The sequence below is a fragment of the Oncorhynchus mykiss genome, chromosome 17 (genome assembly GCF_057628025.1).
Source record: "Oncorhynchus mykiss isolate SJ-2025 chromosome 17, ASM5762802v1, whole genome shotgun sequence".
Lineage (NCBI taxonomy): Eukaryota > Metazoa > Chordata > Actinopteri > Salmoniformes > Salmonidae > Oncorhynchus > Oncorhynchus mykiss.
In genome coordinates, this window is record NC_143038.1 from 18,649,883 (window position 1) to 18,721,156 (window position 71,274).

Sequence of the window (71,274 nt, forward strand, 5' to 3'; positions counted from 1 at the left end):
TGTCTATAAATGAATATATCTGAGAGTGCTTACACAACAGTTATTAGTATAATTTATAGCCAAGACACACCCATCTCAACTCACATGACGAATAACAGATCTTAGGAACATTACACAAATAACCTTTTACTTGAAAGAGGAGTATCCCATAGCTAGATAGCATTAGCTATAAATTATTGTTCAGTTTGGTCTCCTAAACGAAGTTCTTTATCTCATTCTTGGTACCACTTAGGACCAAAACATTACCTTATCCAAAGGCATATATTAATTGTAATGTAATGCTTTATTATAAAAGTGTCTTTTTATGGTGAAAATTATCTTATCGAAACTCGCCTATGTACAGTATGCCAGTTAGGCTCTACACTGGTTGTAAAGAGGATTAATGTGCTTAATTTTAAGAAGTTATCATGCCACTTTAGTTGTGATACATGGGCTAGGCTACAAGAGGTGGGTGACTATGATTAGAAAAAGTCGACAAAAAAAGATATGTGCTGTTTCTTGCCTTACTACACATGCTGGGCATCATTCACACGTGATAATATTGTCACCCATTAGTCTATTCTTCATTTAGTCTTGTCTTTACATATGCTAAACAATATATGTGTGAAATTGGTTTGGATTTAGATTGGACCATTATCATGCACCTGTCTTGGAACAGAGGCCAAGGGAAAAAATACATGTCATCTATGCACATAAATAGTGAATGGAAGACACTTTCCCCGTGTTTCATTTCCATGCCGGCCAGATAGGCTATACTCCTGTTGTAAAGCAAAACAATGTGCTTGATATTAGCAAAGTTGAGAAATAAATATAGAAAGCTGATGGGGCCTCCTCTTTTTAATTGAGGCCATCAAAACCCTGTTTTGTCACACAATTTCATAGCCTATAGAGATGTTGCGCAATGAGCTCATAGACTCTCAGGAGTGTTCGATTAGATTTCAATGGCATTTGCATTGATGTCAGAGTGATTATAGGAATAATAGAGTGCTGGTTGCCATGCAGTTAGCAAGTTTGGTAGGCTACTAATGACTACCAGCAGCATCAGAGCTTGGAGAAGCCTAGTTAACGTGACTAATGTGGTCATCACTTGTGACCGCTGGTGTGGCGTTAACAGCCCTAGTCACACCAGATACTGACTGGTTTTCTGATCAACCTTTTCTTCCTTTTTTTAAGGTATCTGTGACCAACAGCTAAATATCTGTATTCCCAGTCATGTGAAATCCATAGATTAGGTCTTCATTAATTAATTTCAATTGACTCATTTCCTTATCTGAACTGTAACAAAGTAAAATCTTTGAAAATATTGCATGTTGCATTTATATTTTTGTGCAGTGTACATTTGTGATTTTATTTTCGAATTATCTGTTGCTCGGTGAACATGCGAGAATAAATAATAATAATAATAGCAATATGGATTGTGCAAAGAGATAGATGGGAGGGGTTGAATGGAGCTGAAGGGTGGGACTATATAGCTTCAGAACTTTTGTGAAAGAGCACAGTTAGAAATATATTGCAAATAGACATCAGAACATCAGAAATAGAGGATAGATTAGGCCCGTAAAATGTATATAGAATGAATAAGCTGTGGAAACCTAAGTGTTGTTGTTCATTAGTTTACCCCAATAAGGGGAGGAGTGGCAGGGTTTACAGGAAATAATACAGGAAAATATATTTTTAAAAGATATTGTGTGTATATATATATATATATATATATATATATATATGTATGTATGTGTATGTATATTAGTGTGTGTGTGTGTGTGTGTGTGTGTGTGTGTGCGTGCGTGTGTGTATATATATATATATATATATTCTATAAATATACTACCGTTCAAATGTTTGGGGTCACTTAGAAATGTCATTTTTTTGAAAGAAAAGCTAATTTCTTGTCCATTAAAATAACATCAAATTGATCAGAAATACAGTGTAGACATTGTTAATGTTGTAAATGACTATTGTAGCTGGAAACGGCAATTTCAGATTTTTTTTATGGAATATTGACATAGGCGTACAGAGGCCCATTATCAGCAACCATACTCCTGTGTTCCAATGGCACATTGTATTAGCTAATCCAAGTTTATCATTTTGAAAGGCTAATTGTTCATTAGAAAACCCTTTTGCAATTATGTTAGCACAGCACAACTGTTGTCCTGATTTAAGAAGCAGTAAAACTGTCCTTCTTTAGACAAGTATCTGGAGCATCAGCATTTGTGGGTTCGATTACAGGCTCAAAATGGCCGAAACAAATAATTTCATCTGAAACTCGTCAGCCTATTCTTGTTCTGAGAAATTTAGGTTATTCCATGCGAGAAATTGCCAAGAAACTGAAGATCTCATACAACGCTGTGTAAGACTCCCTTCACGGAACATTGCAAACTGTCTCTAAACAGAATAGAAAAGAGGAGTGGGAGGCCCCGCTGCACAACTGTGCAAGAGGACAAGTACATTAGAGTGTCTAGTTTGATAAACAGACTTCTCATAAGTCCTCAACTGGCAGCTTCAGTGAAGAGGCGACTCAGGGAAGCTGGCCTTCTAGGCAGAGTTCCTTTGTCCAGTGTCTGTGTTCTTTTGCCATCTTAATCTTTTTTTTATTGTTTATTGTTTATTGTTTATTGTTTTATTGTTTATTTATTTATTGATATTGCTTTTTTTATGCAACTCTGCCTAGAAGGCCAGCATCCCAGAGTCGCCTCTTCACTGTTGATATTGAGACTGGTGTTTTGCGGGTACAATTTAAAATGATAAACTTGGATTAGCTAACTTGCTAGCCACTTCCAGACACAAATGAGAGAACAGCTCACTCTGACCTAGCAGAGCTTGTTAAACTGTTTTCATGTTATCCAGAGCATTGGTGACTAACTGTGCTGCTGGCAACAATTGAATTACCTTTTTTGCCAACGTTTACTGACACCGGCCATACTCAACGGGTGTTGAGCGTTTTTAAATTTGTCAGTTATTCTGTGAATTTACCAGCTACGTCTATCAACAGCCGTTGCAGTGACATCATGAACATTGTATTGAAATGGTAACTTGCATAGTGGAGTCTTTTGTTTAGACATGTAGCTAGATAGCTAAACAATCAACCATAATCCCAACTCATAACGTTACTAACCTGCATGAATCTGCATGTAACTAACAAACCAGGTTCAATGTTTGCTAGCTAACATTAGGCAATAACTAGCAATGAAAATCGCTCTGATATATGAAAAATATTACTACACAGATCATACACGTAATGTTAGCTAGTGAGACAGCCAGCTAAAGTGAGCTAGCTAGCTAAAAGTATGCTTTAAATTGAAATGATAATGATTTTCTGACAAAATTAGAAACATGTAATATCTAAAAATGTAGCTAGCTAGACTATCTTATACTTGGATGGACACTTCTTCCCTGTCACAGATGCCATGGTTGCCCTTAGTTTGAAGATGTAATCTGGAGACGTGTTTTATTCAACAGCCTTCTGTGTTTTCTAGTTTCGACTCCCTCTACATATTTGAAGTCAAATGCAATCATTTTCTCCATCTCCTTAGCTATCCTACTCTAATTCCACTGGACATTCCACTGATTTCAAAACTCGGTTCTCCAGAAAGTGGAGAGAAACACGTTTGCAGTTCTACTATTGTGATATATTTAAAAAAATCTGTGTTAGAAAGGATTACCTACACATACTGACCAGCTAATGTTATAGACAGAAGCGTGCTACGTGGCAGACCAATCCAAACTCATCTCTGGACATGTCCAGCCCACCCATTATCTCAGTCAATCATGGCTAGCGGAAAGGTTCCTGACTTTTTCCATGGCTAAACTAACTAGGCTCGTAACTTAACAATTGTATTCATATTTATTGATGCCATACAAGTTTGTAATTAAGGCACATGAAAGTTCACATGTTCCAGAAGGCATTTCTGCAAAAAACGCATTTTTACATTCAAATGGCTCTCCTGTGAAGTAGTGACGCGCGACATATGCATAGTTTCTTGAAACGAGTCACAAATATACTATGTAGTATTTAAAAAAATAAATCAGTTGTCCACATAAGCTTATGTCTAATGAGTCAATATCCGGCCATACCATGTATGATATCTGGAGGGAATCCACAAATGATTTGTACATGTAAGAAAAATATGGATTTCACATTGTCAAATTATTGAGCATGTGCTGGAAACTCAGAAATGCACCAGAAAATGTGCTTTCAAAATGTGCTTTCAAGATCCGGATATGGACCTCAGCCAAGATAAGTTTCATATCTTGAATGTGGTGAGAGGACTGTGGGTTAGAGGGATATGATTCTGAGAAACCGTTGTCGCCACACAATTGACTGTGACTTCATTGTGCCATTGCTAGATATGTTTATTTATTACCTAGTTTTAACTGTTAGTTTGTTTTGCCAATATCTCATGTGTTGTCAGGTTAAGGTTTCTGTTATTTTCAAATATCAGTTCTGAGTCCATATCAAGAAATGTCTATGTGTGATATTCTGAGTAATATTATAAATATCTAAAAGACGCATCTGGATTCAGAATTTGTCATCATATGGTTCATGTCCACAAAACTCAAAATATGCATTGGAAATGGTCTGTATTCTCTAGAACAGTGGTTCCCAAACTGTGGAGCGAGAGTGGTCGGCAGGGGGGCGCAGTGGCCCCCCCCCCCCTAAACTGCATCATCAGTTTTCCTCTCGTCATGTCAGTCATTGCATACCTTTAGAGAGCTATTCATGGAAATGTCCAGACCAACTAGCCCATGTCAGCTAACATTCTTTTGCTAGGTTTTTTAGCCCACATATTTTGTAGTAATTTTCGAGTCACTCAAATATAAAATTCAAAAGGCACTCGCACATCTGAGCAATCTCTTTGCAGGTGCATGGCAACAGTTGAACAAGATGAAGGAAAAAGGAAACCGCACACTGCTCTTGGTAGTATCACTAATATTTAATAAGTTTACGTATCGGCCTCACGGCCTTCGTCAGAGCTTTTGTGAATTTTTTACATTTAGCATCCTTATGTAGACCTAGCCCCACCCACATCCGTTCCACGCATGGAAAGGGGTTGGAGGCAAAGGAAATACAAATAAGTGCTACCAAAAGAAATAAGCTTTTTGCCCTGAATACAAATCATTTTGTTTGGGGAAAATCCAACGATACACATCCCTGAGTACCACTCTTCATATTTTCAATCATGGTGGTAACTGCATAGTGTTATGGGTATGCTTGTCATCAGCAATAATAATTAGCCTAACATGACAGTAGCCTAAATTATTCTTCAAAATAACCCCACCTTCTTCAGCTGGAGCTCAGGCTTAGTGGTTCTCATTTGAACCCTCAATCATATTTTGTAAAGAAGAGTGACCGTGTGTTTTTGCACAATATCTTAATTCAATTGGCTCTAAATATTGTATGACATATCTGCTGACATATCTGGTAGCCTAAGTTTAAACTGATACAATTACCTAGATGACAAAGAACAGGACTATACACACAAATATACATTTACATTTTGGTAATTTATTCTGACTTGTTGTTTATTGACTACAGCTCAGCGTTCAACACCATAGTGCTGACCCTGGGACTAAACACCTCCATCTGCAACTGGATCCTGGACTTCCTGACGGGCCGCACCCAGGTGACAAGGGTAGGTAAACAACAAAACTACCACGCCGATGCTGAAAACACCTAGGCCCCTCAGGGGTGCATGCTTAGTCCCCTCCTGTACTCCCTGTTTCCACATGACTGCGTAGCCAAGCACGACTCCAACACCATCGTTAAGTTTTCTGACGATACAACAGTGATAACGATGAAACAGTCTATAGCGAGGAGGTCAAAGACCAAAACTGGCCAATGCTAAGAACACAATAACACCTATGTTGTTAAAGATTAGGCTACTTAAATTATGTGAAAAATGAGGCCCTTTATTAAATATTAGGCCTACTTTTATGTATTAGTCTTTGCAAGATCAACCACAATTGCTCATCACTTAAGATTCTCTAAGAGTTAGCCTAGCCATGATTAGGCTACTATTCATCTCAGTTTGGATTAAAAAAGATTAGGAGAGCCTCCCTCATGATTTGAGGTTTTCTTTCAAAAAATCTCTACTTACTTTCACAAAAGAGTGTACTGCATGTACACTGCATGTATTAAATAGGGCAAATGTTGTTTTGCTTGGGTTTGGCATTCGTCAATCGTTGAGCTAACACATTTTGATATTTCACAAGGACTGCCACGTCTTTGGAAATAAACCCCTCATACCTATTTATTTCTGAAATCACATGGGATCTTATCCAGAGTTAATGTCACGTTCTGACCTTCGTTATTTTGTTATGTCGTTGTTTTAGTATGGTCAGGGCGTGAGTTAGGTGGGTAGTCTATGTTTTATGTGTTGTGGTTTTGTGTTTGGCCTGGTATGGTTCTCAATCAGAGGCAGGTGTCGTTCATTGCCTCTGATTGAGAATCATACTTAGGTTGCCTTTTCCCGCCTGTGTTTTGTGGGTGATTGTTTTCTGTTATGTGTCTGTCACCTTACAGAACCGTTTTGTTCTCTTTTGTTATTTTGTTTAGTGTTCTCTGTTTAATAAATATAATGATGAACACTTACCACACTGCGCTTTGGTCCTCACCTCATTCCAACGATGAGCGTTACAGTTAAATTCTTTTATCAAATCAAATGTATTTATATAGCCCTTCTTACATCACCTGATATATCAATGTGATGTACAGAAACCCAGCCTAAAACCGCAAAACAGCAAGCAATGCAGGTGTAGAAGCACGGTGGCTCAGAAAAAATCCCTAGAAAGGCCAAAACCTAGGAAGAAATCTAGAGAGGAACCAGGCTATGAGGGGTAGCCAGTCATCTTCTGGCTGTGCCGGGTGGAGATTATAACTGAACATGGCCAAGATGTTCAAATGTTCATGAATGACCAGCATGGTCAAATAATAGTAATCACAGTGGTTTTTGAGGGTACAACAGGTCAGCATCTCAGGAGTAAATGTCAGCAGGCTTTTCATAGCCGATCATTCAGAGTATCTCTACCGCTCCTGCTGTCTCTAGAGAGTTGAAAACAGCAGGTCTGGGACAGGTAGCACGTCCGGTGAACAGGTCAGGGTTCCATAGAACAGAACGGAATAGAATAGAATAGGCAGAACAGTTGAAACTGGAGCAGCAGCACGACCAGGTGGACTGGGGACAGCAAGGAGTCATCAGGCCGGGTAGTCTGGAAGAATGGTCCTAGGGCTCAGGTCCTCAGAGAGAGAGAAGGGAAGAGAGAGCGAATTACAGAGAGCATATTTAAATTCACACAGGACATCGGATAAGACAGGAGAAATAGTCCAGATATAACAGACTGACTCTAGCCCCCGACACATACATTACTGCAGCATAAATGCTGGAGGCTGAGACAGGAGGGGTCAGGAGACACTGTAGGCCTGACTCCTAAGTCCTGCTTAACCTCACACAGCTTTCACTCAACTCAATCCTGCCAGCAACATCATTCCATGCTGTTGCGTCAGACATGACTACTCCTACTGACTTGAGATAGTTGTATATGTTTGATTTGGAGCTAAGGTCTGTGTAAATACAACTGCGCCAGGAAAATGTATGTAGAATTATGCAACAATGATGCCTTGCACGTCATGGTACAGTGTACTGTGTGCTGTAGACCAACAATGCATTTGGATTTTAGTGCACAGTTCATGTGTTGTTAAGAGAGAGCTTTCCTGATTTTGCACAGTGTAGACAGGGCTGTACTTAGGCTATTGGTTGACCAAATGGTAGTGGGCTCTATAATAATTTGCTTACCGTGTAATGTTTAGAGGCTTGGAGGGTAGGGTTATTGCATTTATACCCCTAAACTATTTGTTTAGATTTTTACATCTGCACCCTGTCTGACTGATCATTATAGCCTAGCCTACTACATGCACAGTACTTTTGCGCAACACATAAGTGTCTTGATACATGTGTAGCGTGGCATATGTGAGTGCTCTACTGCTGATGCTCAAGCCCCTTAAGTGCAGGGAGTAGAGCACTTGCTGAGTTGCATTTGCTAACCAGAGGAGCACAAGACCTAGGCTAAATTTGAGAAAAGGAGACGGTTTTTAAAGAAAAAAGGTCTGTGAATGTGCATGCCTGGGTGAGGGATGGACAGAGGGAGGGGGCAGAGAGAGAGAGAGGGAGGGATAGAGAGAGAGTGATAGAGAGAGACAGGGAGGTGTGCATCTCAATGATTTCACCCCAGAGACACGGGGCAATGAAAAAGTAAAGGAAGGAAGTTATTGATCAGGTTGAATTGCACATTGTTAGAATGATCAACCTAATCAGACCATCCATTTTGCCCAGTATTGTCCTAAGACTGAACACAGTAGGCTACCTTGTGAGATGTCATAGCCTACAGATCCCAATTGAAAATGTAATAATTATTAAGCAGATAGAGAAAAATAATGTAGCTTATTCATTTTAAGTTGTTATTCTTTTGATACATCACAGCTCTCTTCCCCGTAGTGTGGGGAATATGGAAAAGCGTGTCGGGAGGCTGTGGGGCAGAGTAGACATTAAGATAGCGCCAGTTAGTCACTATAAGCTTCTGAAACGCACACATAGTTGCACTGGGAGGAGTGAGGGCTTCCCTGATTTTGGGAGGAGTCAACATCTGAGTTCTTAGAATGTCCATTAGCCTACCTCTCAACTTTAAAAAAATAAGAAGATCTTGACAACTGTCTGGAAATGGGTAGTTGATGATACTGAGTCTGTTGCTGTAAGTTTTTGATCTCTCATTATCACATTGCATGATGCTCTCTCTGTCTAATGCCTCGATGTTTGGTAATATTAAGAATATCAATCTTACACTGTACAGGAGCAAAAAAAACTGTAGCCTAGGCTATCAGTCAGTATGCTACTGAATAGCATGCAAAGAGTCAGCAGATCTTCATTTCAGTCATTCAGTTGAAGTTTCAGCACAGTGGAAATGTAGTCTAACCCTAGTTTTCAGACCTCATAGCCCCATATTCATTCAAATATGATTTTTTATTCCACTAACCCAGTTTAAGTTCCTAAAACCCTCTTTGCATTTTTTTCTCTAATGTAGTTGATAAAATAAAATGCAATAATATGAGTTTGTTTTCTTGTATTCCTCGACATGACTAAAGGGAAAAAACATGAAATGTTTTTCAATCCAACCCATTTCTTTCAGGTTTGGTGCTGAAGTGTGGAAAAGGGTGATAGTAATCACTGAAGATAAATAATGACCGTCCACGAGCCAAAAGACAAGTGAGTAGCAGCCTCCTTTATGTGTTCAGTGTGTATGGTGACATCTTCACATTTTGACAATGCGCCCTCAGATACAGTATCAAGTTTCTGTGACACACTTGGTTACTTCTTTGCACCAAATGGTAATGTAACTGCTATGTTAGCCTTTGGATTGGAAGTGTGTTATGAGTTCCCCTAAGGGAGTTAACTCTTCAGGGACTGTGGTTAGCGGGCTCACCTTGAGGTCAGTCAGACGTCCAGGGTTCCCCCAGAGGTTGCACATAGTCCTGCAGAAATGACTAGAATTTGCTTAATTGAATCCCCCACATTTTGTATCATAACAGTCAAGTAATTACCATTCTACATTTATCATTTCTGTGGGCCTACATAATATGGTATTTTTTGTCAAATTACAAATAACGTCTGTAACCCTAGTTTCCTCTACTCTGTCATCCAACAGAAACAATGGCGTGTGGCTGATCTTTTTCATGCTGGGCTTAGGAACGCTCCTGCCATGGAACTTCTTTATGACAGCCACCATGGTAGAGCACACAATATTTTTTGTATCATCTACCTTAAGATTGTGAATAATTAAAGAATATATTTCAACGATACAATGCCAGAGCTTTTAGTGAAATGTCTGTATCAATGTCTAAATATGTCTCAAGTCTTACTTTTCAGATCTTCTTGATAGCCAGTTATTATTAACAGAAGTACTGATAACCCCTAATCTACTCATTATAATAATTAATGATGGTTTTAAATTAAATAGCATTTTATAGCATGCTCAATGTGCTTCACATAATTGTTTATTTTATATATTATTGTATTTCTTCCACTAAAGATGTATAGCACCCACAAGGGTGCATGGCAGACATGTTGTGCCAGAACTATCACCACACATCAGCAATTAACAAAAATTAAGTGGCTGTCCTCTGTCTGTACAGTATTTTAGCAGCCGTCTCAGAGACCGCTCCCAAATGGGCACCAACCTGTCAGGCAATGGGACCGGGGCAGAAGGGAACAACCGTAGCCTTTTGGAGGCCAAGTTCAATAACGTAATGACACTTTGTGCCATGGTGCCTTTACTGGCCTTCACCTGTCTCAACTCAGTCCTGCATCAAAGGTTTGTCCACCACCCCAACCACATCTTTCCTAATGCATTAAAGCACTACTCCAAAAGTTTCATCTTGAAGATGCACTACAGCTATCTTTGAACCTTTTCTGTTGAAAAACAATATACCAAGTATAAATGCAGTCATGTACACACACAAGGGCGAGATGGGTCCCGTTATGTCTGGCGAAAACCAAACACTGCATTCCACAGTAAGAACCTCATACCAACAGTCAAGCATGGTGGTGGGAGTGTGATGGTGTGGGTATGCTTTGCTGCCTTAGTACCTGGACGACTTGCCTTAATAGAAGGAACCATGAATTCTGCTCTGTATCAGAGAATTCTTCAGGAGAATGTCAGGCCATCCGTCTGTCAGCTGAAGCTGAAGCGAATTTTCAGGCATGCAGCAAGACAATTATCCAAAACACACAATCAAGTCTACGTGAAAATGAATAAAAAGCAACAATGTGAGGTTTTGGCACACTCATTGGCTAGAATGGTCCCACCTGATCTCTCCTCCTCCCACCTGCCTTCCAGGACATGTATTTCCATTGTTAGAGCAGTCACTAGAAGTATCTTGCAAATATAATAGACAATCTTTGACTGGAGTAGGACTTTAATCTTTTGCTGGACATCTAATATGATAATGTGTGCATGTATTGAGCAGGCATGTTTAGATTTCCTTTGGGGTTCAACTTAGACAATTGTACCCTTTTTACACTATCTTGCCGACCCAAGCTGCACTGTACTAGAGCAGATATATTATTTTCACATTGTCCTTTCTAGGACGGTTCCAGCAACTACAGTGGATGCGTAGCCAGGCCATTGCATTTCAGCTTGGCCCTGATGTGTACACTGTGAAAAGTGTACTAGGCAGGAGAAACACTCGTAATAAGCATAAGATTGACCTCAGATATTTCACTTCAACTCTCTAACTCACAGGATTCCTCAGAAGTTTCGGATCATGGGCAGCCTGGCAGTGATTTTGGTGGTGTTTCTTCTGACAGCCATTTTGGTTAAAATAGAGATGGCACCCCTCCCCTTTTTCACGCTGACCATGATCAAGATTGTCATCATAAACTGTGAGTTTTTGCGACCTTTCTACTGTCCCTTTTTTGCCTCCTTCCTCCCTCTTTTAACGTGTCAAATCTTTTCCCCTTCAATCATCTGAATTGTCCTGAAAGTAGAACTAGTCCTCAGCACCCTCAATGTAGTATGTCTTTATTTAAGATTTTACATTTTGTTCATTAGCAGATGCTCTTATCAAGGGTGACTTACAGTCAGTGCATTCAACTAAGGTAGATAGAACAATCACATATCACAGTCATTGCAAAGAATAACATTCCTCGCTAAAGCATCTATCAGTAAAATCAGTGCTTGTAAGATAAGTCAAGTGTTAGTGCAAGAATGACAAGTAAGGTATTTGTTTTAGGGGGGAATTCACAACGCAGAAGGCTGGTGGCACCTTAATTGGGGAAAATGGGCTCGTGGTAATGGCTGGAGTGGCATAGGTGGGATTTGTCTTGGAATATTCTAATCAAGTGAGAGAGACTTTGTCACTTCTTCAAACAATCATCTTTATTCAATATCGATTAATTATTGCAATAGTGAGCCTGGTCGACCCCACACCCTTGAGTGTTGTACCGAGTAACCTAACCTTTACACCAATACAGAATACTATTTTTAGCTGACACTAAAAATGCTTAATCATGATTGGATCCACACATCCCATGCAGATTGGGGCATCATAAGCCACTCTGGGTTCATCCTGTCGTTATCTGCACGTGGGTTGTTGTCTTAACCCCACCCTGATTTAGTTTCCCAGATGCAAGGATGATTTTAAGACAATGAGGGATTGTTCTATTCCTTAGCTATCTCTAGTAAAACACAGTATTGTCTATGTAATGCAGTCTTTAACTAATTTGTCAAATCAAGCCATCTCTGGTGACCATACGGCCAGATTAGAGGAGTGATGACCATAAAAACACAGACACTAGTAGAACAGAAAAGTCTTACTATTATAAATCAGGTAAATACATAATTCTTCCCTCACAGATGTCATCAAACACATGTGTTTGATGCCATTCCATTTACTCCGTTCCAGCCATTATTATAAGCCATCCTCCCCTCAGCAGCCTCCACTGATTCACAACTAGTAGGATAACTATAACTGAGTTTAGCTTTATTTCAGTATACAGTATATGGCAGCTAAAAGCTGAATTGCATGTACAGGGAATTCAAGAAAAATAAATCAGGCTAATCATGAAAATAGAGGTCTGAAGAGATCATGGACCAGAGAGTTGTTTGGATGTATGAGCGAAGGAAGCATCGATGGTCTGAGTGGAGGGAGCATCTCGATCACAGCTGGTCGAAGTCAGAGACAGACAGGTCAGTAGCTTCAGCTGCGCACCTTGTCATGCTTCTTTGTAGACATTTAGCAGGCTATTTTCTGTCGATTAAAGTTTGGCCATGTCACTTGATTACTACCTTTTGTATCTACCTTTCTAATTACTTTTTGAGTTTGGGATTTACAAATGTGTGCTTTTTATGGCAAATCTGCTCTGTGAGAATATCTAAGGGGCTTTTATACAAGCATAATGCAGGGTTAATAATAATAATAATAATCATTGGATAACAGATCGGCTCTCAGAACTCATTAAGAGCCGGCTTCTGTCTTCATTATGCATTTAAATGCTTTATTATCCAAATGTTTAAAATGCGTGTTGGCGATGGAGAGAAACAAAATGGAACAGTTTGAGGTCATGAGGCGGACAGTCAAAAAATGTTTTATTAAAGACTATCAGAAAGAATGTTGGTACTAATTTATTTTGATCCAAAGCCATGAATGAGTGAGTAACTCATCTGTATGTACAGTAGGTGAAGAGGCTATAGTATATGACTGCCCCAATATTTAGCAGACATCACTTGCTGCTTATATTCAGTCAACACATATATCTTAAGAATCTTCTTAGGGATAGGAGTCCCGCTAGCTAGCAATTCAAATAAATAATCATAAATATTATGGATTTTAAAAATTGATGTGTCTTATATCAACTGAAAGCTTAAATTAATGTTAATCTAACTGCACTGTCCGATTTACAGTAGCAATTACAGCGAAAACATGCCATGTGATTGTTTGAGGATGGCGGCCCACATCAAAATATTTTTCCATCGGCACAGGTGTGATACAATCACAAATAACGATTAAATATCGACTTACTATTTGAAAATCTTCCTCTGATTTATCATCCAAAGGGTCCCAGCTATAACATGTAGTGTTGTTTTTGTTAGATAAAATCCTTCTTTATATCCCAAAAAGTCTGTTTAGTTGGCGCCATCGATTTGAGTAATCCACTCGTTCAACTTGCAGAGAAAGGAATCCGAAAATCTACCCCTAATCTTTGTTTCAACAAGTCAAAATATGTTTCTATTTACTCCTCAGATACCTTAAAATGTAATCAAACTATAATATTTATTTTGGAAAGAAGTATGTTCAATAGGAAAACGATTTTAGCAGGTGCGTAATGTCTTCACGCACAACCTGCAGAAGCCATAGGAATTGCATCCAGGGAGCTAATTTGCAATATGACCTTTCTCTTGCAATTCGAAGAGGATGGTCTCTCTTAAAAAAATAATTCCGGTTGGTTCTCCTTTGGATTTTCTCCTACCATATCTATTGTGTTATATTCTCCTACATTATTTTAAAATTTCTACAAACTTCAAAGTGTTTTCGTTCCAATGCTACCACTTATATGCATATCCTGGCTTCAGGGCCTGAGCTGCAGTTTACTTTGGGCATGTCATTCAGATAGGAAGTGGAGAAAATATCAAGAATATATTAGGGAATCCAATATGGTGTAGCAGTGGGATGATTTGATTGTCTTGTCCCATCCCTTGTATATATCGTTTCTTTCTTCGTATATATTTTTTATCTAATTTTTCCATCTACGGACTGAACATACTCTCCTGCAAACCACCTCGCCCAATGCGGTATGAATCTGCTATTTTTTATACTTTAGAACCGTAACCCCCTTCAAGTTAGCCAGCTACTAGCTAGTTGTCAGTTAGCCAACATCGTTAACTGAGACATCTGCCAGCTTCCGCCCGGTCAACTCCCAGCCTGCACAGCCAGCCTGCACAGCGCAATATCAACCCAGAGCATATCGGACTGCATTTCTCGACCATATTTCTGGATTCCTACCACAAGCTCTGAACCTTTACTCCGGATCGTCACAGTTAGCTAGCTGCTAACCAAGTGGCTACTCCTGGCTAATGTCTCTGTCTCGAATCTAGGCCCATCTCCCGGCTAGCCGAATAGATCTATCAAGCAATTCCTGGGCTTCAATTGCTTTGCCCATCCATCACGACTGGTCTGCCGACGTAACCGTTTGAGGTGGTTTCAACAGGCTCCCCCGTTGCGACGTCCCCCTGAGGCCCATCTGCTAGCCTGCTGCTAACCCCGGCCTGCTAGCTGTCTGAATCTCCGTGCCTCCAGCTTGCCTAGCTACTCACTGGACCCTATGATTACTCGGTTACACATGCCTCTCCCTAATGTAAATATGGCTTGTCTATTGCTGTTTTGGTTAGTAATTTTGTCTTATTTCACTGTAGAGCCTCCAGCCCTGATCAGTATGCCTTAGCTAGCCATGTACTTCCACCCCCCACACATGCAGTGATCGCACCTGGCTTAAATGGTGCTTCTAGAGACAAAACCTCTCTCATCGTCACTCAATGCCTAGGCTTACCTCCACTGTACTCACATCTTACCATACACTTGCCTGTACTTTATGCCTTGAATCTATCCTTCCGTGCCCAGAAACCTGCCCCCTTTACTCTCTGTTCCGAACGCATTAGAAGACCAGTTCTTTTAGCCTTTAGCCGTACTCTTAATCTACTCCTCCTCTGTTCCTCTGGTGATGTAGAGGTTAACCCAGGCCCTGCAGCCCCCAGCATCAGAGCTATTCCCCAAGCGCTCTCATTTGTTGACTTCTGTAACAGTAAAAGCATTGGTTTCATGCATGTTAACATCAGAAGCCTCCTACCTAAGATTGTTTTATTCACTGCTTAAGCACACTCCACCAATCCAGATGTCCTAGCCATGTCTGAATCCTGGCTTAGAAAGGCCACCAAAAATCCTAACATTAACATTTTCCAACAAGATTGAACTGCCAAAGGGGGCAGAGTTGCAATCTACTGCAGAGATAGCCTGCAGAGCTCTGTTTTACTATCCAGGTCTGTGCCCAAACAATTCGAGCTTCTTCTGTTAAAAATCCACCTTTCCAGAAACAAGTCTCTCACCGTTGCCGCTTGTTATAGACCCCATTCAGCCCCCAGCTGTGCCCTGGACACCGTATGTGAATTGATTGCCTCCCATATATCTTCAGAGTTCGTACTGTTAGGTGACCTAAACTGGGATATGCTTAACACCCCAGCCATTTTACAATCTAAGCTAGAATCCCTCAATCTCACACAAATTATCATGGAACCTACCAGGTAAAACCCAGAATCCGTAACCATGGGCACCCTCTTAGATACACTTGAATTCAGAAGTTTACATACACTAGGTTGAAGTCATTAAAACACATTTTTCAACCACTCCACAAATGTATTTTTAACAAACTATACTTTTGGCAAGTCAGTTAGGACATCTACTTTGTACATGACACAAGTAATATTTCCAACAATTGTTTACATACAGATTATTTCACTTATAGTTCACTGTATCACAATTCCAGTGGTTCAGAAGATTACATACACTAACTTGACTGCATTTAAACAGCTTGGAAAATTCCAGAAAATGATGTCATGACTTTATAAGCTTTTAATTGACATAATGTGAGTCAATTGGAGGTGTAGCTGTGGATGTATTCCGAGACCTACCTGCAAACTCAGTGCCTCTTTGCTTGATATCATTGGAATATCAAAAGAAATCTGCCAAGACCTCAGAAAAAAATTGTAGACCTCCACAATTCTGGTTCATCCTTGGGAGCAATTTCCAAATGCCTGAAGGTACCACGTTTATCTGAACAAACAGTAGTACGCAAGTATAAACACCATGGGACCACGCAGACGTCATACCGCTCAGAAAGGAGACACGTTCTGTCTCCTAGAGATGACTTTGCTGTGAAAAGTGCAAATCAATCCCAGAACAACAGCAAAGGACCTTGTGAAGATGCTGGAGGAAACAGGTACAAAAGTAGCTATATCCACAGTAAAATGAGTCCTATATCGACATAACCGGAAAGGGCGGTCAGCAAGGAAGAAACCACTGCTCCAAAACCACCATAAAAAAGCCTGTCTAAAAAAAAAAATAAGCAACTGCACATGGGGACAAAGATCATACTTTTTGAAGAAATGTCCTGTGGTCTGATGAAACAAAAGCAGAACTGTTTGGCCATAAAGACCATCATTATGTATGGAGGAAAAAAGGGGAGACTTGCAAGCTGAAGAATACCATCCCAACCGTGAAGCACGGGGGTGGCAGCATCATGTTGTGGGGGTGCTTTGCTGCAGGAGGACTGGTGGACAAATAGATAGCATCACGAGAGAGGAAAAGTGTGTGGATATATTGAAGCAACATCTCAAGACATCAGTTATACCAAGTTATAGCTTGGTCGCAAATGGGTCTGCCAAATGGACAATGACCCCAAACATACTTCCAAAGTTGTGGCAAAATGGCTAAAGGACAACAAAGGCAAGGTATTGGAGTGGCCATCACAAAGCCTTGACCTCAATCCCATAGAAAATGTGTGGGCAGAACTGAAAAAGCGTGTGAGAGCAAGGAGGCCTACAAACCTGACTCAGTTACACCAGCTCTGTTAGGAGGAATGGGCCAAAATTCACCCAATTTATTCTGGGAAGCTTGTGGAAGGCTACCAGAAACACGTGACCCACATTAAACAATTTAAAGGTAATGCTACCAAATAGTAATTGAGTGTATGTAAACTTCTGACCCACTGGGAATGTGATGAGAGAAATTAAATCTGAAAGAAATAATTATCTCTAGTATTATTCTGACATTTCACATTCTTAAAATAAAGTGGTGAGCCTAACTGACCTAAGATAGGGAATTTTTACTAGGATTAAATGTCAGGAATTGTGAAATACTGAGATTTAATGTATTTGACTAAGGTGTATGTAAACTTCCGACTTCAACTGTATACACTACCGTTCAAAAGTTTTAGAACACCTACTCATTCAAAGGTGTTTCTTTATTTTAACTATTTTCTACATTGTAGAACAATAATGAAGACATCAAAACTATGAAATAACACATATATAATTATGTAGTAAACAAAAAAGTGCCTTGATGATAGCTTTGCACACTCTTGGCATTCTCTCAACCAGCTTCATGAAATACATTTCAATTAACAGGTGTGCTTTCTTAAAAATTCATTTGTGGAATTTCTTTCCTCCTTAATGCATTAGAGTCAATCAGTTGTGTTGTGACAAGGTAAGCGGGTATACAGAAGATAGCCCTATTTGGTAAAATACCATATTATGGCAAGTACAGTTAAAATAAGCAAAGAGAAATTACAGTCCATCATTAATTTAAGACATGAAGATCAGTCAATATGGAAAATTTCAAGAACTTTGAAAGTTACTTCATGTGCAGTCGCAAATTAAATCTAATGTTATTGGTCACTTATACATGGTTAGCAGATGTTAATGCGACTGTAGCGACATTCTTGTGCTTCTAGTTCTGACAGTGCAGTAATATCTAACAAGTAATCTAACAAATTCACGACGACTACCTAAAACTCACAATGTAAGGGGATGTAATAAGAATATGTACATATAAATATATGGATGCGCGATGGCCGTGTGGCTTTGGCAAGATGCAATAGATGGATAGATGCAATAAATGCAGTATATACATATGAGATGAGTAATGTAGGATATGTAAGCATTATTAAAGTGCCATAATTTAAAGTGATTCCTTTTAATTAATCAATTTGATTTGAGTCTGTATGTTGGCAGCAGCCTCTCTATGGTAGTGATGGCTGTTTAACAGTCTGATGGCCTTGAGATAGAATCTGTTTTTCAGTCTACTGACCTCACATTCTGGATGATAGTGGGGTGAACAGGCTGTGGCTCGGGTGGTTGTTGTCCTTGATGATCTTTTTGGCCTACCTGTGACATCGGGTGCTGTAGGTGTCCTGGAGGGCAGGTAGTTTGCCCCCGGTGATGTGTTGTGCAGACTGCACTACCCTCTGGAGAGCCTTGTGGTTGAGGGCGGTGCAGTTGCCGTACCAGGCTGTGATACAGTCTGAAAGGATGGTCTCGAATGTGAGGGTTTTAGGTGACAAGCCAAATTTCTTCAGCCTCCTGAGGCAAGTCAGTTAAGAACAAATTCTTATTTACAATGACGGCCTACCAGGGAACAGTGGGTTAACTGCCTTGTTCATGGGCAGAACAACAGATTTTTACCTTGTCAGCTCGGGGATTCGATCTAGCAACCTTTCAGTTACTGGCCCAATGCTCTAGCCACTAGGCTACCTGCCGCCCCAATACATAGGTATTAATCTTGTCCAGATGGGATAGGGCAATGCGATGGCGATTGCATCGTCTGTGGATCTATTGGGGCGGTAAGCAAATTGGAGTGGGTCTAGGGTATCAGGTAGGGTGGAGGTGATATGATCCTTGACTAGTCTCTCAAAGTACTTCATGATGACAGAAGTGAGTGCTAGTTACCTTAGCTTTCTTGCGAACAGGAACAATGGAGACCGCAGACTGGGTTAGGGATTGATTGAATATGTCAGTAAACACACCAGCCAGCTGGTCTGTGCATGCTCTGAGGATGCGGCTAGGAATGCAAGGGTTAACACGTTTAAATGTTTTACTCATGTTGGTCCACAGTCTTTGGTAGCGGGCTGTGTCGGTGGCACTGGTTTGTCCTATAGGCCACATACGTCTCATGTTTGAGCCGTTGAATTGTGACTCTACTTTGTCTCTATACAGTCGCTTTGCTTGTTTGATTGCCTTGCGGAGTGAATAACACTGTTTGTATTCGGTCATGTTTCCAGTTGCCTTGCCATGATTAAATGTGGTGGTTCGCGCTTTCAGTTATTTACCATCATTTCTATAAGGCACAACATAATCTGAAACACAACCAAGACAAACTGCAAATGCATCCAACAAGTTTGTAGAGTCACAAGTTTGATGTAGTCATTGTGTGCTTGGAATATGGAAACCAAATACAAAAATGTTGACTACTTTAATACACTATAATTGAATTTGTTCAAATACTTATGACAAATACTTCAATTTCTAAATGGCAAAACAGATGTGTATGATAATACCCTCAAATTAAAGGTGACAGACATTCTGTACTGTTGCCTCATGAAACATTTGATCTCAAATCCAAAATACTAGAGAACAGAACCAAATTAAAAGATTTTGCTTCACAGTCCAAATAAATATGTAGAGTAGTGTACGAGCATTAAATGGGGCAGATTGGGATCACTTAATGAGTAGTCATTAATTCATCAAGCGATAATTCCTTGCTGTATGACTGGACTCTGGTCAGAATTATGACTGTTTTTTTTTTACAACCTCTTCAGCCTTTGGAGCTATCCTGCAGGGCAGTCTGTTTGGCATGGCAGGCCAGCTGCCTACCAAATACATCACACCCATCATGAGTGGGCAAGGCCTGGCGGGAACTTTTGCTGCCTTCTCCATGATCTGTGCTATCTCAAGTAAGTCTGAGAGGTGATACAGATCACTCTCTCTCTCTCTCCTTCCCCAGGTGGCTCGGAGATAAATGACGCTGCTTTTGGATACTTCATCACAGCCTGTGTAGTGATCTTATTGGCCATAATATCCTATGTGGTCCTCCCTAAACTGGTAATAACTCAACTCTGGATTTTAAGTTATTACATCAATTTGGCTGAAAAAGTGCTGAGGAGAGTTTACTCAATGATAATAAGTAATGCAAATAATGCTTTCGGGCAATTTACCGTAATAGTTACCAAACTTTGCAACTGCACAGTGTTTACTGTAAATTAATTTTTGTAGAATGCTCTGTATAAATTGTTAAAAGTAGTCCTTGTGCATAGAGTTGTATGGTTTGTTATACTTTGAAATCAATGTTTTTTTTTCACATCATTTAATTCACTACTTATTGATTTTCCAGTGTTGTTAAAGGAACCAAAATGCGTAATACCTCCATTTGATCCATTCCAGTTGATCTCCTCCGTTTAACTACCATCCCCACTGTGAGATAATTTGTCGTTCTGAACCTTACTTTAGGAGTTCTACCAATATTACAAGACCCAAAGTGGAAACAAAATTAGTGATGAGGAGAACAAGCTGGATCTAGTCAAGAAAGGTAAAACGACAGCCATTTCTGTTTCTTAGATTTGTGAAAATATTAAATATAGAAATAAGACAAAGACTCGAAATTGAGCTCGGGTGCATCCTGTTTCCTTTGATCATCATTGATATGTTTCTACAACTTGATTGAAGTGCACCTGTGGTACATTAAATTGATTGGGCATGATTTTGGAAAGGCACACACCTGTCTATATAAGGTCTCATTGTTGACAGTGCATGTCAGAGCAAAAACCAAGCCATGAGCTCAAAGGAATTGTTCGTAGAGCTCCGAGACAGGATTGTGTCGAGCCACAGATCTGAGGAAGGGTGCAAAAACATTTCTTGCACTCTTTGATGATCCCCAAGAACACAGTAGCCTCCATCATTCTTAAGTGGAAGAAATCTGGAGCCACTAAGACTTGTCCTAGAGCTGGCCGCCCGGCCAAACTGAGCAAACAGGAGAGAAGAGCCTTGGTCAGGGAGGTGGCCAAGAATGCAATGGTCAGTCTGACAGAGCTCCAGAGTTCCTCTGTGGAGATGGGAGAACCTTCCAGATAGACAGCCATCTCTATCAACTCAACCAATCAGGCCTTTATGGTAGAGTGCCCAGACGGAAGCCAGTCCTCAGTAAAAGGCACATGACAGCCCGCTTGAAGTTTGCCAAAAGGCACCTGAAGGACTCTCAGACCATGAGAAACAAGATTCTCTGGTCTGATGAAACCAAGATTGAACTCTTTGGCCAGAATGCCAAGCGTCACATCTGGAGGAAACCTGGCACCATCCCTACAGTGAAACATGGTGGTGGCAGCATCATGCTTTGAGGATGTTTTTCAATGGCAGGGACTGGGAGACTAGTCAGGACCAGGGGAAAGATGAACTGAACAAAGTACAGAGAGCTCCTTGATGATAACCTGATCCAGATCGCTCAGGACCTCAGACTGGGGTGAAGGTTCACCTTCCAACAGGACAACGCCCCTAAGCACACAGCCAAGACAACACAGAGGTGGCTTCAGGACAAGTCTTTGAATGTCCTTAAATGGCCCAGCCAGAGCCCGGAATTGAACATCTCTGGACATACCTGAAAATAGCTGTGCAGCAATGCTCCCCATCCAACCTGACAGAGCTTGAGAGCATCTGCAGAGACGAATGGGAGAAACTCCCCAAAAACAGGAGTGCCAAGCTTGTGGCGTCATACCCAAGAAGACGCATGGCTGTAATCGCTGCCAAAGGTGCTTCAACAAAGTACTGAGTAAAGGGTCTGAATACTTACAGTATGTAAATGTCAAATTTCAGTTTTTTATGTTTTAGAAATTAGCAACATTTTCTAAAAATAGTTTTTGCTTTGCAATGTGGAGTATTGTGTATAGATTGATGAGAGAAAAAAACAGTTCAATCAATTTTAGAAAAAGGCTTGTAATGCAACAAAATGTGGAAAAAGTCAAGGCTCTGAATACTTTGAATAAACTATGTTAAAACATACCTCTTGAATTGTTCTGACGTTAGAAGCTAGTAGCCTAGTCAAGGATGCATCATGCAATATTTCAACACTACAATTGTGAAAGACCAAGTGGAACAAAAGTAACCTTGAATTTGGAGGTTTAAAATATCCCTCTGGTGGCCAAGACCTATTTTCAGAAATTATATTGTTTGGTGGACATAAAGTCTAAGATCTTTGATAGGCTGATGTGGAATTTGTTAGAGGAAATAATCACCGTACAGGACAGCTGGTCAGGTTAGGGCTAAATGTGCCAGGCTATCTTATGGGAACAGCTATCAATACATGTAGCATTGGATCACATGCAACTGACTGATGCACATGTACTTAGAAAAAGTTTCATGTTTGCAAGTACGGCCCCAATCATGCTGTACTCCTGTTTGTTTTATTGTAAACAAACACTCTATAGCCTCAAAACATGGTTAAAACTGTAATGTTAATATCATGGATGGTCAGTCCTTGCATCCATAGCTCTGTCTATGAATTTGAAAGTGGTTACATTTCTCCAGCCCCATCCCTCAGCTGTTTACTGAAACAGTGGAGGGGGTCTCTGCTTTGCTATTGTTTGAACTGCAGATTGCCCCTTTAATGGATTGCCTTGTTCCTTAACCCCTCAGAAAATGCAGCAGAGACTAAACCTGTTTTCAAAAAAGGAGAAGAGGAGCAAAACGTGTCCATGTTGACCATCTTCAAGAAGGTAAATTAAGGTCTGGATTCAATCTATATTGTTGAAGTTCAACTTTATTGAATGATTGAAATGTAAAGGCAATGTTCCTCATTAAATAGTACCCGCAAAACACCAGTCTCAACGTCAACAGTGAAGAGGCGACTCCGGGATGCTGGCCTTCTAGGCAGAGTTACAAAGAAAAGCCATATCTCAGACTAGCCAATAAAAATAAAACATCAGCAAAAGAACACAGACACATGGACAGAGAAACTCTGCCTAGAAGGGCAGTTTTATTGCTTCTTTAATCAGCAATGTTTCATTGGAACACAGGAGTGATGGTTGCTGATAATGGGCTTCTGTACGCCTATGTAGATATTACATTTAAAAAAATCTGCAGTTTCCAGCTACAATAGTCATTTACAACATTAACAATGTCTACATTGAATTTCTGATCAATTTGAATTTGATATTTTAATGGACGAAAAGTGTCTTTATTATATATCTTTTATTAAAAGCCTTTATTTATATAAATAATCTGATTTATTGAATTCTCCATGTGGTCTACAGTGCATTCGGAAAGTATTCAGACCCCTTGACTTTTTCCACATTTTGTTATGTTACAGCCTTATTCTAAAATTGATTAGATTGTTTTTTTCAATCAACACAATACCCCATAATGACAAAACAAAAACAGGTTTTTAGAACTTTTCGCAAACGTAGAAAAAATATAATATCACATTTACATAAGTATTCAGACCCTTTACTAGGTACTTTGTTGAAGCACCTTTGGCAGTGATTACAGCCTTGAGTCTACTTGGGAATAACGCTACAAGCTTGACACACCTGTATTTGGGGAGTTTCTACCATTCTTCTCTGCAGATCCTCTCAAGCTCTGTCGGGTTGGATTGGGAGTGTCAATGCACAGCTATTTTCAGGTCTCTCCAGAGATATTCGATCGGGTTCAAGTCTGGGCTCTGGCTGGGCCACTCAAGGACATTCAGAGACTTGTCCCAAGCCACTCCTGCATTGTCTTGGCTGTGTGATTAGGGTCGCTGCCCTGTTGGAAGGGGAACCTTCGCCCCAGTCTGAGGTCTGGAGCAGGGTTTCATTAAGCCACTCCTCAGTAAAAGGCACATGACAGTCCACTTGGAGTTTGCCAAAAGGCACCTAAAGGACTCTCTGACCATGAGAAACAAGATTCTCTGGTCTGATGAAACCGATCCTGACTAGTCTCCCAGTCCCTGCCGCTGAAAAGCATCCCCACAGCATGATGCTACCACCACCATGCATCACTATAGGGATGATCCCAGGTTTCTTCCAGACAGGACGCTTGGCATTCAGCCCAAAGAGTTCAATCTTGGTTTCATCAGACCAGAGAATCTTTTTTCTCCATGGTCTGAGAGTTCTTTAGGGGCTTTTTGTGAAACTCCAAGCAAGCTGTCATGTGCCTTTTACTGAAGAGTGGCTTCCTCTGGACACTCTACCATAATGGCCTGATTGCTGGAGTGCTGCAGAGATGGTTGTCCTTCTGGCATGCTCTCCCATCTCCACAGATAAACTATGGAGCTCTTTCAGAGTGACCATCGGGTTCTTGGTTGTTGACCAAGGACCTTCTCCCCCTAGTTTGGCCGGGCAGCCAGCTCTAGGAAGAGTCTTGGTGGTTCCAAACCTCTTCCATTTAAGATAGATTGAGGCTACTGTGGGACCTTCAATGTTGCAGACTTTTTTGGCACCCTTCCCCAGATCTGTGCCTTGACACAGTTCTGTCTCGGAGCTCTACGGACAATTCCTTCGACCTCATGTCTTGGTTTTTGCTCTGACATGCACTGTCAACTGTGGGACCTTATATAGACAGGTGTGTGCCTTTCCAAATCATGTCCAATTAATCGATTTTACCACAGGTGGACCCCAATCAAGTTGTAGAAACAACTCAAGGATGATCAATGGAAACAGTATGCATCTGTTCTCAATTTTGAGTCTTATAGCAATAGATCTGAATACTTAGGTAAATAAGGTATTTCTGTTTTTTATATTTAATACATTTACAAACATTTCTAAAAACCTGTTTTCGCTTCATCATTATGGTGTATTGTGTGTAGATTGCGTATTGTGTGTAGATGGATTTTTTATTTTATTTAATCCATTTCAGAATAAGGCTGTAATGTAACAAAATGTTAACGGGTCTGAATACTTTCCAAAGGCACCGTATATATTAAAGGGAACTTAATTGAATATAACATGCTTTTAAAATTCAGTATTGGTGCACAGTTTCGACTTACAAAATCAAAGGGGACTCATTTCGTGAAACGGCCCAATTATTTTTTAAATGACAGATTGTTAAGCTCTATAGCATGTCGAATGACCAGTCACTTTCACAGCAAATGAGTTTTGGAGTTAAAAAAAAATAATTTCAATTCACTTTATGAATTGGACAATCACGAAAACCAAGACACTCTTTATATAACTCCTTAAAATGGATTAACTTGCCATTTTTCCAAGACTACGAAAGTAGATCCATAAACCAAAGAGCACCTTCAATCACACTGTTGATGTTCTACTGGAACTACATTCTGCAGCGGGCTGATTTTTATCTTGAGCAGATAGTCGGGGTGCCGGAAGATACTTACAAATAATTTGTAGACTGCAACTTGACCACAAGAAGCCCAAACAGACATAATGTTTGACTAAAGCATAATAGTTTCAAACCTTGCTAACATTTGTACACGATCACGTCGTGTCTCTCTATTATGCGTGGGAATAATTGGGAGCAGATTTCTTTAACAAAAATTACTTGGAGCTGATTTCCTGGTATTTTTTTGAGTCTTTTATCTCCAAAAATGAAAATTCCACACAAAATTATTATAATTTATGTATATATTTTTTCCTCAGAAAACTTGGGGGGCCAAATATACCATCGGCGAGTTAGGGAACCTTGTTCTACAGCTGATCCACATACACCTCTCTATCTTTCTCCGGGGTTGAATTAACTGAGGGATGCAAGCACAATAGTGCTTAATAAGGGTACAGTTGAAGTCAAAAGTTTACAAACACTTAGATTGGAGTCATTAAAACTCGTTTTTCAACCACTCCACAAATGTATAGTTTTGGCAAGTCGGTTAGGACATCTACTTTGTGCATGACACAAGTAATTTTTCCAACAATTGTTTACAGACAGATTATTTCACTTATAATTCACTGTATTAAAGGATGTCATGGCTTTAGAAGCTTATGATAGGCTAATTGACATCATTTGAGTCAATTGGAGGTATAACTGTGGATGTATTTCAAGGCCTACCTTTAAACTCAGGGCCTCTTTGCTTGACATCATGGGAAAATCCTCAGACCTCAGAAAAAACATTGTAGACCTCCACAAGTCTGGTTCATCCAAACACCTGATGGTACCATGTTCATCTGTACAAACAATAGTACGCAAGTATAAACACCATGGGACCACGCAGCTGTCATACCGCTCAGAAAGGAGACGCGTTCTGTCTCCTAGAGATGAACATACTTTGGTGCGAAAAGTGCAAATCAATCCCAGAACAACAGCAAAGGACCTTGTGAAGAAGCTGGAGGAAACAGGTACAAAAGTAGCTATATCCACAGTAAAACAAGTCCTATATCGACATAACATGAAAGGCCGCTCAGCAAGGAAGAAGACACTGCTCCAAAACCGCCATTAAAAAGCCAGACTACGGTTTGCAACAGCACATGGGGACCAAGATTGTAGTTTTTGGAGCAATATCCTTTGGCCTGATGAAACAAAAATAGAACTGTTTGGCCATAGTGACCATCATTATGTTTGGAGGAAAAATGGGGAAGCTAGCAAGCCGAAGAACACCATACCAACTGTGAAGCACGGGGGTGGCAGCATCATGTTGTGGGGGTGCTTTGCTGCAGGAGGGTCTGGTGCACTTCACAAAATAGATGGCATCATGAGGGAGGAAAATTATGTGGATATATTGAAGCAACATCTCAAGACATCAGTCAGGAAGTTAAAGCTTGGTCGCAAATGCGTCTTCCAAATTAACCATGACCCCAAGCATACTTCCAAAGTTGTGGCAAAATGGCTTAAGGACAACAAAGTCAAGGTATTGGAGTGGCCATCACAAAGCCCCGACCTCAATCCTATAGAACATTTGTGGGCAGAACTGAAAAAGTGTGTGCGAGCAAGAAGGCCTACAAATCTGACTCAGTTACACCAGCTCTGTCAGGTGGAATGGGCCAAAATTCACCCAACTTATTCTGGGAAGCTTGTGGAAGGCTACCCGAAATGTTTGACCCAAGTTAAATAATTTTAAAGGCAATGCTACCAAATAGTAATTGAGTGTACGTAAACTTCTGACCCACTGGGAATGTGATGAAAGAAATAAAAGCTTAAATAAATTATTCCCTCTACTATAATTCTGACATTTCACATTCTTAAAATAAAGTGGTGATTAAATGTCAGGAATTGTGAAAAACTGAGTTTAAATGCATTTGGCTAAGGTGTATGTTAACTTCTGTCTTCAACTGTATATCTGCAGGGGAAAAGGTGTCTGTGGTGGCCTCAGCTGGTCTAATGTGCTTTCTTCTTAAGCTCTGATCCATTTACTCTAGATCTGGGTCCTGGCTCTCTCTGTGTGTTTTGCCTTCACCATCACCATCGGCACCTTCCCGGCAGTCACTGTGGATGTGAAGTCTACCATCGCTGATGGAGGCACCTGGGGTGTGTGTGGGTGTGGGTGGGTGGGTGTGGTACATGTATGCGTGTATGTATCTATGATAAGAGCACGGTTTATGAGTCCATATTAGAGTATATGACTTGTCATTTTGCCAGCATTTACAACATGATCATATTCAGTCATTCACAACCAATGAAACACAAATGAACAGACGTGGTCTCTTATTGTACATTGCTCTCTCGTCTCAGAGCTGTACTTCATCCCCGTGTGTTGTTTCCTGCTCTTCAACCTCAGCGTCTGGGTTGGGAGAAGCCTTACTGCTGTGTGTATGTGGGTAAGTCACCAAAACAAAACACTTGTAAATAGAGTGAAAGAAATTGGTCAGTTATAACGGAAGGGCCTGAAACTAACTGATTCGTATTCAAGTTTTTCATACTGTGAACTAAGGATTCCAGTTTACAGGTCTGGATTACATAGGACAAATAGGAGAAAAAAATGCCCTTGAAAGATTTTGTAGAGATTTTCATACCTGTTATAGAGCTCACCCTTGTTTGCACCCATTCAGCATCGTTCACACCCTCTTAAGCCTTAGCCACGCTCATCTCTTTATATCAGCATTACATTTTCCTCCAGAAAGTTCTCTCTCCTTAAACTTTTGCCCACTGAGCTTTGTCGATAGCACCAGCTACATTCAGGGCAGCAATGTTTTTGAGAGCAGTAGCAACACTTTTGCAGTTGTCCATAGATATATCGTTCCAAAAATCGGTGGTAGCAAAGATGATCTAAATAATGGGGAAGCACCCATTCTGTTATAGACAGAAGCATGTGACATAACGGACCAATAAGGACTCATCTCTCGACATGTCCAACCCCTCAATTGTTTTTCAAATGGTCCTACAGTGTAGTAGGAAGCTGTGTCCCCTGGATCCTGTAACCAGACACGGGTGTTAGGCCCGAGATGAAGTCGAGGGCCAGCAAACCTTGCCAATAAATTCTCTATACCACGGCTTCAAAGCTATTATCACTTTTATACAACGGTTACCAACATATTAAAATAATTATGAACATATAATATTTTCATTACAAATTTTGTTTATTCATATTACTTCCACGAAGATATAGTCCAGAGGTTGCTACCCATGTCCACTGGTAGTTCATTCGATTTGCATTGTTGCCAGCTATGCTGACTGGTCGTTAGTTTGATTAAAAGGTTGCTACGTCAAACAATAATATTTTCTATGGAGGCTCTTCCCCTTTGTTAGCTCGCGAACTACACAGCTAACACAATCACTTCAAACTGAAGCGGGAAAGACCGCAACTAGCTGCATTTTGTTTTGTTTGACCTGTTTTTTTGTAAAGGAAAAGGAATCTCCACACACTGAGGATCAATGCACAATTTTCAATATATTTAGGCTGAGTTTTCAGTCGTCAAACCTTCATCAGAGCATATAAAAACACACGGACAGAGGCCACATATAGACAATATAAACTCTCAAATAAGTCACACTTTTTCTGAGATAATTGATTACTGATGTGCATCCTGGTGTTTGTTGTACACGGGTGTTGCTCATCACATCTGATTGCATTAACGCTATATGTGGCCAGTCATTGTGTGTTTTTGTATCCTCCGATGAAAGTCCGACGACCCAAAGCTAAGCTTAAATACATTTAAAATTGTGCATTCATCTCGAGTGTGCTGAGATTCCTTTTCAATTCAGTTCTACTCTTCATCTCGTGCACTTCAGCAACGGTCGGGTTGTGACAGATTGTAAAAAAAATTCTACCAGTTTTTCTATTGACATTTATTTTAATATATCCATAAAAATAATGCTGATTCATGATTTCGACTGTCTGAGAAAAGCTGTGTGTTCCGTCCCAACACATTCATTCTCTATGGGACGGTCGATATTGCATGTCAAATGAATGTTGCAAATGTCACAGTGGATGGATAGAAATAAAATGTTATTTGTCACATGCTTCATAAACAACAGGTGTAGACTAACAGTGAAATACTTACTTACAGGTCCTTTTACAATAATACAGAGTTAAAGATAGACTTATTTTTTTAATAAATATGTACACCAGGAATAAATAGACAGTGGATAACAATAATGAGTAAAAATAACATGGCTATATACAGGGAGTACAAGTACCAAGTTAATTGAGGTAGCTATGTACATACAGTGCCTTGCGAAAGTATTCGGCCCCCTTGAACTTTGCGACCTTTTGCCACATTTCAGGCTTCAAACATAAAGATATAAAACTGTATTTTTTTGTGAAGAATCAACAACAAGTGGGACACAATCATGAAGTGGAACGACATTTATTGGATATTTCAAACTTTTTTAACAAATCAAAAACTGAAAAATTGGGCGTGCAAAATTATTCAGCCCCTTTACTTTCAGTGCAGCAAACTCTCTCCAGAATTTCAGTGAGGATCTCTGAATGATCCAATGTTGACCTAAATGACTAATGATGATAAATACAATCCACCTGTGTGTAATCAAGTCTCCGTATAAATGCACCTGCACTGTGATAGTCTCAGAGGTCCGTTAAAAGTGCAGAGAGCATCATGAAGAACAAGGAACACACCAGGCAGGTCCGAGATACTGTTGTGAAGAAGTTTAAAGCCGGATTTGGATACAAAAAGATTTCCCAAGCTTTAAACATCCCAAGGAGCACTGTGCAAGCGATAATATTGAAATGGAAGGAGTATCAGACCACTGCAAATCTACCAAGACCTGGCCGTCCCTCTAAACTTTCAGCTCATACAAGGAGAAGACTGATCAGAGATGCAGCCAAGAGGCCCATGATCACTCTGGATGAACTGCAGAGATCTACAGCTGAGGTGGGAGACTCTGTCCATAGGACAACAATCAGTTGTATATTGCACAAATCTGGCCTTTATGGAAGAGTGGCAAGAAGAAAGCCATTTCTTAAAGATATCCATAAAAAGTGTTGTTTAAAGTTTGCCACAAGCCACCTGGGAGACACACCAAACATGTGGAAGAAGGTGCTCTGGTCAGATGAAACCAAAATTGAACTTTTTGGCAACAATGCAAAACGTTCTGTTTGGCGTAAAAGCAACACAGCTCATCACCCTGAACACCCTATCCCCACTGTCAAACATGGTGGTGGCAGCATCATGGTTTGGGCCTGCTTTTCTTCAGCAGGGACAGGGAAGATGGTTAAAATTGATGGGAAGATGGATGGAGCCAAATACAGGACCATTCTGGAAGAAAACCTGATGGAGTCTGCAAAAGACCTGAGACTGGGACGGAGATTTGTCTTCCAACAAGACAATGATCCAAAACATAAAGCAAAATCTACAATGGAATGGTTCATAAATAAACATATCCAGGTGTTAGAATGGCCAAGTCAAAGTCCAGACCTGAATCCAATCGAGAATCTGTGGAAAGAACTGAAAACTGCTGTTTACAAATGCTCTCCATCCAACCTCACTGAGCTCGAGCTGTTTTGCAAGGAGGAATGGGAAAAAATGTCAGTCTCTCGATGTGCAAAACTGATAGAGACATACCCCAAGCGACTTACAGCTGTAATCGTAGCAAAAGGTGTCGCTACAAAGTATTAACTTAAGGGGGCTGAATAATTTTGCACGCCCAATTTTTCAGTTTTTGATTTGTTAAAAAAGTTTGAAATATCCAATAAATGTCGTTCCACTTCATGATTGTGTCCCACTTGTTGTTGATTCTTCACAAAAAAATACAGTTTTATATCTTTATGTTTGAAGCCTGAAATGTGGCAAAAGGTCGCAAAGTTCAAGGGGGCCGAATACTTTCGCAAGGCACTGTATAGGAAGGTGTAAAGTGACTAGGCAACAGGATATATAATAGACAGAGGCAACAGAGTATGTTGTGGGTGTGAAAGTGAGTGTGTGTGTGTGTGTGTGGGGGGGGGGGCATATGTAGTGTATGTGTGTGTTGGGGTGTCAGTATGTGTGAGGGTGTGGGTAGAGTCCAGTGTCTGTGCATAGAGTCAGTGCAAACGTTAGTGAAAAAAGGGTCAATGCAGGTGGTCCGGGTAGCCATTTGATGACCTATTTAGCAGTCTTGTTTAGCAGTCTTATGGCTTTGGGGTAGAAGCTGTTCAAGGTCTTGTTGGTTTCGGACTTGGTGCACTGGGGCCGCTTGCAGTAGCGGAGAAAACAGTCTATTGTTTGGGTGGCTGGAGTCTTTGACAATTGTTTGGCCTTCCTTTGACGCCTCCTGGTATAGAGGTCCTTGATGGCAGTGAGCTCGGCCCCAGAGATGTACTGGGCCGTACTCACCACTCTCTGTAGCGCCTTGCAGTAGAATGCCTTGTGGTTGCCGTACCAAGCGGTGATGCAGCCAGTCAACGGTGCAGATGTAGAACTTTTTGAGGATCTGAGGATAAGAAACACAATTTAATAACAGGTGCAGACATATTTCTGAAAATGTGAGGACAATCAGTATTGTGACAAGATCAGTACAGGACCCATGGTCATTATTATAGAAGGGGCTAGACTAACGTACTATTCATCAGTTGCTTACTGCTCCACCCCCCACAAAAAAAAGAAATCCCTTGAAGATAAATATACTTGATTTTGCAAACAAAATCTGTGATGTTGAAGAATCAGAACAATAAAGGTTACCCATAAGCCTTTACTGACGTGGTAAATTTACCATCTGAGAAAAAATACAGGTCAACACTGAACTACCCTGAATATAAATAACTACCTTATCTTGTGGTGACCGGCTTAAAACATACACAGCAGCAATGTTTTATTGAACATGCACTTGAGTGCTTTTCATTGAATGTGAATGTGGTGTGTCTGGCATCTCTCTACTTTCAGCCTGGGAAGGACAGCAAACTGGTGCCCATTCTTCTGGTGGCCCGTATGATCTTCGTGCCACTCTTCATGCTGTGCAATGTTCAGCCCCGCTACAACCTGCCTATCTTCTTTGAACACGACGCCTGGTTCATCGTCTTCATGATAGTCTTTGCCTTTTCCAATGGATACCTGGCCAGCCTTTGCATGTGCTTTGGGCCCAAGTATGACCTCTTGCCTGGGCACAAACTCAAATAGATCAACTTTCAAGGTACCGGGCAACATTTTACTCTCACAATGACTCACGCTGTGAGCAAACTAACCATTTGCTAACTAAAATTTGACATAGATGGGATTAGTAAAAATACAACATTTCTTTATTAACAGAGAAATCCTATTGAGAGCTAGGCCTATTTTGAAAGTACACAAATTATACAAACACAACGTAATAATGACATAATATTTACAATCAATTTAAGAAAAGCAAATCACATTCCTCAACAAGGAGCAGGTAGCCTAGCGGTTAGAGCAGTAACCGAAAGGTCGCTGGTTTGAATACCCGAGCCGACAAGGTCAAAAATATGTTGATATTCCTTTGAGCAAGGCACTCAACCCTTATTTGCTCCAAGGGTGCTGTATTACTATGGCTGACCCTGTAAAACAACACATATCACTCCACCTATCTGGTGTATGTGACAATAAAACATCTTACTAAATTGAACTGCCCTAGAGGTAACGGAGCACCAGGGTACAGAGGTCTGCAGATCATTCCATACACAGGGTGCAAACTGAATGCTAATTTCCCCAGTTCTGTAGAGATCAACGGGACCTCTGGAGTTAGCCATCCCTGTGATCAGGTCTGGTGACTCGTATAATTGAACAGTGAAGTATGGTACGGTGGACGTTTGTGCAAGAGGGCTATATAAACAAAAAGAGAGCAGTGTATCCATCTACGAGACGGCCAGCTTACTTTCTGCAATAGAATGCAATGATGTGTACTGAACCTGTCACCTGTAATAAAGTGAAGTGTGGTAAACTGAATTTAATGGTTTCAGTGTAGTGGCACCTGCAGTCGTATAAATGGTGTCACTGTAGTCTAGCAATTGCAGGAAAGTTGACAAATTGATTTGCTTTCTGCTGTTCAGAAAGAGACATTATCTAATTCTAAAGAAGAAGCCCATTTTTATTCTCAACTCATCCATATGCTTTTTAAAAGATGCATTTTTGTCAATCCAGATGCCCAGATATTTATAATATATATAATGTGGGCACCATAACCCAATTACCAGTCACCTGATCCAGGACAATTTCAGACAACCTTTTTGAATGTGTAAAGATCGGTCGACAGTGTTGCACATTTAGAATAGATTTTGAAGTAAAGAAAGATCTTGGCTGAGCATTAGTCAAGGATTCAAACATTTTAGCTAGGCAAATAAAGTTTAGAAATAGGGTGATAATTATTAAAGTCACCATGTCTGTTAGAAGGACGAGGCATAACACACATGGTAAACGCAAAGCAATTCTGTCCTACCAAGCAAAAAGGCATTAACTGCTCATAGCGTGGAACTGAGAAAAATGGCTTTCATTTCGTTTTTGGAACTGCTGTCTATTTAAAATGTTATGGTTAGTTTACTCACGTTGCAAGGGTCATTACGAGAGAAAAATGTCTCCCAGGTTGACGGAAATGAGGTTGCACCTAAAATCTTACCACACCTGATCGGCTGTCATTCTCTCTCTCCACAGAAAAGTTGCTGCTCATGAAGCGGAGACAGCTGGAGCCATTATGGCCTTCTTCTTGTCCCTGGGTTTGGCTCTGGGAGCATCCCTCTCATTCCTCTTCAGAGGCCTGGTCTAAAATTGAGCCCTGTAGAGAACATGACCCCAAAACCCCAAATTGACCTATAAAACTTGCATGGTAACAAATTGAAATGTATTTGTCTCTTTTTTTAAACAAACGATACTGATTCACCTAAAATCTGGTCTTCCATATAATGGAAGGTGGTAAGCAGCTCAAGGCCAGGATTCAATCTGATATCACTTTGTTGGCTATGCGCTATTTAAAGGTCATTTTCCGATTGTACCGACATATACAGCGTTTACCGTGATTGCGGTCTCCGTGAACACAGGAACATTACCTGTAACAGCCGGTAGTGTGAGGATTCTTTTGTTTGAAAGCTACCAAACTAACCAAAACGGAATTAAGTAGAGCATTTGTGAAATTAGGCATCTACAGGTTCCTACTATCCATGGGAGATCACATGCAATTCAGTGCTTCCCCTTTTGATTCTATAGTATTCCAATTTGAATTCTTATGAAGCCATGAATCCTTAAGAAGCCATGGGGTGGCAGGGAGCCTAGTGGTTAGAGCATTGGACTAGTAACCGAAACGTTGCAAGATTGAATCCCCGAGCTGGCAAGGTAAAAATCTGTAATTCTGCCCCTGAACAAGGCAGTTAACTCACTGTTCCTAGGCCCTCATTGAAAATAAGAATTGGCCGCAGTGCTCGAGTACCTGACTGCTGAGATCCTGGAGTTGGCCGGAAACGCTGCCCGTGACAACAAGAAGACTCGTATCATCCCCCGTCACCTGCAGCTGGCAGTCCGTAACGACGAGGAGCTGAACAAACTGCTTGGCGGCGTGACCATCGCTCAGGGTGGTGTTCTGCCCAACATCCAGGCAGTGCTGCTCCCCAAGAAGACTGAGAAGGCCATCAAAGCCAAGTAAAATCGCTGGTGCGGCTGCAACTTGACTACTCAACCCCCAAAGGCTATTTTAAGAGCCAACCACCTAGCTCAACAAAAGCGCAAAGTGTCCTTTCTATGCGTGGCCAATTATTTGGCGTGTTTGTTAGATACACACACACACATATACACGGCACCGTATCAAGTGCCCACATGAGGCCTAAATGAAGGATAACAACTACTAGGCTAGAATGAGAGAGCAATATTGCGCGTAAAGTGTAACGTTGCTCGCGGCCCTAACAAAAGACCCAAGCGCGCCTCGGCGAGGGTGGGGGTTGCATTTTGGGGCGGCACGGAGAGGCCGAGACTCCCGTCCAATGGGCGGCGGAGGAGGCCTCCGCAACGGGTCAATCAGGGCGGTGCGGAGATGGTGACCAATCAGCAGACGCCGCTGCCGGCTTTATAAACTTCAAATAGGCGTTTGGAGGCTATACTCCGACTGTGAAAGAAGGAAGCTAGCTAGCGCTAAGCCAGAACCAAGCAAACCGCTCGCAAATCTACCGGTGGCAAAGCACCCAGGAAGCAGCTCGCAACCAAGGCTGCGCGCAAAAGCGCCCCGGTCACCGGCGGCGTGAAGAAGCCTCACCGTTATAGGCCCGGCACCGTGGCTCTTAGAGAGATCCGTCGTTACCAGAAGTCCACTGAGCTGCTGATCCGCAAACTGCCTTTCCAGCGCCTGGTGCGAGAAATTGCCCAGGACTTTAAGACCGACCTGCGCTTCCAGAGTTCCGCAGTGATGACCCTGCAGGAGGCAAGCGCCTGGTCGGCCTGTTCGAGGACACCAACCTGTGCGCCATCCACGCCAAGAGGGTGACCATCATGCCCAAGGACATCCAGCTGGCCCGTCGTATTCGCGGAGAGCGCACATAAACGATGACCTGATCTCCAAAATCCCCCAAAGGCTCTTTTAAGAGCCACCTCCATATTTCAGTCAAAAAGGCACAATTGTTCCATTTCTACACGCCCCTTTCCCACCGTGTACGTTGTAGACGAACACGTAGCGTTCCCTGCTCTCGAGTCACTACAGACTGTGGTTCGATTCCAGGCTGTATCACCACCGGCCGTGATTGTAAATTAGAGTTGTTTCTTAACTGACCTGAGTCGTTTCAATAACGCTCTATATGTGATTAGATGTATGCCTAGAGTAGAAGAGGGGAAAAATACACTAGCAGTAATGCGTGATAGTAATGATGTGGGGCAAAAAGTGGCAAAAATGGTCACTATGTAGCTAAGGACAACTGACTTTGAAAGTCCCATGTTGCAGTGCTGCTGATGAGAGGGGAAAGGTTTACCGTGGAGCACGGAGGCCATCTAGTGGTTAAACACGGGTACTGTCAGCGTGTGAGCACGTCATAGTATTTGATCTTCGGCCCAGCGTTTCCGAAACTCGGTCCTCGGGTCCCCAAGTGGGGCACGTTGTTTTTTCGATTCCAATGGCTCTTGGAATGTAACATGCTAGAGTCTGTCTATTCCTTTGTGAAAATGGCCATTCAATGATTTCTGGGCCATGTGACATTCCTCGATGGCCCCAAAAATCCATGTTTTGATCCGATCATTACAACGTTAGCTGTGTGCACCCCATAATTCATGCGACTGACTAAGCTATTGAAAGTAAAATGATATGTGGGATGAATTCAGTGTGCGATTGAATATTCCAATGCCATAGCCATTGTTAGTCCTTTAGACTAGATCCGAGATCCCTTAAGAGAAAAGGTATCAGGACAGCAGGAATCAATAGATGTAATCGTCAAGTCAAGGGCTTGCAAAACAGCTGTTACGAAACAGGACACAAGCAGCCGGGATGATTGCCCTATTAGTAGTTGACCAATTACAGAATAGCAATCACCAATGCAGGCAGGTACGTGGTGATTGCTGCATTGGCTTCGTAAATAGGCTTCATAAGGAACTAAATGGCTCAGCACATGACACCTTCACAGTGCAGAATATTTGATACTACTGACTCCCGTTGAGTAGAGTCGTGTGTCTTTGGCGTGATTTGAAGTCGACTTCTGATGTGGGATTTAGTTCATTTTTCAAAGAAGATTTGCTGAGGAATCGAAACCCCTTGACCAAATGATACGACAAAGTAAAGGCCCTAAATACAGGCTGCCAGTTAAATGCAGCAATGACACGGCTAAAGTGTGTCATTGCAGGACAAAAGAGCAGGAATTGTCTGCTGTTGCGTCTTCACTCATGAGACAGGTAATAGCGGAGCTCCGTGGTGCTGAAAAGGACAGCGCCCCTGGCCATTTGCCAAGGCCTATTTCCCGTTGGAGGGATTTTTGACATGCTATAGGCACAGTTCAGTACACCCCTCATCCAACAGACCCCCTCCTGTAATTGGTCCCAGAATCATCCACTTGATTCCCGATTGTCGGGGTGCATTGGTGTAAAATGTGGTCGTCGAGATTAAGTTCTATAGGCTACATGGGGTAATGGCATCTGTACCTTTTTTTGGAGCTACCTACACCAGTAGGGGAGCTTACAGATAAAGAGTGAACTAGGCTAGAGAGAAAAGTAGCATTCCGTTTTTCATAAAGTAGGTCAATGTAACTTACTCTCTTTTGATACTTGAGAAACAGATTCACATGACGTCCAAATCTGCAAGAGCCAAAACCAGCAGAAAATCAGCAGGTGAAGAAAAGGGTTAAGTGAATATGATTTAAGAGCAGTCAAATGAAGTAATAGTGACATAGATTGTAAGAAATGAAATGTATGTGAACATGTGAACATTGCATTGTGGCTTTAGAAGAGCATGTATTTGTAGATGAATGACAGATTAGGTTTGGTGACAAAGTAACTGTATAATTTGAGGTACTCTACATGAGCATGTGTTTGCCTATTTGATGATCTGTTGTAGTTAATGTTTGATTTTGAGCACATACTTGTTGTGACAATTGCATCAGGTTGAGGGAGAAATGGTCTGTGTGGCCATTGTTAGTGGCACTTCGCTTTATCTTGGCCAGGTCTCAATTGTAAATGAGAACTTGTTCTCAACTTGCCTACCTGGTTAAATAAAGGTGAAATAAAAATGTGTCTATTTGATTAGGATTAGGATTTTTCCTCTATGTGTCGCACTTCCATTTCCACTTTATGTCCCCGTTAGGGAGCTGTCATTTATGCTGCAGGCTAATTACTACCAATGTCATTGTGGTCCAAGTTCAACTCCTAGCCTATAGGGTGTGGTAACAGGCCCTCTGTTATTTGTTGTTGTACTCTGCATGTGAAGTATCTGCACTGTAGCCTATAGAGGAACTAAGCCCTTGATAATAGGGGAACGCAAGCTGTTGAACACAAACTCCCAGTCCTATGATGTTGCTCTGTGAAGGAGGTTAGCTTTTCAGCGTTCAATTCCTGGCAGCCTTCTTCTCCCTGGTTGATTCGTGAATGTGAGTGATTCGAGAATGTTTGGCTTGGGTATCCAAGGTGTTTGAGATTGTTGAGGACCAGTGTTCCGAGGGGCTGACTGTGACATCATAAAGCGGAATGTAGTTAGCGTGCTGTTTGAGGGATTCCAAATCAGTCCGTTGCAGCCTTCCAGGCAGTGCAGTTGTGCTTCAAGTGTGCTCTCTGTGTGATGACTTGTTGTGCCTACACGGAGTACAGCTACGAACGGACGTGGCATTTGGGGTAAGCCTAAGCCTTTTCGTAAGCTTAACCTATTTCTTCTAACTTGCTATGACAAAGTGCTTTGATGACACTAGCTGCATCCCAGCTAGTTGAACACTTGTCAGTCGTTCTCCTAAAAGGCAACCTCTGTTGCTCGATGTACTAAACCGAGGGCCGGCAGCCACTAAGTACATGTAAGAGACAATTATGGCAACAATAAGTTGTAAGATGATACCTAGTCACATCTGAGATGTGAATAAACTGCACCGATTGGTCAATCGCCAGTATGTGCCCTTGGGCCTCATTTGTCCCCTTTGAAATTACCTGTTGACCTGTTGAGATCATTCAATGCAACATCTGAGGCTCTCTGGCCTATAAAGGATCCACCTCATACCACTATTTCCGTAATATAAGGCTATGTTATTGTTTTTTGAAAAAAGTACCATACAATATTTGCACATCCATCCCTATCATCCACATCCCTATCACCTCTGTACGCATAGGAAAATGATCCCTTTATTGTGTGTGTGTTGGGTGGGTGTCTGAGGAATGTTTTACTGCGTTTCAGCTTGCAGAGGTATCACCACCCTTCCCATGGCCACCTGGATCCTGTCTAGGGAAGAAAAAGAAGAATGACGTTATTACATGGCCTTCAAGAGCTACGTGACTGCTGAGGTGACATTACGGACCCCTTATAGGGTTTGTGGCATTCCTTGTGTATTTGTTTCCCGTATGTTCCACTTCGTTTCTCCTTTGTACTTGTGACACTATTTGAGGTTTTAACGCCTATCTCTATTAGGTGTGACTGGCAACTGCAGTGGGTTGAATCCTACTAGTTCAGTGTTTCCCAACTCCAGGCAGGGGTAGAGTAGCCATTTTTTGTGGTAGCCCTGGAGAGGCACAGCTGATTGAAAGAGTTGAATCAGGTGCAACAACAACAACAAGTAGAACAACACCAATCAATGTGAAGAGTGGGACATCACAGTTGGGCCTTGTGTTCAACATAGCTCAGTATTTGAGTGTGTTTCCCGCGCATGTAAGTAGCTTTGATTTCTTCTTCCTCCATAGTTCCCTAGAACGAACGCCCTCCGCTTTGCAGCAGAGGCCAGGCAAAAGCGCGCGCTTTCTGTGCCACTGGCTTCAATCAGGTCCACCAAACGCAGATAATAAGAGCACCAAGCACCTGTTTCTTATGGACAGAAAAGAGCAGAGGCTCTGAGCTGTCCGATCAGGTCCATTGTCTACTTGTAAAATTACGTCATTCATTCACTTGAACTCAGCTAGCGAACACACGATGTCTGGAAGAGGTAAAGGCGGCAAGGGACTCGGAAAAGGAGGCGCCAAGCGTCACCGTAAGGTTCTCCGCGATAACATCCAGGGAATCACCAAGCCCGCCATTCGCCGCCTGGCTCGCCGTGGCGGCGTGAAGCGTATCTCCGGGCTGATCTACGAGGAGACCCGCGGTGTCCTGAAGGTGTTCCTTGAGAACGTGATCCGTGACGCCGTCACCGACACCGAGCACGCCAAGAGGAAGACCGTTACGGCCATGGACGTGGTCTACGCTCTGAAACGCCAGGGACGCACCCTGTACGGTTTCGGCGGTTAAACACACTCTTCTCGGAATGTCAACATCCCGACTTGAACCCAAAGGCTCTTTTAAGAGCCACCCACATCCGCTTCAAAAGGGTCAAATCCATTATCGTAGGAAACCATGAGCCACTCTTGAGTGGACAGGGAGGGAGTATTCGTGACAGCAGGCTATGTTCAGTGCAGGCTTTGCGTACAGACGTATTAAACCACGAGCCACTCTTGAGTGGACAGGGAGGGAGTGTTCATGACAGGAGGCTATGTTCAGTGCAGACTTTGCGTACAGTCGTATTACTGAGGCACCACGGCTGGGAAATCCCCACCAAGTACCAAAAAGGGGGGCCTTATTTCTGGCCATTGTAGGACTTTTTTGGAAACACACCATTCCCCACAAGTGACAGAGCATAGGCTATGGTCTTTGTTAGGGAAGCAAGCCTCTGAGTGGAAGGCTCTTATGCGCGCTCAGTTTGTTAGTGTTCAAATACTGGAGAGTTCAGACCAAATCACGGACGCTGGACAGAGTGGATTTCAGTTGTAACAAAAGACAGTTTTAATGAGTCAGAGATATCTTGTCCCGCAGTTTTACGTGCACGGACCTAGTTCACATAACTCGGCAAGGAGCCAGGTGAAAAAGAGAGCCTATACAACGGTTACATTCATTTTTATACATAGAATAAAGTAGGTGGAGTCTTGTCGTTTCGGTCTTCTTGACTGGTCGGAGGGTTGGAGGAGGGCCTTGCTCTAGCCAGAGCAGAAGCCCCATTGGTGCACAGCAGAGCCTTATCCTGAGCATCCGACCAATAGAGGGGGTCAGTCTTGTGGCTGGGTGTATGTGTTCTTACGACGGAATGTCTTTGTTTATATGAGCTATGTGTGTGAATACTTATATAACAAGCTCCACTGGGCAAATGGCAGGGGCGCCTATGAGAAAGCAGGGGTGTGTCCACGGCCGGCTAATTAGCTTAGCTTCGTCTTCATAAGAGGGAAAGGGCTCTCCACCCCCTCATTAGTTTGTGAGAAGCAACGAGACATCAGCATCATGCCCGAGCCAGCAAAGTCCACGCCCAAGAAGGGCTCCAAGAAAGCCGTCACCAAGACCGCAGGGAAAGGCGGCAAGAAACGCTGAAAGTCGAGGAAGGAGAGCTACGCCATTTACGTGTACAAAGTCCTGAAGCAGGTCCACCCCGATACCGGCATCTCCTCCAAGGCCATGGGAATCATGAACTCGTTCGTGAACGACATCTTCGAGCGTATCGCCGGAGAGTCGTCTCGCCTGGCTCACTACAACAAGCGTTCCACCATCACCTCCAGGGAGATCCAGACCGCAGTGCGCCTGCTGCTCCCCGGAGAGCTGGCCAAGCACGCAGTGTCCGAGGGCACCAAGGCCGTGACCAAGTACACCAGCTCCAAGTAAACAGCCCATTTGGAGTGCTGTAGTAACCCAAAGGCTCTTTTAAGAGCCACCCACCCTGTCAGTGAAAAAAGCAAATCCATGTGTGTGTGTGGAGGACATGTCAAAAAGGGGGGAGAGGGAATAAATGATGCTGACATGAACAGGGTAGGAATGTGTGCATGGCAGTATAACACAGTGAGTGGGATTCCACTCGTGCTCCGATGACTGGAGCCTGTGTAACAGTATAACTTTAGGCCGAACCAGGGACCCTCTGCACACATCATCAACAACAGTCTCAGAGCAAGTGACGTCACCGATTGAAACTAGCCGTTTCACATCCCTTACACCTGTACAAGAGGGAGGAGGAGAAGAAGAGGCTCCAAATATCTCTCTCTCACGTCAGATTAATTCACTTGAACTCAGCTAGCGAACACACGATGTCTGGAAGAGTTAAAGGCGGCAAGGGACTCGGAAAAGGAGGCGCCATCTGAGACAGGAGGAGAGGGAGAATTCTACGCGTTCTAAAAGAGCAAGCCCTTTTAAGGGTAATTCCTGGCTTTCTTAGGCAGAAATCGACTTCTCTCATTCCGGTATCAACACGCTGTCGGGTTTCCTTCGTGCTGTAAGAGCGAGCGACTACCAACGCGTGTCGAGCTGTCGCAACTGTGCCCAGACAACCCTGCACTCTCCAAGGTAAAAATGTGTGTTTGATTTAAGGCGTTCCAGTTTTTTCTAAAACTAATTGTATCACTGGTAACCTAGTCCTGTCACGAAGTTCTCTGTTGTAGCACCAGAGAAACGCATTTCTAACCGCATATTTTTTTAGCCTGTTTTGTCGTTTCCTGCTCATGCAGTAGTATTTTAGCTTATAACAAACATACCATTGGTTTTCTATCACGCTGCACTGCACCTCCTCCCCCCTCATCCTAACAAACAAATCTACATTGCTTGAGCCCATTTGTTCTGTGTCTGGCCGCCATTTTAGCTTGAGGGAGTATTTTATAACTAACCACTGGTACTATCCCAGTATTAGAAAGTGTTTGTACTCCAAAATAATAACTTAAAAAGCTGAACCTACCATAAGCCTGACTACAAAACCAACAATGGCTACTGCACCCCCAATCACAAGCGAACAGAGAAAATTGATATGGACCAAAGCTTTTGATGGGAAATCAGGCATGACTAGGACACCATCTGTGGAGGAAAAACCTCATCAAGCCAAAAAGGATCCCCGCCTATCCAAGTATGTCAAGTCCCAAGCAGGCAAGAAAAATACACTGTCACTGGACTGTTATGCCACTCCTGCACAGCAAGAAATGATAATACTCTCTTTTTGCACTAACTCCCCCGAACCCACCCCTGAAGAACCTAGCAAACCAATGAATGCTACCAGGCCACCCAAGGAGTGTATTGAACCAAACAAGGACACCATCTCAATCTCTCCACCAAGCATCACCACCGGAGAAGAAATACCACATACCAAGGACAAAACGGACCCTATAGCGCTCCATGAAGTACTAGTCCAGCTCCAATATCTTGCCAGTGAACTCAGCAAACATACCCAATCAACCCCTCTTGCCCCCTTTGCTCTCCAACTACAAGATACCCTCATGGAAATGGGCACGGCGCTTGTACACAGTGAAAGCACAGCAACTAACCCTCCACAAGCTCAACCTCTATCCCCACCTCAAGATACCTATTCTGATATTGTCACCCATAATATGGGAAGATATGGGATGCTGTACAGTAGCCACCCACAAAAACAGGCCAGAAGGGAAAGCACAACCGACAAGCAGAAACTGTCTCCTGTGGTAATTGACTTCTTGAACAGTGATGCCCTCCCACCTACTTCAAACAAAGACATCTACAAAGAAATCCTACGCAATAAACCTAATATCCAGCTGCAAAAGCTCATCCAGATGAGAAGAGGTGGAATCCTTGTATTTGTCAAGGATATCCACTCCATGAACTCCCTCCTCTCCCCCTGGCCCACAGGGGCCTTCAACGGAACAACGATTAAGTGCAGGTTGGCACAGAGAGGAAACCAAACCACCCAAGACAACAAACCCACCAAACAGCTTATCATCAAGGGCATCCAAAAGGAAACCACCAGCGACGAAATCCAGCAAGAACTGGAGAGGCAGCGCATTACAACCACTAAAGTGTACAGGATCGTCAGCCGAGCCACACAGCAACCGACCACTTTCATCCGTATTCACCTCAGCAACCCGGACGACGCGCCTGGCCTACTGCTAGAGGGATTCTACATGAACTACTTCCACTTCAGGGTGGAAAAAGCACGGCCACCCCCCGCCATTATCAAACAGTGCTACAAATGTCAAGAATTCAACCACGTCTTCACAGACTGCAAAAACCAGATCAAATGTCTGCGATGTGCTGAAAACCACCACCATAAAGAGTGCCCCAAAGAGAAAAATGATGCCAGCTGTGCCGACTGTGGCGGCGCCCACTCATCGGTCTCCAGACAATGCCCCACCTATCTAGCCCTCACCACCACCAAGCCCACCAGGACTACTACCACCATCAGCACAGCCACTACCAACCATCTCGCAACACCAAGCCTCTCGGGCTCCCAGCCTCTCACCAGCACCACTCACCTGCAGGAGGATCTGAAAGGAATATGCAGAGATGAAGAAATGGTAAAGAGAGTTATGGATAGCATAAGGAAACACAGAGATGGCCCCTCCTCTTAAGGCTGTAGAAGGCGATTCCAAGTTAAATACACTCCAAACCAAATGGCTACTCCAATAAATGTTCTACATATCAACATCAGAGGGTTAAGGAAAAACGAGCAGGAGCTGAAGCAACTTCTTCTAGAAAAGCAAACCAGCATTGCCTCTATCAACGAAACCTTCCTAAGTACTAATGTAAGATTCCATATTCCTGGTTTTAACATTCTAAGGAAGGATCGACTAGAGGGATGCAGAGGGGGTGTGGCACTGCTTTTAAAAGAAGGAATAGAGTACTCTGAAGCCGTTTTCAACCTCACCAAAGAAGAACTCAACAACAATGAGTACACTGTAGCGAAAATACTCCTAAATGCACAAACAACTCTTCTGGTAGCCACCATATACTGTCCACCCGCAACAACACCCTCCGAAAAATTGATCGCCACCCTCGCAGACAACAACTGCCACACCATCATAATGGGAGATTTTAATGCCAAACACATCGACTTCAACTGTAATACTACAAACACATTGGGAAGAGTACTAAGGGATATCCTCGACAGCACAAACCTGGCCATCCTCAACACCAACGAGCCCACACACATCCATTCTGCAAACTCCACGGCAGACATCCTTGATCTTGTCCTCTGCTCCCCAGACTTGGCTGCTAAGCTTCTTAGCTTCTCTGTCAGCCACGACGTGGGAAGTGACCACCTTCCTGTCCTTGTCTCCTTCTCTCTCCAACTCCAACAAGCACCTGAAAAGCAAAAATACAACTACAAGAAAGCAGACTGGGAAAAATACAGAAATTGCATTACAGACAAGATAACAAATATTTCAGTAACAACGCAGAACCCCAAAGATCTGGACCAGCTGGCGGAGTGAATAGGGAGTATCCTCATCCAGGCCCGGGAAGAGACCATCCCACTTACCACCACCAGACCACCACAACAACTCCCACCACATATCCTCAGTCTCATCAAGCAGAAAAGAAAGATCCGGAGAGACTTTATTAGAACAAGAGCACCCAACCTGAAAACAGAAGTTAATCGGTTGCAAAATCACATCAGACACCAACTCACCCTCCACAAACAGAAACAGTGGACTGCCTTCTATCACCAGCTAGATACAGACACCAACCCCCGGACCTTCTGGCAAAAAAATCAAAACAATCAACGGAGACAAAACCAATAACATCATACCTGTGCTAAAGTCTCAAAACCAACTCATCGAAGACAACAAAACAAAAGCAACATTATTCAGAAACCACCTACAAAATGTTCATTCTTGTCCCGACGACCCTCTCTTTGACAAAGACTGGAAAACCATTGTCGACAGAGAAATGCAGAAAACAGTGTACACCTCAAATCCGACACCAGTAGACCATCCCCTCACCCGCTCTGTGAGCATTGAAGAAATCAAGACCCACCTGAAAAAAACAAAAAACAAAGCACCAGGGGAAGACAACATTGACAGCACACTCATCAAACAAGCACCTGACGAATACCTGCACCTTCTTTCCAACCTCTTCACAGCATGTCTCACGGAAGGCTACTTTCCCCTACCCTGGAAATCTGCAGTTGTCACAATGATCCACAAACCTGGCAAAGACCCATACAACGTCACAAGCTACAGACCAATCAGCCTCCTCAGTCATGTCGGGAAGCTGTTTGAGCGAGTACTCACCCAAAGACTGAGCGGCCACACCGAGGAAATGGGCCTCCTTGGAATCCACCAAGCTGGCTTCAGGAAAGCAAGATCAACCACCGATAACATTCTAAGACTGTCAGAGGACATCCTTCGGAACATCAAGAAAAAAGAACTTACCCTGGCGGTTTTCTTTGACATAGAGAAAGCATTTGACAAGATGTGGCACAATGGACTGTGTTACCGGCTCGCAGATTCCAATCTCAAACTACCGCTCTCCATCAGAAACATCATCACCAGCTTTCTCCACAACCGTACAATTAAAGTGAAGGTCTCCACAGCAATATCCTCACCTTTCACCCCGGAGGCAGGTGTCCCACAGGGGGCAGTTCTAAGCCCGCTACTTTTTCTACTCTACATATCAGATATCTACTACCCTCCACCCACCGTAGGTCAAGTCTCACAGTTTGCCGATGACCTCTGCTACTGGTCCAGCTCCAAATGTCCTCAACTTGCTGCAAAAAAACTCCAGAAGTCTATTGAAATGATCGAGTCGTGGTCCAACATGTGGCGAGTAAAATTGAACCCACAAAAGACCCAATGTGTCCTCTTCACAAAAAGCACAGGGAAAAGAACCAGGAAGTTCATCTGAATTGGATACCTCAGATTGGCATCTGTAAAACCATTTTGGTTGTATATCTGGCAACATTCTTATGAGCCTCCTAATGAAACTCCTTTTACTCAATTAGTTAAAAAGGAGAAATGAAAACTGTGATTAATGAACATTAAAAACAAGATATTTAATAAATATTATATGAATTACATACATTTTATTTTTGTAGCAAAAAGAAAGGTCAATTTGACGACGCAATGCAGTGAATTCCATAGGAAATACATACGGGTCATATTTGACCCTACATTTGAAAACTTGGGGTAGTGATGCAAAAACTATTTTTACTTAAAAAATAAGAAATTAAAAAACAAAACTAGGATGTTAGAACATTAAAGACACATTATTTAAGGATTTCCTGGAATATTAGATGATGACATTTGGGGGAGTGGTTTGGGGGAGTGGAACCCTGGTGTAGGGGATAATTAGACCCTCCGATATCCTCTTAGACCAAGCGAGCAAGGCTGGAGGCTTCAGAGCGAAGTGCCATCCCGACAAGCACTGCTATATGTTTAGAGTTTGCGCAATTTAATTCAAAGGAATGGAGAGGCATGCCACGTGTATGTGTTTATCTCTGATTTCCAAACTTGACACTTGTAACAGATAAAATACCTTCCAAATGAACTGTTTAACTGTTATAACACACTCCATTACCCACAAGAGCCTGACCCTTGACCTGGAGTCTGTCTTCTTTGTTCCACAGGGCACTACATTAGTGACATCTTGAATGCCAGTGGAAACTGGTTCTGCTGTAATGACAGCCAAGTGTCAATGTCCAATGAAGCCACTGTGCTGAGGACCAGAGGCCGGAGTGCTTACCTGCTTTTCTATATGTTCAGGTACTGCTTACTCTCTTCATCTATATTCTTGTGTTGCTATATATGTGTACTGTATGTACAGTAAGTGGTTCCTTTCACCCTTCAGGGCAGGAGAGCATTAGGCCCCAGCACACAGGGCTTAACAGGGCCACCAGCACCAGCCTCAACAGGGGCAGCACCTGGACCAGCCTCCACACACCAAGCTCAGCCTCAAAAGGCTCAGCCCAGACTCAACAGGGGTTGTACCAGGCCTAGACTAAATACCATCAGCCCAGCTTCAACAAGGGTAGTCCCAGGCCCAGCCTCAACAATCTTAGACCTTCCTCAACAGGGGCAGCACCAGGCCCAGCTTTAACACCCCCAGCCCTGCCTCAACAGGGGCAGCACCAAGCCCAGGTTCAACACTCCCTGCCCAGCCTCAACAAGGAGGGTGGGGGTGTTATGATCACTACTGGCTGTAAGTGAACAAGTAATGCGCGTTTGGGGCAATACTGGATGTATCCAAGGCTCAGCCAGTCGTTCACATAACAACAGGATGTAGCACGTGACTGAAGAGAGAAGAGACAATCAATAGGCTCTGTGCATTATACCGCCTCCAACGTTCTAATTTACTTCATACAGGGTTGATGACTCTTCCTGCAGCAATTTCTGCTATTATTTTTATCATTAGCTTGATAGCTGTTGTTGATGCATTTCTGACTGAAATAGTTTGCAATGGCTACGTTTAAATTACAGCCCCGCGAATGAGGTGCTAATGAGAGTGACTTTGTTGAAGGAAAAATTGGGGAGCGACAATTCCTAAAAATAGATTTTGTTCCTACAGTCTTCTCATGGAACTGGCACAATGAAAAGATACCTGGTGTTTGAGAAAGAAGACTGAAACCTCCTGCTCCGACTGAGGAGGATGAAGAACAAGGTGCGCTGCCTATGGACTGTGCCACCTCTGATCAGGTCCAGGCACATGATTACTGTGCAGCCCCTGAACCCGCAGCCCTGGACACGGCCCTAATGGCAAATCATGAGCACGTAAGAGAAATTGAGGAGCTTCGAGCCAAGCTGGAGAAACTGACCGCCCAAAACGGCTTTGGTGCAATTTTCTGGTTCTGACGAGGATATGCGTTTTTACACAAGGTACAGTAGCGATTTATTGTTATCCAGCATTACTATTGTTTTATTTACTATGAATTATTATTATTATCCCAAAGTCCATCTTACCTTTAAGAACGTGTTCATTGTTATTTAAAACTAGGCTAGCGTATCTTAGCATAAGTAGGCACATTGAATGCACAGTTGAAGTCGGAAGTTTACATACACCTTAGCCAAATACATTTAAACTCAGTTTTTCACAATTCCTGACATTTAATCCTAGTAAAAATTCCCAGTCTTAGGTCAGTTAGGATCATCACTTTATTTGAAGAATGTCAAATGTCAGAATAATAGGAGAGAGATAATTATGTATTTAAGCTTTTATTTATTTAATCAAATTTTCAGTTGGTCAGAAGTTTACATACACTCAATTAGTATTTGGCTGCATTGCCTTTAAATGATTTAACTTGGGTCAAACGTTTCAGGTAGCCTTCCACAACAAGTTGGGTGAATTTTGGCCCATTTCTGCTGACAGAGCTGGTGTAACTGAGTCAGTTTTGTTGGCCTCCTAGCTTGCACACACTTTTTCTGTTCTGCCCACAAATGTTCTATAGGATTAAGGTCAGGGCTTTGTGATTGCCACTCCAATACCTTGACGTTGTTGTCATTAAGCCATTTTGTCACAACTTTGGCAGTATGCTTGGGGTCATCAAGACCCATTTGCAACCAAGCTTTAACTTCTTGACTGATGTCTTGAGATGTTGCTTCAATATATCCACATCATTTTCCTTTCCTCATGATGCCATCTATTTTGTGAAGTGCACCAGTCCCTCCTGCATCAAAGCACTCCCACAACATGATGCTGCCACCCCCATGCTTCACGGTTGGGATGGTGTTCTTTGCCTTGCAAGCATCCCCCTTTTTCCTCCAAACATAACGATGGTCATTATGGCCAAACAGTTCTATTTTTGATTCATCAGACTAGAGGACATTTCTCCAAAAAGTACGATCTTTGTCCCCATGTGCGTTGCAAACTGTAGTCTGGCTTTTTTATGGCGGTTTTGGAGCAGTGGCATCTTCCTTGCTGAGCGACCTTTCAGGTTATGTCAATATAGGACTCGGTTTACTGTGTGTATAGATACTTTTGTAACTGTTTCCTCCAGCATCTTCACAAGGTCCTTTGCTGTTGTTCTGGGATTGATTTACACTTTTCACACCAAAGTACGTTCACAGAACGCGTTTCCTTCTTGAGCGGTATGACGGCTGTGTGGTCCCATGGTGTTTATACTTGCGTACTATTGTTTGTACAGATGAACGTGGTACCTTCAGGCATTTGGAAATTGCTCCCAAGGATGAACCAGACTTATGGAGGTCTACAATTGTTTTTCTGAGATCTTGGCTGATTTTCTTTTGATTTTCCCATGAAGTCAAGCAAAGAGGCACTGAGTTTGAAGGTAGGCCTTGAAATATTTCCACAGATACACCTCCAATTGACTCAAATGATGTCAATTAGCCTATCAGAAGCTTCTAAAGCCATGGAATAATTTTCTGGATTTTATCAAGCTGTTTAAAGGCACAGTCAACTTTGTGTATGTAAACTTCAGACCCACTGTAATTGTGATACAGTGAGTTATAAGTGAAATAATCTATCTGTAAACAACTGTTGGAAAAATGTATTGTGTCATGCACAAAGTAGATGTCCTAACCGACTTGCCAAAACTATAGTTTGTTAACAAGAAATTTGTGGAGTGGTTGAAAAACGAGTTTCAATGACTCCGACCTAAGTGTATGTAAACGTCCGACTTCAACTGTATATTGTCTTTACATTAGATTTCAGTTAACCCCCAAAAATGCTCCCAGGTCGTCGCTGCAAATAAGATTTGGTTCTTAGTCCACTTCCCAGGTTAAATAATGGAACATTTAAAACAAATTCACTGCTGTGATGATAGCTGCTATGAATTACAGTTGAATTGCAGTAACAAGTAAAACAGGCTACAATAGCAGCTTGGTCATGTCTAGTGCTACTTGATGCTTAGAGAAGATGGGCAATAATAGTAATGAGCTTTTTTGGTATTCAAATAGTCTGGGTCTGTCTTTAGATTTGCAATCTACATTCACCTGATGGCCTTCTGGCACTTGACTGAGCGGGCAGCAGAGACCAAGTTTATAAGTCACAAGCACCAATCCATCTGAAACAAGTGTTACTCGAAGAAAACCGGTAAGGGACAACTTCATTAAATACTTAGAATATTATTTGATCTTACTGTAATTTCAAAACATGATTTACTTTTTGTTATGGACCGAATGTAAGGACTATATTGTACTAAAACGTTTTTCTTTACGTTCGTTCAGACACTGCCATCAATCGACGAGTTCTACTTGTTTATGACTCATCTGTTGCTGGGTCTGAAGCAGAAGGATTTGGCCCATTGGTTCAGCATCCACCAATCGACAGTGAGCCGGATTATCATCTCTTGGGCCAACTTCCTCTGCTGTCTGCTTGGATCAGCACGGATATGGATCCCCAGGGAAACCATCAAAGCCCACCTGCCACCCGAGTTCAAGGACTATCCAGACACCCAGGTAGTGATCGACTGCACTGAACTCCGCTGCCAGAAAACATCTTCACTACTACTTCAGAGTGAGGTGTTTTCTTCCTACAAGTCACACTGTACCTTTAAGGGCATGTTGGGAATGTCACCATATGGAGCTGTCACTTTTATGTCATCGTTGTGTGCTGGATCTGTGAGTGACAAGGAGATCTTCAAGCAGTCTGGAATTATTTCCTTACTCCCCCCTGACATGGCCATTATGGTGGATAAGGGCTTTCTCGTAGATGACATTGTTCCATGCAAGGTCTACCGGCCAGCATTTCTGTCAAGACGCACACAGATGCCAGCGCATGAGGTTAGGGAGACCCAATCCATTGCCAGGCTGAGAGTACATGTTGAAAGAATGATCTGCAGAGTAAAGGAGCACAAGCTGTTTGACACAGTTATCCCCCTGACCATCTCAGGCAGCATCAACCAATTATTTGCCTGTTGGTCAACTATCAAAACGGACCTTTGGTCAGAGCATGGGCCAAGCCAGTGTAAATGTACACGTGTTTATTTGGTAGTAGCAAAATAATAATTTGTTTATCTACGACATGTATCAATCATTTGTGTTGTAGTGAATATCAGTTTGTGTGGAGCTTGTAATTGGCTTTTATTAGGCAATGAGTTTTGGGGTGGGGGAAAGAAATCAAGTAAACACAGAATAGCCAGAATGCAAGACTGAATACAATGTTAGAGATGTGTAATTGATTAACTGAACTGATGAACATTTGCTGAAATACATTATTTTAAACAAATATATTATACTGCAGTTTTCTTCACAAGAACATCAATAGTTATTTTTCATGAAACCACTAAACTTGGCACCCATGCAGGGGATCCATTCAGGTGCGAGAGACACTTCTGCAAGTAGTGGTAAAAATAAAAGTGTTCAACCTTCTCTCTTATAGTTTTTGAAACCTGTAGATCTTTAGATATCCTTTCAACTAGGATGTATTCCTGTGCACAGATGACAAAGTCACACCAGCTACAACCTGTGAGAAGAATTTGACCTTGCACCTGCCAGTAGTAAGCATGAAATCTCTTTAACTTCAGCTCTCCATTCTGTATCCTCAGGTAAAGGCAGTCAACCTAACTTGGTACATTTGGGCACTTGACCTCTAAGAGTCCAAAGTGTGGTCTCACACTGGGATCAAATATGATGCCATCTGGAGAGGATCCTAACCACGGAGCATCTGGGTGCACTACGAAGCCACATGGAAAGAAGTTAACATTCTTCAGTGTGCAGTACTCCTGTACTGCCACTGGCTCCATGGCTAGCCCCCTCTTCATCTCCACGGTCTGCACACCAGATCCCTTGAACATCCGCTCAGCTAGGCGGTCCGCTGAGGTCTCTCCCCGGACATGGCAAATCTCTCGGAAACGAGACGATGTTATTCTCATTTTCCTGAGCTGATGCCATTCCGGGCTGCTGCTCTGCTCCCTTGTAGCAAACTCGACTTTGTGTGACATCTCGTAGGTTGTCTCTAATGCCTTGACCTGGAACGGCCCCTGATGGCTAAGGACGTAAGCACACTGGGAAGACTGAAGCCTGTTGCCATCTAACGGAAGTATTAGTGGAGAAGGGGCATCGGCAATTTCACGGGTCTTTGGCTGTGGAAGTTGATAGGACAGCACACTGCCAGCTTGCACTGGCCCAAAGGCGGACTCAACCAGGGGCACATCAGCTGACATTTCCATTGTTGTCACAAGAGGGGCAGCAAGTGGAGAAAAGTTGGCATACGTTTCTGAGACGCGGAGAAGGTCCATGTCAGGCATATATCCATGGAGTGCTTTGTAGAGACAACTTCTGCAAAACATTTTAAACCTTAACATCAGGTTGGACAGATTACTATGACACAGACTCATAGTGGACACAGACTTTTCCAGAAACAGCACAAGCCCAAAAGTTGAAATAAAATGGATTAAAATATACAGATTTATAAATTTGAAAAAATCACAAGAAAATACCTTACCTTATTCCATCAGCACACGAGTTAGTAGGTTTACGGAACTATCCCATCAACCGGACCTGGCTTCACACCCTAATTAACAAGGATTTACTGTTACATAGGCTGAATACTTTTCAGGTGCATTTTTTTATGGATATTGATAGACTCACAAGTGTTCTTGGCTCGTGCCAACGCTGTTCTGTGTCTGTGCAGCTGTGGACTGGTGGTGCAGCAGGAATGTTTAGTTGAGAGTAGTGCGCTGTCTGGTAAAGAAGGGCCACCAGATGATTGCACACAGCACTTTCTGCAACACAGGAGCAGTGGCGTTGGACCACGATCCCTGGTACGGAGTGCTTTAACACCATCTGTGAAGATAAGTGTGATGAAAGACTGAAGTGAGAAACAAGATGTCACTCTTCTTTTCACTCTTCCTCATGGACCTGTGACAGGCAGCCCTCACGGTAATCTCCCCTGTCAATGTATTTTCGTTAGATAATGTTTAGAAGACATGAATAACAATTATTTTTAGCTAGCAAATATGGCTAGCAAGCATAACTTAACTTACACACGTTCTTAGGTAGATTCTGTCAACGTTGTATCATTTTACGAAGTAACTATCTAGCTAGCTACAGTTAATAGTTAAATTAGCTAGCTAATATGGTTGTCGCTAGCTAACGTTATATCTGTCACTGACTTGGTAACGTTATTCACCTACATACATATCTAAGTAGCTTCCTATATACATCTTCAACCCCTTTTAATTATTGCTAGCTGTAAAAAAAAAACTGCGACACAGTAGTAGTAATGTTATATCGTCGATAACAACTAGACTGACGCCGGTATGAAGTGTGTTTAGAACGTCCGATATAAGGGCATAAGGGCGATTTTCTAGTTGCAGAAAGACAGTAGGGTGCAAAGGCAGTTCGCCAGTTACAGCAGCGCGTCCGTTGAACGATAACGAAGAGGTAGGTGAGATCACGGAGACCGGGGTGAGAAGGTGATGAAGCGTACTTCATGAGCTGTAACCGAAAAACAACTGGCATTTGGAAAGTTTGAGGTGAGGGAGAAAGTTTGGTGAAACAAGTATTGTTAGCATTGTATCTTGCTATAGTACTGTAGCTGGATCGAATTCTCCGTTAGCTAGCCAGAGAAATGTTGAGCAACATTAGCAAACTTAGCTGATCAAATAATTGAGTTTATTGTTTGAAACTTAGCTGGCTAATAAAGCCAGACAGCTAGCTAACGTTACAACATCAAATGAGAACGTTAGTTCCCTAACCAATTCGCTATAGTATTAATTGGTAACAGTTATACGACTCCTTGCCGTTCCTCAAGTTATAACACGTTAGTTGCTTACTGGACCTTGACAATCTGTGTGAAATGTTAACTAGCTAACGAACTAACTACTATCTGTGAACTAATGTTTTCCCTCGACAGTATATGGTTAATAAAAATGAGGCGTTGCTTGTTAAACAAGTGGATTCAGGGATCAAGTGTAGCTGGAGCTGGGCCTGGCTTATGCTGGATGCCAATAGAGGTGAAAGAAACGCCATACACTTTCACTCTCAGTGGATAAAAAGAGGTATGCCAGGTGTACTCTCTGCCTGAAAGAGATCAATTATGCCAACAAAGGGTATCATGCTCTGCTGCACATTGTAGAACAGATGTCCACAGGCAGAAATTGTACAATGTTATTACGTGCAGTGTAGCCCAAAGATATGGCTTTTGTTGTGTTGAACTTGACAGTAACACTTTTGTGTGATTTTATTATTATTATTTTTTAGTCTGAAAGTTATTTTTGCACACATGCAGCCTTGTGCACTTGCTCGGTGTCTACTATAATAGATCAAAAATAAAATGCCTGTTTGTTTCATTCTATTTCTACTTTAACCCTAGGATGCATAGTAAACATGGCGCCCCAAGAATGCCTATGCAGGGTCAAAATGAACCGTTAATGTAATATCTGTGTTTTATTTATATGGGTCTAAAATATTATCAATTTTGTGGAACAATTATTTTGAGTGCTGATTTGGACCTTTTCAATAATTATTTTCTTGTTTTAAATGTTTTTAGTCACTCTTCAACATTTTGATACACATTTTAATGATAACATATGATGAAAATGCATAACAGCTATTGAAAATATTAGCATAATTTTAACATTCAACCCTTTTAGTGTGAGCAACAAAATAAAACCATCTTAAGCATGTTTTATAATATTTCAAAATTTTAAATCCAAAGTTCATCATCAATATAAACGACAACACTAACAATTGTGAATTTAGAAAACGTGAACACTAAAAGGAGCAAAGTGTGTGTGATGCTTACTTATGCTGTCTTAGTCCATGCATTTGTTACAAACCACAAGCATGTGACTGCTCTTTGCAGACGGATGTGTTGCACTGAGAACACCAGCAGCTGACTTTTCTATCCTTTGCGCTTGGGCAGAGCTGGCACCTCTTCCTCTTCTGGCCTTGGCTGCTCTGAGTGGTGGTGGTGGTGGTGGCTTGGTTCTCTTTCATCAACCCACATCTTTCCATTGCCTCAGTTCTTCTGTGGAGATGGGAGAACCTTCCAGAAGGACAACCATCTCTGCAGCAGTCCAACAATCAGGCCTTTATGGAAGGTAGAGTGGCCAGATGGAAGCCACTCCTCAGTAAAAGGCAGATGACAGCCCACTTGGAGTTTGCCAAAAGGCACCTAAAGGACTCCCAGACCATGAGAAACAAGTCTCTGATCTGATGAAACCAAGATTGAACTCTTTGGATGGAATGTCAAGCGTCACGTCTGGAGGAAAGCTCCTCATCCACTGTGGCGCAGTCGCTGGGGATGAACATTCCTCTACAGTTTTCTAGGAAAAGGTCCCACACATACCGCAAGGCTGCCAGGTGGTCCGTTGCCTCTCTGAACACTCTGTTCCTCTTGTCATCAAGCCTCGGGTAGCGACGGATATCCTCATATCTTCCGACCGACATGGTGGCCTTCAACATTGGATTCTGCAGTGGATCCAAAAGTAGCTCCTGTGTAGACATCCCACCTTTTTTCCATGCCAATAAAGGCCTTTAGTACCTCTTTTGTTGACCTCTTGCCACTCTGTCCCTTTTGCTGTTACTATTATCTGTCCTTCTAAATGTGTACTCTTTAGGACCTCCTCACTGCTGTTGTCACTAATCAACAGTTCTCAGGCAACTTTTGGTGACATAACTGTTGACCCTGGAACAGGCCCTGGGCAGCTCCTCAGGATGTTAAGGCTTTTGGTCCTGCCTTTAGTGGGGGGGTTCAGTCCAGTAAGACCCTTTTTTACTCAGTCTATTTGACTGGTTTTCACTCTCAGAGGAGTCCTCCACATCTGTAGAATCATCTAGGACAGCTGGACTACCAGGTGCAACTCCAATTTGACCCACAGGCACATACAGTTGAAGTCGGAAGTTTCCATACAATTACACGGAACCCAAACCGGCCGCGCAAGTGCGTGCGCCATCGTGCGCAAATTGATTTTGTCCCCCCACACCACACGCGATCACGACACGCAGGTTAAAATATCAAAGCAAACTCTGAACCAATTATATTATTTTGGGGGCGGAACGCTGTTTTTAGCGCCTTTTCTTGCCTGCATTTTCCAGTGACCCTGTTGAAATGTATTTTGATTCTTCTGATTTCACCGCGATTGAGGAGCGATAACATGGGTAAGTACATGATTGCATATTGTACAATAGTGATGCCAGGACAGGAGTTAATACATTCAATAAATGCAAATTGTTTTACACATTTAGGCACTTTCCTCTCAAAGACTCCATTATGCCAATAATATACATGATGGCAGGCTGATTACTGTAATTAGCCAGTCTCTTTCACCTTACAACCAAACCACTCTGGTATGAGATATAAACAATGCATTTACTGAATAAAAGCCCATGAAATAAGAAACTGTAATATTATACAACTAAAAAGAAACAATACTGTATGCTTTTCTAAACAGCATGGATTAACAGACACCACCTGCTAAACAGAAGTTGGTCGCCCTTGTATTATTGAGGCGCACAGGGAAGGAGGAGGAGGTTATGGGTGCATCCCATAAATGTGCTGAGAAGGGAGCATGGGCAATACTACCACCTTGTCCAGGAGCTGCTTTTGGACCCTGCCCGACATCACCGATACTTCCGGATGAGTGCAGAAGAGATGGAGACTCTTCTGTCTTTTGTTGGCCCAGACCTCACCAAGCAGACGACCAACTACAGGACCCCAGTAGAGCCTAAGCAAAGACTAGCTGTCACTCTAAGGTTAGTTATTGGAAAAGGTTGTATTGTGTAAGCAGGTGCATGGATGTAAAGAAACTCCAGCAAGCTTGTGATCATGATGCTCCACAGATGTAGGCCTGTGTTCCATTACATCTAGGAAGCAGATTACCAGTTATAGTGTCTTCATTATACTCAAGGTAAGTAAGACACACTGTTCTTTGTTTAGTCTTTTATTTATTATTACTCAAGGTGACATAAACAGTCACAACATGGCATGGTGCACCTGTTGTAGGTGACATGTAGTTTCATCAAGGCATGTTGCACCTGTTGTAGATGACATGAACAGTCTCATCAAGGCATGGTGCACCTGTTGTAGGTGACATGTAGTTTCATCAAGGCATGTTGCACCTGTTGTAGGTGACATGAACAGTCTCATCAAGGCATGGTGCACCTGTTGTAGGTGACATGTAGTTTCATCAAGGCATGTTGCACCTGTTGTAGGTGACATTAACAGTTACATCAAGGCATGGTGCACCTGTTGTAGGTGACATTAACAGTCTCATCATGGCATGGTGCACCTGTTGTAGGTGACATTAACAGTCTCATCATGGCATGGTGCACCTGTTGTAGGTGACATTAACGGTCACATCAGGGCATGTAAACAAATACGGCATATCTCTCCCAATAACAATATGAATAGCAAAAAAAAACAATAAAAAAAAAGTTAAATGCAAGGTGCAATGCATATATAACTGCAACAACAAAGTGCAAATAGTGCATACATAAATGTTTCCCTTTTTAAAACACTAAAACAACATGGGCCTAAGTATGCGCAGGGCTGGGTTCTGCCTTTTCGGAGATGATTATTAACGTGGCTGGGAGTCTCTGTCCTAGCTCTCTTGAGAGAATGTACTGAATGTACTGTCATCCCAGCTATATGTTGGAGACCTAGGTTCTGGTGAGTATTGATCCCTGGACTCATTGTACATGATTGGCTGCAGTCCACCTCTTCCGTGCGGAGTACTTGCGGGCCGTGGTGGTGGCAGTGGTGTTGCCTGCTGGTCATCCCAGTTATGTGTTGGAGACCTAGATCCTGGTGAGTAGGAGTATTGATGCCTGGGCTGGCCGTACATCATAGGCCGCAGTCCAGCTCTTCCATGTGGAGCATCAAAGAGCCATTGTGGTGGTGGTGGTAGCAGAGGTGTTGCATACTGGTCATCCCAGTTTACAATCAATGACAGTAATTGCACTTTCAGACGTCCCTTGTTTCTTCCTATTTTCTTCAGCTCTGGTACAAGGCTGAGCACAAATGCCTCCTCTGAGGTAACAGCAGAAGGGATTGGCTTCCTGACAAATGCAAGCAGCTCTTCATCCACATCTTGATAGTTGACTTTCTGTTTTCTTTTTCTTGGCTGCCAATCTTGAGCTGTGCCTGTAGTGGTTGGTCTTGACTGTTGTTCAGGCATCTGAAGCACAGGGTCATGGCTCAGGGACACCACGTCGTCTTCAGCGTCATCGGGTTCCAAAGGTTGTGGCTGAGGCGAATCAGCATTTTCAAGGCTGAGGTTTCCTCTTGAGCTGAAAAAAGGTCAACATTAATGAAAAGTTAAACGTGTTTTAGGTTAACTTCAGAAACCTCAGCTCAGGCTCAATTAATCCTATTTCTGAAATCTAGGCCATAATGTCTAATACTGCTGGTTTTCATCATTCCTCTGTAATAAGAGACTGATTCATAATCTATAGGCCTATATAATCACTCATTCAGAAATGGGATACCAGCTGACATGAACCAATCACGTAGTGACTTATCAGGTAGAAAATAAAGCCAGCAATACTGTAATTTGTTGAGATTTGAAATTCTGTGCAATAAATTCAAATGTATATTATAACTTACCTTCTTGGCTGGACCTAAGGTATCAAGAATGATAATATTTTCATGTATTTCCATTCTTTCTGATTTGTTTCCCAGAACCACTGGGCTGGGCCTTCTGTAGGTGCCTTACAAAAGTGACACGGAGGGACTTCCATCTGGTTTTGCACAATTCAACTTTTGTGAAGAGTAAAATACAATTGATTGTTATCCAATAACAAAACATTTATTTTGTCTTTTAAAAAAAATGTTTTAACCTTTTTTTAACCAGGTAAGCTAATTGAGAACAAGTTCTCATTTGCAACTGCGACCTGGCCAAGATAAAGCGTAGCAATTCGACACATACAAAACACAGAGTTACACATGGAATAAACAAAACATACAGTCAATAATACAGTAGAACAAAATAAAACAAAACGTCTATATACAGTGAGTGCAAATGAGGTAAGTTAATTAAGGAAATAAATAGGGCATGGTGGCGAAGTAATTACAATATAGCAATTAAACACTGGAATGGTAGATCGGCAGAAGATGAATGTGCAGGTAGAGATACTGGGGTGCAAAGGAGCAAAATAAATAAATAATTACCAGTATGGGGATGAGGTAGGTAGATAGATGGGCTGTTTACAGATAGGCTAAGTACAGGTGCAGTGATCTGTAAACTGCTCTGACAGCTGGTGCTTAAAGCTAGTGAGGGAGATGTGAGTCTCCAGCTTCAGAGATTTTTGCAATTTGTTCCAGTCATGGGCAGCAGAGAACTGGAAGGAAAGACGACCAAAGGAGGAATTGGCTTTGGGGGTGACCAGTGAGATATACCTGCTGGAGCGCGTGCTACGAGTGGGTGCTGCTATGGTGACCAGTGAGCTGAGATAAGGCGGGGCTTTACCTAGCAGAGACTTGTAGATAACCTGTAGCCAGTGGGTTTGTCGACGAGTATGAAGCGAGGGACAACCAACGAGAGCGTACAGGTCGCAATAGTGGGTAGTGTATGGGGCTTTGGTGACAAAACGGATGGCACTGTGATAGACTGCATCCAGTTTGTTGAGTAGAGTGTTGGAGGCTACATCACCGAAGTCGAGGATCGGTAGGATGGTCAGTTTTACGAGGGTATGTTTGGCAGCATGAGTGAAGGATGCTTTGTTGCGATATAGGAAGCCGATTCTAGATGTAATTTTGGATTGGAGATGCTTAATGTGAGGCTGGAAGGAGAGTTTACAGTCTAACCAGACACCCAGGTATTTTTAGTTGTCCACGTATTCTAAGTCAGAGCCGTCCAGAGTAGTGATGCTGGACGGGTGAGCAGGTACGGGCAGCGATCGATTGAAAAGCATGCATTTAGTTTTACTTGCGTTTAAGAGCAGTTGGAGGCCACGGAAGGAGAGTTGTAAGGCATTGAAGCTCATCTGGAGGTTAGTTAACACAGTGACCAAGGAGGGGTCAGAAGTATACAGAATGGTGTCGTCTGCGTAGAGGTGGATCAGAGAATCACCAGCAGCAAGAGCAACATCATTGATGTATACAGAAAAGAGAGTCGGCCCGAGAATTGAACCCTGTGGCACACCCATAGAGACTGTCAGAGGTCCAAACAACAGGCCCTCCGATTTGACACGCTGAACTCTATCAAAGAAGTAGTTGGTAAACCAGGCGAGGCAATCATTTGAGAAACCAAGGCTGTCGAGTCTGCCAATAAGAATGTTGTGATTGACAGAGTCGAAAGCCTTGGTCAGGTCGATGAATACGGCTGCACAGTAATGTCTCTTATCGGTGGCGGTTATGATGTCGTTTAGAACCTTGAGCGTGGCTGAGGTGCACCCATGACCAGCTCTGAAACCAGATTGCATAGCGGAGAAGGTATGGTGGGATTCGAAATGGTCAGTAATCTGTTTGCTAACTTGGCTTTCGAAGACCTTAGAAAGACAGGGTAGGATAGATATAGGTCAGTAGCAGTTTGGGTCTAGAGTGTCACCCCCTTTGAAGAGGGGGATGACCGCGGCAGCTTTCCAATCTTTGGGAATCTCAGACGACATGAAAGAGAGGTTGAACAGGCTAGTAATAGGGGTTGCAACAATTTCGGCAGATAATTTTAGAAAGAGAGGGTCCAGATTGTCTAGCCCGGCTGATTTGTAGGGGTCCAGATTTTGCAGCTCTTTCAGAACATCGGCTATCTGGATTTGGGTAAAGGAGAAATGGTGGTGGCTTTGGCGGGTTGCTGTGGAGGGTGCCGGGCAGTTGACCGGGGTAGGGGTAGCCATGTGGAAAGCATAGCCAGCCGTAGAGAAATGCTTATTGAAATTCTCAATTATAGTGGATTTATCAGTGGTGACAGTGTTTCCTAGCCTCAGAGCAGTGATCAGCTGGGAGGAGGTACTCTTATTCTCCATGGACTTTACAGTGTCCCAGATCTTTTTTGAGTTAGTACTACAGGACGCAAATTTTCTGTTTGAAAAAAGCTGCCTGTCTATATTTGTTCCTAACTTCCCTGAAAAGTTGCATATCACTGGGGCTATTCGATGCTAATGCAGAACGCCACAGGATGTTTTTGTGCTGGTCAAGGGCAGACAAGTCTGGCGTGAACCAAGGACTATATCTATTCCTAGTTAAGTTAGTTAAGATGGTGAGGAAGGCACTTTTAAAGAATAGCCAGGCATCATCTACTGACGGGATGAGGTCAATATCATTCCAGGATACCCCGGCCAGGTCGATTAGAAAGGCCTGCTCGCAGAAGTGTTTCAGGGAGAGTTTGACAGTGATGAGGGGTGGTCGTTTGGTCGCAGACCCATTACGGATGCAGGCAATGAGGCAGTGATTGCTGAGATCTTGATTGAAAACAGCAGAGGTGTATTTGGAGGGCAAATTAGTTAGGATGACATCTATGAGGGTGCCCGTGTTTACTGATTTGGGGTTGTACCTGGTAGGTTCATTGATAATTTGTGTGAGATTGAGGGCATCAAGCTTAGTTTGTAGGATGGCCGGGGTGTTAAGCATGTCCCAGTTTAGGTCACCTAGTAGCACGAGCTCAGAAGATAGATGGGGGGGGCAATCAGTTCACATACAGTATCGAGGGCACAGCTGGGAGCAGAGGGAGGTCTATAGCAAGTGGCAACAGTGAGAGACTTGTTTCTGGAAAGGTGAATTTTTAGAAGTAGAAGCTCAATTGTTTGGGTACAGACTTAGCCTGCAGAGTTCTGTATTACTTTCTATCTTTGCAGTAGATTGCAACACCGCCCCCTTTGGCAGTTCTATCTTGGAGGAAAACGTTGTAGTTAGCAATGGAGATTTCTGGGTTTTTGGTGGTTTTCCTAAGCCATGTTTCAGACACGGCTAAGACATCTGGGTCTGCAGAGTGTTTTTTATTATTTTTTTATTTCACCTTTATTTAACCAGGTAGGCAAGTTGAGAACAAGTTCTCATTTACAATTGCGACCTGGCCAAGATAAAGCAAAGCAGTTCGACACATACAACGACACAGAGTTACACATGGAGTAAAACATACAGTCAATAATACAGTATAAACAAGTCTATATACGATGTGAGCAAATGAGGTGAGATAAGGGAGGTAAAGGCAAAAAAAAAGGCCCTGGTGGCAAAGTAAATACAATATAGCAAGTAAAACACTGGAATGGTAGATTTGCAGTGGAATAATGTGCAAAGTAGAAATACAAATAATGGGGTGCAAAGGAGCAAAATAAATCAAATAAATACAGAAGGGAAAGAGGTAGTTGTTTGGGCTAAATTATAGATGGCCAGCCGAAGAAAAATGCTTATTGAAATTCTCAATTATGGTGGATTTATCAGTGGCGACAGTGTTTCTTATCTTCAGTGCAGTGGGCAGCTGGGAGGAGGTGTTCTTGCTAAAGCAGTGAGTAAAACAAACTTAGGGAGTAGGCTTCTAATGTTAACATGCATGAAACCAAGGCTTTTACGTTTACAGAAGTCAACAAATGAGAGCACCTGGGGGGTGGGAGTGGAGCTAGGCACTGCAGGACCTGGATTAACCTCCACATCACCAGAGGAACAGAGGAGAAGTAGGATATGGGTACGGCTAAAGACTATACGAACTGGCCGTCTTGCACGTTCAGAACAGAGAGTAAAAGGAGCATGTTTCTGGGCACGATAGCATAGATTCAAGGCATAGTGTACAGACAAAGGTAAGGTAGGATGTGAGTACATTGGAGGTAAACCTAGGCATTGAGTAATGAAGAGAGAGATATAGTCTCTAGAGATGTTTAAACCAGGTGATGTCATCGCATATGTAGGAGGTGGAACAACATGGTTGGTTAATTAAGGCATATTGAGCAGGGCTAGAGGCTCTACAGTGAAATAAGACAGTAATCACTAGCAAGGACAGTAATGGACAAGGCATATTGATATTAGAGAGAGGCATGCGTAGCCAAGTGAACATCTGGGTATTTGGCATCTGGAGACTATTTGCAGCCTGGCCTTCACCTATCGTCTTGGATTTGAGACAGTGTCGCAGTGCATTATGGAGACCTGTGAGGCCATAGAGAGGAAGATGCTGCCGATCCATCTACCACGACCAACTGAGGAAGCCTGGAGATAAACTTCAAGAGTTTCATGAAAAATGGGACTTTCCCAATTGTTTGGGATCTGTTGATGGAAAACATATTATGATCACCAAACAACCAAACTCAGGGAGCCGTTTTTTAAATTATAAAGGAACCTTCTCTGTGGTGTTACTCGCCCTTGTGGATGCCAATTACCGCTTCACAGCTATTCAAGTGGGGGATTTTGGGAGAAAGAGTGACGGAGAAGTCTACGCTAACTCCCCACCTGGAAGGGCAATGGCATCAAAAACCCTGCAGGTGCCCCAAGATGCCTTCCTGCTTGGGGGCGAAGATTTAGGAAAGATACCATACACAATGGTGGGGGACGCTGCCTTCCCACTAAAGCCCTACCTGATGAGGCCATATGCCGGGCATAACATCAGCTACCAGAAAGAAATCTTCAACTATCGTCTCTGTCGAGCTAGAATGACAGTGGAGAAGGCATTTGGGATCCTTGCGGCCAGATGGAGGATCCTCTACCAAAAAATAAACCTACTGCCAAGCAAGGTTGATACCCTAGTGGTTGCAATGTGCATCCTCCACAACTAACTCACAAAGCCTTGTGATGTGGAAATGTGGCTACAGCAGGGTGGGGCAGGGATGAGGCAAGGCATGAGAGGCATAGTCATCCAGGCCAACAGAGCAGGTCAGGAGGCAGTTTCTGTCAGAGAAAAGTTTACTAAGTATTTCACCTCTGTGGAAGGCATAATTGACTTCCAGGACAGAATGGTTGTGGCTAGGCCTACTTGTACTGTGTGATGTACTGTGTGAGAGTGTGTGTGTGTAGTTTATCAACTTTGACATCTTCATATGTTTTGTGTATTCATTCTACACTTTAAAACTATTGTACAATTCCACCATTTCTGTATTAAAAAAAGCATACAGCACACATGGCATTTACATTCAGTTAACGCTAGCTAGTTCGTTTTATACCAAGGATGAACATTGGGTTGTTATACTTTACCTGAAATGTGCATGGTCTTTGCAGTCTCTCTCCATAACGCATCTTTATTAGTTGGATCCTTGTAGAATTTTGAAGACGGGTCATATAAAAGTGAGTACTTCTCTACTTCGACGAAAAATCTCTCCTCGTCCATCTTTCAAGCACCCACGTTGGCTTTTGTTTACAGGAAGTAGGGGACGTATGTTTGTTGTGAGATCCAATGAATTAATGGGAGGCAGAACTTCCAGACTTGATATGACGGTTAGCAACCATTTTAAGGTGCATTCCGCCACCAACTGGACTGCGTGGGTATAACCAATGAGGAGATGGCACGTGGGTACATGCTTCTATAAACCAATGAGGAGATGGGAGAGGCAGGACTTTCAGCGCGATCTGTGACAGAAATAGAAAGGAGTTCTATTCTAGCCCGTGGCAACCAGATGCTCAGTGGCGCAATAATTGAATAACATGGATTTCTAAATTTATTTTGGAACGCTTGCGCACAAGACGTGTCCGGTCTGGTTAGCATGTTAGGTTGGAGTCATTAAAACTTGTTTTTCAACCACTCCACAAATTTCTTGTTAACAAACTATCTTTTTGGCAAGTCAGTTAGGACATCTACTTTGTACATGACACAAGTAATTGTTTCAACAATTGTTTACAGACAGATTATTTCACTTAATTCACTGTATCACAATTCAAGTGTGTCAGAAGTTTACATACACTAAGTTGACTGTGCCTTTAAACAGCTTGGAAAATTCCTGAAAATGATGTCATGGCTTTAGAAGCTTCTGATAGGCTAATTGACATCATTTGAGTCAATTGGAGGTGTACCTGTGGATGGATTTCAAGGCCTACCTTCAAACTCAGTGCCTGTACAAACAATAGTATGCAAGTATTAACACCATGGGACCACGCAGCTGTCATTCCGCTCAGGAAGGATAAGCGGTGTCTCCTAGAGATGAACGTACTTTAGTGTGCAAATCAATCCCAGAACAACAGCAAAAGTATCTAAACATGTACAAAAGTATCTATATCCACAGTAAAATGAGTCCTATATTGACATAACCTGAAAGGCCGCTCAGCAAGGAAGCAGACACTGCTCCAAAACCGCCATAAAAAAGCCAGACTACGGTTTGCAACTGCACATAGGGACAAAGATCATACTTTTTGGAGAAATGTCCACTAGTCTGATGAAAGAAAAATAGAAATGTTTGGCCATAATGACCATCGTTATGTTTGGAGGAAAAGGGGGAGGCTTGCAAGCCGAAGAACATCATCCCAACCGTGAAGCACGGGGGTGGCAGCGTCCTGTTGTGGGGGCGCTTTGCTGCGAGGAGGGACTGGTGCACTTCACAAAATAGATGGCATCATGAGGTAGGACAATTATGTGGATATATTGAAGCAACATCTCAAGACATCAGTCAGGAAGTTAAAGCTTGGCCGCAAATGGGTCTTCCAAGTGGACAATGACCCCAAGCATACTTCCAATTCCAAATTTGTGGACAGAACTGAAAAAGCATGTGCGAGCAAGGAGGCCTACAAACCTGACTCAGTTACATCAGCTCTGTAAGGAGGAATGGGTCAAAATTCACCCAACTTATTGTGGGAAGCTTGTGGAAGACTACCCGAAACGTTTGACCCAAGTTAAACAATTTAAAGGCAATGCTGCCAAATACTAATTGTGTATGTAAACTTCTGACCCACTGGGAATGTGATGAAAGCTGAAATAAATGATTCTCTATTATTCTGACATTTCAAATTCTTATAATAAAGTGGTGATCCTAACTGACCTAAGACAGGGCATTTTTACTAGAATTAAATGTCAGGAATTGTGAAAAACTGATTTTAAATGTATTTTCCTAAGGTGTATGTAAGCTTCCGACTTCAACTGTAGTCTGTCATCTGAATTGGATACCTCAGATTGACATCTGTAAAACCTTTTTGGTTGTATATCTGGCAACATTCTTATGAGCCTCCTAATGAAACTCCTTTTACTCAATTAGTTAAAAAGGAGAAATGAAAACTGTGATTAATGAACATTAAAAACAAGATATTTAATAAATATTATATTAATTAAATGGATTTTATTTTTGTAGCAAAAAGAAAGGTCAATTTGACGACGCAATGCAGTGAATTCCATAGGAAATACATACGGGTCATATTTGACCCCACATTTAAAAACTTGGGGTAGTGATGCAAAAACTCTTTTTACTTAAAAAATAAGAAATTAAAAAACAAAACTAGGATGTTAGAACATTTGGGGGGGGGTGGTGGTTAATACAGCAAAAAAAAACACTAGGAACGGTAAATTTGACCAGCATTGCATCCAAGGGTTAAGATGTTTTTTTCCCAAGTGCAATATTTAGATGTGTGTGGTCATAAGTGTTGCATTATAAAGGCTGTCATGGCTAACTGTAACATTAGTGTATTGTTTTTTCTCGAGACTTGAGTGTCATTTGCAGTAAAGTCAAGGTAAAAAATAACATTGGACTGCTTTCTTTATATATTTTTTTAGCTTTGAGTTAGGTTCACATTAAACAGTTTTTATTTTACACACAGAGAATGATCATGTAGATCATATTCTTTGTTGTTTAATTAGTTAAAACCTGCACTTCTCCCTAGCTGTAACGGCTCTCGTTAGTAGAAGGAAACCAAGGCGCAGCGTGGTAGGCGTACATCGTATCTTTATTGATGACACCAAACAAAATAACATTGGTCAAAAAAACGAAAACGCACAGTTCTGTCAGGCTACAGAAACTAAACAGAAAACAAGATCCCACAACCTAATGGTGGGAAAAAGGGCTGCCTAAGTATGATCCCCAATCAGAGACAACGATAGACAGCTGCCTCTGATTGGGAACCACACTCCACACGCCAAAAACAAAGAAACAGAAAACATAGACTTTCCCACCCTGACCTAACCAAACGTAGAGAATAATAAGGATCTCTAAGGTCAGGGCGTGACACTAGCAGGGATTTCTTTTGCATGTTTCAGTGCAACAAAACGAAAGTGTCACCTTTTTGGGCCCTCACCAGATTGCATTCCTGCAAATAACAAGTATCCTGTTTCAGGCTCAATGTATTTGGACCAATGACAACTTGACATATGTAGCTATGAGTACAGGACTGAAATTCCTACACAGATTCTAAACAGATGTTGAACTGAAAAACAACTATTTCCATTGATCGTTAATTCCCTATTGACCTCTAGTCCTCTGCGTTGTGTATTATCTTAAAATATTCTTACATCGGGGAGGTTATATATTTATACCTCAAACTTTCTCATTCATCGTTATTCACGATTCATTCATGACTATCTTTAATCATGGTATTCTATTCTTATTTACAATAAGTGAATCCAACGTGACACAATACATTATTTACAATGAATTTCTATTATATTTACATTTGAGTCATTTAGCAGACGCTCCTAACCAGAGTAACTTAATTAGTGGATTCATCTTCACATACAGTGCCTTCAGAAAGTATTCACACCCCTAGACTTTTTCCACATTTTGTTGTGTTACAGCCTGCATTTAGAATTGAGTAAATATATTTTTTCTCTCACCCAATTATACAAAATACCCCATAACGACAAAGTTAAAACATATATTTTTTTTAATGTTTGCAAATGTATTGAAAATTAAATAAAATATTCTATTTACATACTGTAAGTATTCACACCACTAAGTCGATACTTTGTTGAAGCACGTTTGGCAGCGATTACAGCTGTGAGTATTTCTGAGTAAATCTAGGAGCTTTCCACACCTGGATTGTGCAACATTTGGTCATTTAGTCTTTTCAAAATTCTTAAGCTCCATCAGATTGGTTATTAACTTTCAATGGGCACTTTAAGCTCTGCCCACTGACCATTGAGCTTTAATTGAACCAATCACATTCATTCTGCCCTTGAGGCAGAGCTGCCCTCAGGGCAAGATTGAATATGGAAAACTGTCCCTAACCAATCTGGATTGTTATTTGAGGTTTAGGCTAAACCTGTTCACATTCTTTTGACCAACCCTTGTCCATCTGCTGGGGAATATGAGAAAAACCATTTAGCATTTCAATAAACCGATGACCAACCCACAAACAACATGGAAGCTATCAAAAAACAGGGAAGATGAAGGCACTTAAAATGCATTCAAATGAACAATATATAAAAAATGTATGTAAAAAAAGGAACAAGAAAACAATGGAGCATATCTACAATATTGTATGTATACTGCAGAACTTTGCTTTCAATAAAACATATTTGATAATTGAACTCTATATTTTAAACAATTCTAGATTGGGTTGCCAGACTGTGGTGTCATACATGACCGATGACATCACAATGGTCTTAAAGCCAATTTGAAAAATGATGTAATGTGGATATGTATCAGTCTTAATTGGTTATCGACATGGCTTGTTTCTGCTGGTGCAAAAGGGTATGAAATCAGGTCATTTAATCAATTAACAACTACTTCAATTCTGGAGTAGTATTTTTCTCTTAGACCTAGTGGAAAGAATTAAGTAAAAGTAGATTCTGATGGACGAATACATAAAAAGTGTACATGAAATGTATATGAAGTTCAGCTTTTGCAAATGTCACTCAATGTAACTTGTCTATACTGTGTTATTTGAGGTTGAGGATAGATAGCTAATAATTTAATGGAATGGAATGACCCCCCCCCCCCCCACACACATTTATTTTCCTACATTGGCTGGGGATCGGGGAAAAAATATTTAGCACTAACACATATTCTTGTCAACAGAAAAAACGGCAGAAAGCCAATTCAATTGATGTGGAGCAGAAGACACAAAATAAGAAGGAGAGTAGCACTTCATCCCCCTCTCCAATTCCAACTGACCATTCTGAACGGAATGCCTCCGCCACCTCTGACCCCTCACCCTCTGACCAACTCTCCTCCCTCTATCCACCTCCCTCTCCTGTTAACTGTTCCTCTCAGCCTTGCTCTCCTGCTAAACAGCCCTCTCTCCCCAGGTCACCTGCCAAACACCCTTCCCCAGTGAAATCCTCTCCAGTGGTGTCCAGTGATGGAGACACCAGCCAAGAGGGTGCAACAGTCAGGTAATTCAAACAAAAATAAGTACAGTGCCATCCTAGAGTCCCCTTGAAGAGTTGGCTTTAGAGCTACAGGGCCAGTGTTAATCAAGAGTATGAGAGCTAATCTAGGATCAGGTCCTCTCTGTCCATAATAATCTGATTTATTATGATCTAAAAGGAAATAATGATCCTAGATCAAACTCCTACTCTGAGACGCTTGATAACACAGTCCCAGAAAGTTATTTTCCTCAAACTGCAGTTTTAGGCTCTTCTAATCACATCTAGTGGATAAATAGAGTACTAACCTATTGCCCTGGTCTACTTAGTACACTGCATTTATATGGTCATCAATACATTCATAACTACTCAGACTGTGTTTATAGTACAGTATAGTATTTAAGAGAGATACTGTGTAGAGTGATACTATCTCTGCTTTGGAAGCTTTACACCTGTTTCTCTCCTTCCTTCAGACCTCTGTCTCTTCAGGACCACTCTAGCCCAAGACCCCAGAGGTCAGGCTCAGGTGCCAGAAGCCAGACTCTTCCCAGGGCCAGCTCAGCCACCAGAAGGTCAGAGGAGACCCAGGGGGCCAGAGGAGAACGGGGGGCCCTGGTCAACATGGAACTTCTTGGGTAAACCAAAACACACCGCAAATGCAACCACAACACAATGCAGATGCATTGAAAATAAACTCTTTATTGTTTAGAGATCAATGTCTGATATACTATGGGGATGGGGCTTACTATCAAGCATGTCAGTTTTATTAGATATTTATAAACCAATGAATTATGCTAATCTTGGTCTAAAGGACATCCATTTCTTTGTGTACTCATAGAGTGACAGAACTTATCCCTGACCAAGATGGCTGCCATTGTCAACACTTTCTAGAGTTATGAAGGTTTATGACATAGGCCACTCAATGTTTCTATGATATTGTATCTCTATGTGTGTACTGATGGCTGGTTCTTCTTCACAGGTTGCCTAACATTGGCAACACTTGCTTCTTAAACGCCACCCTGCAGTGCCTCCTGGTCCTGCCTTCCTTCTCAAAGGAAATCCTATGCCAGGAACAACTCTGGAGCTCCTCCCCCTTCTCCAACCTGCTCAGGTAAGGGAAGGCACAAAAGTAGACACACCCCCACCCACCCATTATTTGTGTTCATAAATTCAAGGAGGGACACACTCTTCATGCCACTTCTATAGAAAGTGATTTTCGTAGCAGGTTAGGAAAGCATTTTTGCTAACCTTTTCCCTAAGCATAACCACTTCATATTCCGCTGCATTTATTTATTTATTTCCATTTTGTTTTCGGGAATCTTCATAACCCAGGGGAACAACAATGACACAATGATTATGATGTAGATATTTGTAAGCCAATTTGGAAACTGTAGAATGACTACATTACCCATACAGGTCATTGACTGAACATTCCACATTAGTATGGGACATTTGGTAGCTTTTAAAATGCTCTGGAAATGAGAGCAGTATCCAAACCAAATATCTTAGGAGAATAAACAGCACAT

General features: G+C 42.2%; 6 protein-coding genes and 1 long non-coding RNA gene across 10 annotated transcripts in view; 5 read left to right on the top strand and 2 right to left on the bottom strand.

The window, feature by feature from the left end:
- The first annotated feature begins 8,648 nt into the window (after positions 1 to 8,648).
- On the top strand, positions 8,649 to 34,220 carry LOC110493193 (equilibrative nucleoside transporter 1). 4 transcript variants are annotated; one of them, XM_090205009.1, is made up of 13 exons: positions 8,649 to 8,742; positions 9,178 to 9,254; positions 9,694 to 9,775; positions 10,181 to 10,359; positions 11,290 to 11,429; positions 19,911 to 20,045; positions 20,096 to 20,193; positions 20,599 to 20,677; positions 22,774 to 22,853; positions 27,423 to 27,531; positions 27,736 to 27,821; positions 32,322 to 32,521; positions 34,041 to 34,220. In XM_090205009.1, exons 2-13 carry the CDS (start codon positions 9,229 to 9,231, stop codon positions 34,150 to 34,152), a joined length of 1,326 nt encoding a protein of 441 aa, XP_090061135.1. In that variant the 5' UTR covers positions 8,649 to 8,742; positions 9,178 to 9,228; the 3' UTR covers positions 34,153 to 34,220. The 4 variants fall into 4 exon arrangements, with proteins under 4 accessions (XP_090061135.1, XP_090061133.1, XP_090061132.1 ...); XM_090205007.1 differs by lacking the exons at positions 8,649 to 8,742; positions 9,178 to 9,254; positions 9,694 to 9,775; positions 10,181 to 10,359; positions 11,290 to 11,429 and adding an exon at positions 14,215 to 14,337 and having other exon boundaries at positions 32,322 to 32,568; XM_090205006.1 differs by lacking the exons at positions 8,649 to 8,742; positions 9,178 to 9,254; positions 9,694 to 9,775; positions 10,181 to 10,359; positions 11,290 to 11,429 and adding an exon at positions 14,215 to 14,337.
- On the bottom strand, positions 29,275 to 34,161 carry LOC149975849 (uncharacterized). The gene is made up of 2 exons (XR_016487797.1): positions 34,011 to 34,161; positions 29,275 to 31,872 (listed from the first exon to the last, which is right to left on the bottom strand). It is a non-coding gene; the product is annotated as an uncharacterized LOC149975849 (long non-coding RNA).
- Positions 34,221 to 35,341: 1,121 nt separating the features above from the next.
- LOC110493922 (histone H3) lies at positions 35,342 to 35,909 on the top strand. The gene is given in 3 exon segments (XM_021568521.3): positions 35,342 to 35,504; positions 35,507 to 35,794; positions 35,797 to 35,909. Coding segments are annotated over 3 exon segments (549 nt in total). The 5' UTR covers positions 35,342 to 35,356.
- A 4,033-nt stretch (positions 35,910 to 39,942) lies between these two features.
- Positions 39,943 to 40,277, top strand: LOC118940437 (histone H4-like). Its single transcript, XM_036949922.2, has one exon. The coding sequence runs from the start codon at positions 39,943 to 39,945 to the stop codon at positions 40,252 to 40,254; it is 312 nt and encodes a 103-aa protein (XP_036805817.2). The 3' UTR covers positions 40,255 to 40,277.
- Positions 40,278 to 41,192: 915 nt separating this feature from the next.
- Positions 41,193 to 41,649, top strand: LOC118956083 (histone H2B). The gene has a single exon (XM_036974154.2). It carries the CDS (start codon positions 41,446 to 41,448, stop codon positions 41,647 to 41,649), a length of 204 nt encoding a protein of 67 aa, XP_036830049.2. The 5' UTR covers positions 41,193 to 41,445.
- A 10,468-nt stretch (positions 41,650 to 52,117) lies between these two features.
- Positions 52,118 to 52,915, bottom strand: LOC149975850 (uncharacterized). The gene has a single exon (XM_090205011.1). The coding sequence runs from the start codon at positions 52,910 to 52,912 to the stop codon at positions 52,226 to 52,228; it is 687 nt and encodes a 228-aa protein (XP_090061137.1). The 5' UTR covers positions 52,913 to 52,915; the 3' UTR covers positions 52,118 to 52,225.
- Positions 52,916 to 63,995: 11,080 nt separating this feature from the next.
- Positions 63,996 to 71,274, top strand: part of LOC110493921 (uncharacterized) — a 10,264-nt gene continuing 2,985 nt past the window's right edge. The window contains exons 1-4 of the mRNA XM_090206567.1: positions 63,996 to 64,265; positions 69,459 to 69,775; positions 70,222 to 70,383; positions 70,728 to 70,859. Coding sequence (XP_090062693.1) covers positions 63,996 to 64,265; positions 69,459 to 69,775; positions 70,222 to 70,383; positions 70,728 to 70,859 — 881 coding nt within the window. The remainder of the gene's footprint in view (positions 64,266 to 69,458; positions 69,776 to 70,221; positions 70,384 to 70,727; positions 70,860 to 71,274) is intronic.

Bases quoted from the DNA above. Each gene is read 5' to 3' on its own strand.
- LOC149975850 (XM_090205011.1), bottom strand. From the start codon at position 52,912: ATGCCTGACATGGACCTTCTCCGCGTCTCAGAAACGTATGCCAACTTT.
- LOC118940437 (XM_036949922.2), top strand. From the start codon at position 39,943: ATGTCTGGAAGAGGTAAAGGCGGCAAGGGACTCGGAAAAGGAGGCGCC.
- LOC118956083 (XM_036974154.2), top strand. From the start codon at position 41,446: ATGGGAATCATGAACTCGTTCGTGAACGACATCTTCGAGCGTATCGCC.
- LOC110493193 (XM_090205009.1), top strand. From the start codon at position 9,229: ATGACCGTCCACGAGCCAAAAGACAA. The intron at 11,430-19,910 runs GTGAGTTTTTGC...CAACCTCTTCAG, and splicing joins CAAGATTGTCATCATAAACT to CCTTTGGAGCTATCCTGCAG. The intron at 22,854-27,422 runs GTAAATTAAGGT...CATTTACTCTAG, and splicing joins TGTTGACCATCTTCAAGAAG to ATCTGGGTCCTGGCTCTCTC.